The sequence below is a fragment of the Gavia stellata genome, chromosome 7 (assembly GCF_030936135.1).
Source record: "Gavia stellata isolate bGavSte3 chromosome 7, bGavSte3.hap2, whole genome shotgun sequence".
Lineage (NCBI taxonomy): Eukaryota > Metazoa > Chordata > Aves > Gaviiformes > Gaviidae > Gavia > Gavia stellata.
In genome coordinates, this window is record NC_082600.1 from 217,159 (window position 1) to 289,247 (window position 72,089).

Below are 72,089 nucleotides of genomic sequence, written 5' to 3' on the forward strand. Positions count from 1 at the left end.
TAACACACTGTAAATAAAACAAGGTTTCAAGAACCTTAAGGGAGATTTAAGCAATACAAATATGTTTGACTTTTGTGCACCCCTCTTCACTTTGTATCAGACCTAAATGACGGTGGATTGGAAAAATTGTAGCTAAGATATTTTAAAAGCTAATACAAACCAATCAATCTTCAGTGCATAAAAACTTAATGTGATTATTTAATGCATTAACCCAACACATGTGGGACCAGAAACATGTTACAAAGGGTAACTCTTGAATTTCAAGTGGTAAGTATTTCCCTTTAATTTTTTTTTCCTTTTTTTGGGGGGGTGGGGTTTGACCCTCATGTTTGAAAGATGCTGGATCTGGCAGGCTTTACAGGATTGTCGTGGTTTCACCCCAGCAAACAGCTCAGCCCACCCAGCTGTTCGCTCACACCCCACCGTGGGATGGGGAGAGAATTGTGAGGGTAAAAGTGTGAAAACTCATGGGTTGCGATAAAAACAGTTTAATAGGTAAAACAAAAGCTGCATGTGCAAGCAAAGCAAAATTGGGAATTCATCCACTGCTTCCCGTCACAGGCAGGCGTTCAGCCATCCCCAGGACAGCACGGCTCCGCCACACATGATGGTGACTTGGGAAGACAAACACCATCACTCCAAATGCCCCCCCTTCCTCCTCCTTCCCCAGCTTTTTTTGCTGGGCACAACGTCCCACGGTCTGGGACATCCCCTGGGTCAGTTGGGGTCAGCTGTCCCGGCTGTGCCCCCTCCCAGCTCCTTGTGCACCCCCAGCCTGCTCGCTGGCGGGGCAGAGTGAGGAGCAGAGCAGCCCTTGGTGCTGTGCAAGCCCTGCTCAGCAGTAACTAACACATCCCTGTGCTGTCAACACTGTTTTCAGCACAGATCCCAGACATAGCACCATGAAAGCTCCTATGAAGAAAATCAACTCTATCCCAGCCAAAACCAGCACACACAAGAGCCAGTGTGACTCAGATGCAGGACCCACAACCCCAGCCTCCTGATTCTCTATCCTACCCCTGTGTCACACTCTGAACTCTGCTGTAGGTTGCTGTGGACTACATCTATTATGGAGTAGTGATTTTAACCTGCTATTAGCACTAGCAATAATTCCTGACCACATCAAGCTCTCTTTGAAAGCGTGTTTTAACAATATTTAAAGATTGCTAGCAAAGGATTCGTTCAGCTGGTTAGAGAACTAAGCATCTGTTTTCTGTGTATTATTTTATTAACATTTGTTTGCATAATACCTTGTCTCTTCAGTGTGTTACACTGCTTGAGTCTAATGCTACTCATTATTTACTGTAGGCTTAACACCACACAGATTTGCAGAGGTTTGCCCTCTAGTTTGTGTTATTTTCTATCAATCTTCGCAGAATGCAAAAAGCTATTTCCCAAACAATTTACTAAAATGTCTGGACCAAAACAACAACAAAAAAACCCCAAAGATGCCAGTCTGGTCTTAGAATGAGATAGTTTTCAGCTGTGTATGTCATGTCTGGACACGAACTCAAAGCTGGTAAATAGAGAATAAGCATAGTCCTCAATTTCTTTTTGGTGGACCTCTGCTAGCTGTTATACTGAAAACATAATGTGCCAATTCTGAGTTTAAAAAGAAAAAACCCAACCCAAATGTAGAACAGATTCTTTGCTTTGTTGAGCATCCCTCCCCTCAAGAATCAGCCTAGTCTTTTGGTTGCTTCTCTTCCTCAGGGGAAGTAATTTGTATATTCACCATGGGTGACAGACATCATCCCACATTTTCAGTGCAAGTTCACAGATGAACCCCAACTCTCTTTCTCTGTGCATCATTAAATTGTTCATATGCTTATCTTTAACAACTACTGTCATAGTAAGTGGCTATAACAATGAGGCAATAATGTTTAAACACACACAAAATAACCCACGGTTCAGTGGTAGTGCTGAGCATGCTAGTAACAGACTGCCTAGCTATCCTGAGCAGGGCTTTACTGATTGAAACAGAACAAATGGACCTTTGAAATGATCTAATCAGTAATGGAAACAAAAAGAAGGAAAGGTGACCTCTCAGGTGACTGTTGATGCAGAGCTGAATACCACAGAGGGTATCAGAGACTGATCCCACACAGGGGATGAAGAACCGAAGAGAACCTGAGTAGTGCAGGAATGAGCACAGGAAAAAGGAGAGAGATGCTGGCATAGGGCTGGCCCAGGAGCAGGTGATAACAGAGGATTCAATATTCTTCCCTCAGCTCCTGTAAGGAAGGAACCAGACAAGGAACTTGTTACACTTCTTCATGAAAATGTACTCATTTTTATTTGCCTGTGAACAGTGCCCTTCAAGACTTTCTGACTGACAGAGAATTTTATCACATATATGTCACATAGTATAGGGGTATGTGGCTACTCTTCTGGGATCTTTTTTATCCCTAACATCTGATCTGTTTCCCTTGTGGAAACTCTTTGTGCTCAATTCAGGAGTAATCCAGTTTTACGTTATTTTCCTAGGCAGGACTGGAGAAGGCATGGTGAATTACAGGTTACGCTTGCGATGATGGATTGGTTGTTTTGTTAAGATTTCTTTGAACCTCAGAATTAATAGATATGCAGTTGTTTTCTGAACCCAACAAATGTGCTTCAAAATTAAGAAGGTTTTAATACTATTCTTTGATGAAACAATTAATTGTATCTGATGATGGAATTAGTAACCGTATTAATCTCATTTTAATAGTAACAGTTTCACCCTAAAGAAAACTGGATTGTGAGAATGAGAACATGCTTTCTGTTTTCTAAGGAAAGTGAATAAAAAGAAAGGGAAGAGACTGGGATAACAAATCACTGGAGAGAGAAACATTACTGTGAGAAAGATACCATAGTACAAGGTGTACAACAGCATGTTGTGTTAAGCTTTAACCAACGAAAGCTACAAGTTTAGAATACGTTACAAAACCTCTCTTGACACTGATTCTTTGAGGGTTCACTAACTCACAGGAACCCCTCACAGCCAGAACTGCAGGGTTATTTTTCATCGTATGTCTCCAGTATTTGGCAATTGGTCTAATCAACTGCACTGCAAGGCAGCTGCTTCCATCTCCCCACAACTGTCACTGAATAGCTCAGAAGCTGAGCATTCACCCAACATATGAGACTGCTGCAGACTCTCCTTGGATCCAAGTTCTTCCCTGTACGATACCGAGGAGAAATAGTCAGTGATTCAGTCTTTGACCTTGATCCTGATCTAAGCTTTGACCTTGCCTAAGTTCAACAATGCAGAGTCCTGTGTATGAGATGCAATAACCCCATGCACAAGGGGAGGATGGGGCTGGCTGCTAAGAAGGCAGCTTTGCAGAAATGGGTCTGGGGGTTGCGGTGGACAAGTCAAACAGGAGACATCACCGTGCCTTGCAGAAAAAGCCAACCGCGCCCCGGGCTATGCCAGTGAGAGCACAGCCAGACAGGTGAGGAGGCAATGCTTCCCTCTTTCTGGCACTGGTGAGGCCCCATGTGGACGCTGGGTCCAGTCTGGTGTTCCCCAGCACAAGACAGACCTGGGTGCACTGGAGCCCAGTGGATGCCATTGAGCTGGCTGGGGCTGGAGCTCAGGATGGGAGAGAAAAGGCTGGTAAGAGGGTTGTGCCGTGGCACTTTAATGTCACAGTGTCACGTTCTCATCCTTACCTTCATTTTGTTCTCCCTTGTGTTGGATAATTTCCCAATCACATGGCAGTAAGTGTACTGTGGTGGTTTCTGAATGTTGGACCATACCTAAATTTAAGTGGAAGAGTGTGAATTGGTTCTTTCTGCTTACAGTCCTCTTGTTTTATAATTAAGGAAGGACATTGCTACTAAGTAGTCTTGAATTGAGGACCCTACTGACCAGACCAGTCAGCTTAAGGACCAAAATAGGGCACAAGACAAAGAAAGAACAAATCAAAGAAGCAAAGAGATTATTGATTGATTCAGTCAACCAAAGGATGAAACAGCCTTTTCACTGAGCCTAGCTGTTTTCATGTCTAAGTTAGATTTCCCGTTGGTACCATCTATAACTGTGGCATTTGTTCACTGACAAGTGCTAGAGTAATTCCAGCTTTACAGTTATCTAAGAGAGATAGACAGCTATAGACAGACTGTAGAGAGATAGACAGGTATTTTCTGGGTATTAACATGCCAAACGTCATGAAAATAAACATACTCAAAGATTTTATCTTTGAGACAGCAGAGCTGAGATGTCAGGAAGCTGGAATTTCCTATTTCTGAGTTTTAGGTTCAAATGCTTTATCAACTTTGGTGTAAATGAGCAGCAAATATTCAAACCTATGATCACAAATCACTTACCTATTAACATCATGTGAGGAAATAGGAAAGTAGCTTTGCTTGGCTGAAGTGGTTTAGAAGTACTCTGATAATCTACACTGCAACTGTATTAAGGAACATTAAAAGACAAGGCAAGGCATGGAAAAAATGCCACTCAATTGTACAGCAAAGTTCAAAAAACAATGTCCCCATTAAATCTTTATTTATCTCAGGGCAACATCACCCTCCATAACTGTTTTTTCTTTAAAAGCTACTGTGAAAATGAAAACACTTTATCCTGCTTGTTGTATTGAGAAAAGCAATAACTAAAGAAAGGAAAATAACCATATCTGTGAGTTTTCTAGTAGCATTCACTTAACTTTTTCTTTTTGTTCGCTACAGTTGCAAGCCTCCTCTGCCAAGGCAGAAATCTTGGTCCCTGCCTAAAAGGGTATGTCTCCTTCCCTTACCCATTGTTAGCACAGGTCAAGGAGCTGCAGTTACCTGCTGTGCTCTCAGTTGCCCCTAGAACTCCAGCCCAAAGTAGAATGCACGTGCTGAGGAAGAGATTTAGACCAAGATTAAGGACTGCTTAATAGTTATGGAATGTACCAGCAGGAAAAACAAGGCCTTAAGCTGAACTTCGAACTTCTGCTCAGGAGCGGCAAAGGGGTACTGCCTCATCACAGTGCCCACAGGCTCACTCCCACCGTCCAGATGAGTACCTCTGCGTCAACATGTCAAAGCCACGGGAAACTTCAGCTGGCGCTACAGTGCTAAATTAAACATTTCTGGCCCTGTCCTCAGGTACCGAGGCTCAAAACTACCTCTTCTGTAATACTAAATTCACCCGTCTCTGGGATGGCTGCTGCAGATGAGGTCCCTGGTCTGTGCTACCTCCTGAACCATGCCCAGGAATTATGTGGAAGAGTGCTAAACCTCACACATGACAACTGCGCAAAAGGACTGTGGCATTATGACAGTATAGATGAGCGAGTTCCTGGGAACGTTCCCTGGCATTCTTTAATTGACTTACACGGATGAAGCCTTTGTGGTTTAGTCTAACCTCCTACCGTGGATGCGTGAGAACATAGCAGCCTGGCTACTGCAGAGGGATAGGACCAGAAAATTGTACACCTTTACAGGAAAAATATAACTTGTTTATGCCAGGACAGGCATTTCAGTTTAGTACTGCTTTGTTCCTTGCTTGTTCTAAGAATACACTTCTTAAGCATATTTATGAATAACACTTGAAGATTTTTCTAAGCTCTTGTCCCTGATACCTTTTTTGCTGAGAAATACTTTACAGAGAAGCACTACAACCTAATTCTACAATCTGAGCCACAGAAGCAGCAGCCCAGTGTTTATTCATACCAATGAATTATGGAATCACTGCCATTTATGTTTTATGCTTTATGTTTTAGTTGAAAGGATTCCCTAATAGAATAACCATGAGAAATAAAATTTACAGTATATCTCTCTCTGCGTGGGCACTTCAAATTTCCCTGAGTATAGTCTATGGCTTTACAGACACAGGATAATTGCTTTCATAATGATTAATATAGCTTACAATATAATCATTATCAAACCTTCATGAAAACTGATCTTGTTAGCTTCATTTCAGACAATGGACTTTTACAATAGCTTAAAAAATGTAAAGGCTTGAGTTTTCTTTAAAAAAAAAAAAAAAGAATCCCGCTACTATTGTTGTGGAAATTTACTGCTCATTTTGTGGTAATCAAAATCTTTTTAATTATCAAATTCATAGCTTCCTTAAAAAAACTCAAACACATAAAACAGGGATATTACAAGTTCTTGGTCACAGCCATTTAGTCATAAAACTATTCTGAATTTATTTTTAAATTAATTAGAAAATACAAGTTATGGGTGACAATAAGGAGTTACAAAACAAAACCTAGAAAATATGTAACCAGAAAGATGAGCTTGTACACTTCGTTTCAGTGTTGCATTATGAAATCACTTGTAATTAAACCCATACCAAATTTACAGGCTCGTTCTTTAAAACTTTGTGTCATTAAGCAGATTATTCATTTTGCGGTATGTTTTTCTTGGCGATCTATTCATTGCATCCTTTCCAGTGCTGAAAATATTGTCGTCGTATTGATACACTGCAAGTACATCAAACTAAAACCAGCTATACCAGCCCTATTTCTCTCACAGAAAATGACTTCTCACTGAATTTTTACAGCTTCACTATATAATTTTCTAGAGTAGGAATTTTGACATGGTGCTTCATGGGCTACTTCAACATGTTACTTGGAAGGTAGCTATGACAAGCGAGTCTTTTGCCCTCAGGTTAAATGGGCTATACAGAAGCTCACCCCTTCGCTGGAAAATGCATTGTGTTGGTCCATAAATCTAAAATGATGACAAGGAACCCAAATGGGGCTCTTGTCCTCCCTTTTCCGCAGTCGTCTATGTGCCACCCATGTTTGCTTTTTCAGTCTGTCCAAAGTAGCTACAAGTTGTACTCTCTTCTTTGCTCTATTGATGTTTCAAATAAGTGGTGTTTCTACTACAGGATTCTGACAAAGTGCCCACCTAGCAGCTCAAACATCACAGGCCTTTCTAAAATAGTCTTCATTTAGGAAGACTGATGATTTATGATTAAGCATGTCAGTTTAGGATTCAAAGTGGCTTGCTGCAGCTGTGTGGAAAGACTGAAGTTCAAAGCATGCAGAGCATTCAGTTTGTCCATCAGCTCAACAACTGTAAAATTGCTTCAAATAACAACAAAGAATATGGTTTTCTGTGAGCAGAAAAAATTCTCCTTCCAACAGAAGGTCAACACAGATATAGCTACCCATCTGATATGTTCATACTGCATGCTTTTCTTTGCAAATGTATTTAAAAATTGTCTCAGGTCATTACAAATATAAATATTAAGAAGTCCTCTAATCACTACTTGGTTCTGAACAGGAGAATAAAGAGTGGTGAAACTGGCCCCTTTGATTTAAAATGATTTAAAGATCTTAAACAAATGTAGCTGAGAAAGTCTGTAAAAGTCAGGGAACTACTTTTTAAAATTTTCATCTGGTAGTAATGCGTTAAAACTAACATGGTCTAAAAGTTAATATGGTCTGCTTCTCTGACACTTGCAAAACAATAGAATTAGAGTTTTAAATGTGTTTCTTGACCATTCTGCTAGCCTCAAGAAACAGGAAAGTGTATAAACTTCCTCACATGAATGCAACTTCCTGCTAGTGCCAGGCAATACTTGGACTACAACCGTAATTAAAGTAGATTTCCATGTCAACCACATGAGTAAATATGCTAATAGCGCACAGTGAGTAATTTTGATTTCTACATGCTGACTATGAATGTTTAACAAGGGTTTGCACTGATTAGTTACACTCTAGTCTCAGGCATGTTCCTTTTTTACGGTCCGTGGGAACGTAGAGGAAAAAAAAGAGGGAAGAGTTTGCATGATATGCTATAGTTCCGTAATTAATAATTTATTCACCATAGATTTTTCTCACTTTTTCTTACAATAAAAGAGTTGTTAGGGCACATAAACTTAGCCAGTGAAATAATTTTTCATTATTTCTAAATGTCTTCAGTATTTTTGCCTCATCATTAATTTGCTGAGCGTACTCAAACTTCCAAACTTAAGATGTCTAGAACAGCACTGTCAGGAGAATGCTGTTGTTTTTATGCCTTGTCTGAAGGACATTCACCACATACATGGATCTCAATGTATGTGAATGCTAGGGATAGTGTAATGCTGACCCTGTGGGATACCACTAAGGTTGACAACCCAACAGAAGGTGGCCTATAATTCACTTAACCTAAGGTGGGCTTTCAAATAGCTGTGTCACGCAAAAGTGGTGACTCAGCAGGTAGAGTCACTCTAAAAAGGGGAATGTGCCAAAATTTTGATCCGGATACCGACTCCCACGTGTTTCAAATATGTTCATGCTCTGTATCCAATTAACAAACATTTAATGTCCTCTAGAAGGGTTTGCGATAAACACAAAGGAAATCAGAGTTAATAACTTTGGATTCTAGTTAGATGTAAATCTGAGATTCTAGCATGGGTTATTATTTGTCCAGCAATATATCAACGGTGTGTGGCTTTATTGCCTGACAAACTGCCTGAGTAAAGGAAATTATAGTAATAATAATAATACAGGTGTGGAGTCAAGTGTATGGCTAAGAAGAAGGGGTTTGGCTGGAAAAGCGGATTTTGGAGGAAATTTATTGGCAGTAGCATGCTTTTTTAGGTGCTTTATGAAGATATCAAAACCCAAAATTCAGAGTTCAGGACTTAATCTTACCGTATATGCTTTAGTATAGGGCCTGGAAACTGGCACAGGATGGGAACCGTGGACTAGAGTAAGACAGAGAACAAGGGTTATTTGTCTTTTTGTGATTCTTCATTGCCTCTTACCTTGGCAAAAGGAGAATCAGAAAGTCTGCAAATTGCTTGTAAGCTGCCCACTGGTATGCCATAAATTTGTTGGTTGGTAACTTACATTCAGGAAATCGATTTTGTGGAAGGTAACAATTAGACCTTTCGAGTGGAGGTCAGCATAATCTTTTATAACATTCAGATAGATATCATCTCTTAACCAGAATCTTTTGGCTTTTTTGTACAGCACTTCCAGTAAATGAGCTCCTGGTACTATGACAAGGAGAACTGTTCTTCTCCCTGTACAGGTGTATGAGTCTTACAAGCATTCCCTGCTCAAAGTGTCATGGGAATATTTGCCACAGCAACTGTCTAGTAACAATGGTGATGATCCTAAAAAGATATGTTCTTCAGACTAACCTTGAATTCTGCCACAATTCATGTCACTTCATGAAAAATCATTTTTGACACTTTTATTTTGATTCTCTTACAGCAAAAGGTATGCAACAGAAGACACTAATCATATTTTAAAACAGAAGTGACAGCAGGAAATGCTTGATGCCTATAAAATCTAGTAATTCAAAGTAAAAATGACCTCAAGATGTTCTTTTGTGTTTACTCAACAATTATTCTAGCAAAATACTACCTGGAAGTTAATGGCATGTTCAGCCTGCATATAATATGCATAGCACATGTCAAACCTACATGCACTAGACACCAAAAGCTGTAACAAAGATAGTAACACTAATCTACTGCATATGGTAAGTATATCTTTTCTAATGGGTAAAACTGAATTAAATTAATTAATGCAGAACCTAGATTAGGGAGGGTTCCCCATGTAATGGACCTAGGTTCCTACAGTCTTCTGCCTATAGCCTGTACTGGTCAAAGTGAGTCAAAGTTATCCAGGGCTGATTTATTTCTGAGATAACTTTATTCCAAAACACGATGAATATAAATATTGTCAAGGCTATTAATAAATGGCGATTTTTCCAAGTGAAAACATTTTGAGGTTATATATTCTAATATTATTATATATTAGGGTCAAATTTAGGGTCAAGTTTAGGCCTGGTATAAATGTCAGAAGAGCATTGATTTTGCATTAAAAAAAGAAAATCTTTTTCACCTGGGATTATGTATGAGAAAAATTAAGTTATGAATGGCAAAAAGTTTATTAATGGTTCTTGGGAATATGCTTTTATTTTATAGATACTGTGGATAGAGCAGTTTGCTGCTGCTGCTGCTACAATCAGATACATGCAGAGTTTTCTTACAGTGCTTTTGGATTGAAATATTACATAAATATCATACCTTTTTATAGTGTGAGAGGTTGCACGCAGTTCTCCAAAGACACTGTAGAAGGGTTGGTCTATGGGGGAAACAGGAGACTGATGATTTAAACAACTCAGCTGTTTAAGGAGAGTGGAGGAACTGCACAAAGTAGTGAGTGGGTTGTCTCAGTCTAAATCTTTGAAGCCACAGTAACAGTGATGAGTTGTTCACAGTAAATTTCTGCACTGCACTTGTGAGATGAAAGCTTCCAATAACCTTAGAAGGCTCTCATGTCTATAATCTGTTCATTGGAGAAACTAGAGAAAACTAGTAAGGAGATGTACTTGAAATGTACTGCAAATACAACTTTACAATTGGCAGGAATGAACAGGACAGCTTCCAGGACAATATGAAACTTCCTCCTTTGCCAGGTAAAATACAAAGCTGGAACCTATGTGTGGCAGAAGCATGAGATGTGCTTCAGCATCTAATACAAGGGTCATTACCTGCAGCAGGTCCCAGTGAACTAGTGCGTCAAATGAGACGTGGCCTCTGTGCCACTGCCTTAGGAATGCTTTAGCTGCTGCCACATACAGAAGAAGTTCTACCTGCAGTACCAGGCATGGTGGAAGGGGAAGGTCCATTTCACAATTCCAGGTGAAAACTTTTGCTGGACCCTACAGCAAAGCTCACTGTGAGAATATTGGATACCTGAATAACATATGGGTGAATCTTTCCTGGGCTCCGTCAGCTCTTAAATGGATTTATGAGCCGTGGTGGCCTGGCAACTCAACACAACAGTAATTGTATGAAGATCCAAAGTGTCACACAGCTGCTCACTCTTGAGCAGTGCAACACTTGAGATGACCCCAAAAGTTATTCTTCTCTCTCTCTCCTCCCTGCTTCATAACAAGCGTGTTCACAGGCTGAGTGGGGCCATGCCGAGGGCCACACAGTCACTCAGAAAGGGGACAGAGGTGGGCCAGGTCCCTACAGAGAGCACATTTGGAGGGAGGTCATCTCCTGTCTACACTGCTGCTGCACTGACCACACAGAGGTCAGTGTCACCACCGCAGACAGGCTCAGCGCATATCACTGCCCCACATTGGCATGGTCTTGTATTAGGACCTTCAGTGTCCAGAAAGGCTGTTTTTACAGGGAAGGTGATATGAACCTCTCCTAAAGTCTCACACCTCACCAGCATTAGAAGCACCATCTCCAGAAAACACGCTCCATCAGTGCTGCGCTTTTCAGAGCTGTTTTGTGCTAGTAAGGTCTGCAGGGGAAAAGGGAGCACGTTTTTCTTAGTGAAGTCTTTTACCTGCTACTGGCTTCGCACAAAGCTGAGTGGCTGCAGTTCCTACCACAAAAACTTGTTATGATTTGCAGAGCCTTAATCCTTTCCTGGAGAGAGGCTTAATCTTGTTACTAGACAGAATATTTGATATCTGTCTGTTACAGCTGTCCACATGCTTTCTGCATGCTTGGGGGACCTATGCACACTGTTTAAAAAAAGTGGTTTTGGAGACTGAGACAGAAGTAGCAAGACTGAAAAAAGCCCTCAGTGTTTTGATGAGACATTGTTATGTTTTCTCAAAGGGATCAACCTGTGAGGAGTTTTTTGATACATTTAACATGCTAGGGCTGACACTACTTGCTTTAGAAATATGGGACTGAAAATATAACTTTATCTCAAGCACCTCTACATCCTAACCACCAAGTAGAACGTTCTCATTATTATAGTTAGAGCAGAAATTTATGGCTCTTCTACAGGAGCCGAAAGGAATTCAATACTAATTGTCTTAGAAAGGAAGCATCAAGAGACCATCAGTGTCTGATTTCACATTCAGGATGCTAGCTGAGGCAGGGGAGTCCTGCCCTGACTCCTCAGGTTGTTTAGCAATTTACATTTTGTTGTTGAAATCTTGTTATAAATTATACAAACATATGTTATAAATTATACTGTATGTTATAAATTATATGTATTATAATTAAATCCTATACATATATTTAAATTACATACATATCTATTTTCTTAAATGTATGAATTAATTATTGATGTTTTTTATTAAAGCACATACACTGTTTTTGGGGAACAGGGTGGTTTCTGTTAAACTGTCATTGTTTAACCCCAGCTGGCAACTAAGCCCCACACAGCCGCTCGCTCACTCCCCCGAGGTGGAATGGGGGAGAGAATCGGAAGGGTAAGAGTAAGAAAACTCATGGGTTGAGATAAAGACAGTTTAATAGGTAAAGCAAAAGCTGTGCACACAAGCAAAGAAAACTAAGGGATACACAGAATCACAGAATCATTAAGGTTGGAAAAGACCTGTAAGATCATCAAGTCCAACCATCAACTAACACCACCATGCCCATTAAACCATGTCCCACAGTGCCTCGTCCACAGGTTCCTTGAACATTCATTCACCACTTCCCATCGCAGGCAGGTGTTCAGCCATGCCGAGGAAAGCAGGTCTCCATCACGTGTAACGGGTACTTGGGAAGACAAACGCCATCACTCTGAACATCTCCTCCCTTCCTTCTTCTTGCTCAGCTTTATATACTGAGCGTGACGTCATATGGTATGGAATATCCCTTGGGTCAGTTGGGGTCAGCTGTCCCGGCTGTGTCCCCTCCCAACTGTACTGTGCATGAGAATAACTACTTACTGCAGTGATATTTTTTCTTTACACCAAGACAGCAAAGACAAAGAAAGTAGGAGATTTCTCCTTGGAAGTTGACATTTATAAATAGCTTGAAAAAAAACCCAAAGAAAAGCACATGATTAAGTCAGGATTAGGAAAGTGGTCAATTACATTCTTGTTTTAGCAAAGTACACGTTGCAAAAAAGTGTAATAAACTAAACCAGATGGCATTAACCAAATAGGCAGAGCAGTACTATCAGAGAATTGCTAGCATGGCTGCAAAAATCTGATTTTTAACTCCAAGTGAAGGCAAATAAATTATTTGCTTATTTAGTATAAGCAATTAATCTGTTCCTTGTAGAAAATCTCTAAATGAAATTTGAAACTTTAAGGGTAGACAGACTTCCCGGTAGCATACCATAGAATCATAGACTCATAGAATATCTCAAGTTGGAAGGGACCTATAAGGATCATCGAGTCCAACTCCCTGCTCCTCACAGGACTACCTAAAACTAAACCATATGACTAAGAGCGTCATACAGACGCTCCTTGAACTCTGACAGGCTTGGTGCCATAACCACTTCCCCGGGAGCCTGTTTCAGTGACCGACTACCCTCTCAGTAAATGTCCACCCTCTCCTAATGTCCACACTGGAGGTGTTCAAGGAACGTGTGGACGTGGCATTGTGGGACATGGTTTAATGGACATAGTGGTGTTGATTGATGGTTGGACTTGATGATCTTACAGGTCTTTTCCAACCGTAGTGATTCTGTGATCTGAACTTCCCCTGATGCAGCTTCATTCCATTTCCTTGTGTCCTATCACTGGTCACCAGAGAGAGCTCAGCACCTCCCCCTCCGCTGCCCACCCTGACAAAGTCAATCCACTTGCCTTTGAATGAACTTTCTGAAGGTAACTTCACACTCTCCACATAATCAGAGGCTTAGTGAAATGCCAAATAACCCATGAACTTGTCTCAGCCTCCGTGGAGTAAAATAATCTAAACAAACCAAACTTTGAGCAGCTAAATGCAATGCACAGGGATATACTGTTGCAAAACTTCTGCACTGACAGAGTCTTAACTTACAAAGAAGAATTAACAGGGACTACATGAACTTACAAATTGCCACATTCAAGAGAACATTTCAACACTCTGATAGGAATTTGAGAAGATTCAAATAATGAAAAATATTATTGCATTACTCATGAAAACAACATGTTTTTAACAAAAGGAAAATTCATCAGAACTGCCAAAGGCAATTACTCATGGAATGAGCTCTTACAGGAGATGGGGCAATCGCAAAGGACGTTTCAAGCAGACGTTTTATAGGTGAATCTTGCCACACTTGCAGGGTCAGTATGGCTCTGTAGAGGGCAAGCAGAGGTGCAAAAGGTGGGAGGCAACTGGGGACAAGGACAGATAACTGTCTAAGTTTATGATGCTAAACTGCATTTCTAAGCCAATGGACTTACTGCCTCAACTGCTTCACTGCATTAGAAGTTACACAAAATTCCAGGGAACTTCAAAAATTCAGAAGGACACAAGAAGACTCTGTGGAAGGAACAATTTAATTCTCAATCCTTGTAATGTATGCCTATCAGACTCATCATAATTTCTAGATTCTTTATACTTTTTATAAATTTGTACATTGCCTCATACATACCAAAACTTGGACGTGAATGTGAATACATATTTTCATAGAATCATAGAATCATAGAATGGTTTGGGTTGAATGATTTGGGTTGAAAGGGAACTTAAGGATCGTCTAGTTCCAAGCCCCCTGCCAATGGCAGGGACACCTTCCACTAGATCAGTTGCTCAAAATCCCGTCCAACCTGGCCTTGAACACCTCCAGGGTTGTGGCACACACAACTTCTCTGGGCAACCTGTTCCAGTGCCTCACCACCCTCATGGGGAAGAATTTCTTCCTAATATCTAATCTAAGTGTACCCTCTTTCAGCTTAAAGCCATCACCCCTTGTCCTATCACTACATGCCCTTGCAAAAAGTCCCTCTCCATCTTTCTTGCAGGCCCCTTCAGGTACTGGAAGGCTGCTAGAAAGTCTCCCTGGAGCCTTCTCTTCTCCAGGCTGAACAACCCCAACTCTCTCAGCCTGTCCTCATAGGAGAGGTGCTCCAGCCCTCTGATCATCTTCGTGGCCCTCCTCTGGACTCACTCTAACAGGTCCATGTCTTTCTTATGTTGGGGGCCCCAGAGCTGGATGCAGTACTGCAGGTGGGATCTCACAAGAGTGGAGAAGAGGGGAAGAATCCCCTCCCTCGACCTGCTGGTCACGATTCTTTTGATACAGCCCAGGATACGGTTGGCTTTCTGGGCTGCAAGCGCACACTGCCAGCTCATGTTGAGCTTCTCGTCACCCAACACCCCAAGCCCTTCTCCTCAGGGCTGCTCTCAATCCACTCTCTGCCCAGCCTCTATTTGTGCTTGGGATTGCCCTGACCCACCTGCAGGACCTTGCAGTTGGCCTTGTTGAACTTTCTGAGGTTTACACAGTCCCACCTCTCAAGCCTGTCAAGGCCCCTCTGGATGGCATCCCTTCCCTCCAGTGTGTTGATCGCACCACACAGCTCGGCGTCATTGACAAACTTGCTGAGGGTGCACTGAATCCCACTCTCCCAGTCACCGACAAAGGTGTTAAACAGGGTCTTTTAACTACAAACAGGTTGTAATGAACCACTGTGAGGGGGAAAAGCAGACACTGAATGAGCAGTTGACACTTCAGCGGAAAAAAGATGCAAGTAGAGGAATGACTCTGCCGCAGCATCAAGCCAGGTCATGTGCTGGGAGGAGTTACTTTTTGTGGTATGGGCAATAAACAGTTGCAGGCCTGCACAGCTATCAGTGGCCACCATAACTAAGTTACAAGCCCTCATTACAAACTATGACTTTGACTGATGGATTCATAAGGGTGCTGGTGTATTTCATTTTTTTGTGGGATACTTTTTCCAACATTTTAATACTCATAGAAAAGCTGTTCATCAGTATGTCAGCAAAATAGACGAGGAGATCAAGCCTGGAGATTGACACATGATGGTGCAATCTTTGTGATCAGGGGAGTGGGACTTCCCACAGAAACCAGAAACGGCTATATTTCACCTAAAACTACTTTTTTTTTTTTTTTCATGGAAAAAAAAAGATCTATTTTGATAAAATGAGCACTTTCTGGTAGAGTCCTGATATGTGAAATATGCCGTACGTTCTATCCATAAACTTAGCAGATCTGTTGTATAATTCATATGTTTTATAACATTTAATGAGAACTAGTGAAAAAAAGAGGAAAGGATCTTATGCAATTTATGCTTCTTTCTGAGGAGGGAGGTGCTATAGGAAGAAGCAACTGAATATTGGAACTCCCCTCTTCATACCGGTCAGTCACCTGTGGCAGAGAGAGCTACTGAAAGCTAAGCTGGATAACAATCAGAAAGCCTGGCTTCAACAGAGGGGGAGGGGGAGGAGATGTAATATTCTGCCTGGAGAAAGATGGGCAGGAAGAGAGCACCACAGAGCCTGCGTGTATTTCAGTTGCACTTTGTGCAGAGAGGAACCGTTCCCGGGACAGAGCAGATCACAGATTTCACAGCTGCCCTCCCTCCTCCATGGACTCTAAAATAAACAATTTACCCTTCTGAACAGACTCTGCTTTGAGACACCAGCACTCATCCGCATGGCCATTTGCAAGCAGACATCAGGGTATGACAAGCAGTGCTTGTTAGTTCAAGAACATCCTATTCACAGCTATGTGATTTTGCTTTGTAACTCACCCAGCTTACTGCATGGACAGAGAAAACGCCTTGCAAAAAAATGTGTAAACCAACCCTAAGGGAGAGAGCAAAAACTTTTTTGTGGTTCACACTATACCTGATGTACTCTGGAATGATCTGCAGGACCAGTTTTTTCCATGCTAAGTGAAACAACTTGACAGACAGCAGCAGAACCATAGCACCTGAAACACAACATTTTGCTTTTTGTGTATCATGCATCCTTACTTCCACTAATTTTTCCGTGATCCTTTATTGAAAATATATATTAAAATATCAAGGTCTAAACATGTTCTGACATGTTAAATATGGAAACACTGCTCTAGGAAGAGGATTTTCTTGGTTTATAATAAAGACTCCTCATTGTTTTCAAAGCAAGGAAAAAAATTGGGAAAAAAGTAATTGGAATTCTAGAGATTGACGCCATCATAACAGTGACAGGAGAGGACAATGAAATGTGTTTTAAACCTCCACTGAATTCATATTCCTACTGGATGAGGGATGAACTTTGCTCAGAAATTGAAACAGGTCACTTTATGACCTACAGTTTTGATAGTATTGCTGTTTTAAGGGGAGAAAGGCACTTTGTTTCTTTGTTTGTTTGTTTGTTTTTCCCCCCAGAAAAATAGTTTCTCTCTGTACTCTGATGGCTGTATTTTGCTCCATACTGACTTAAAAGTTTAGGGAATTAATCTTGTCATTCATTTTAAAGCTTCATTAGCACCATCATTATTAAGAGACTGCAGATGACCTTGTTATTTTTGCTTCTTTTTATTTTCCCTCAGATAAATTAGTCTGGACCTCATTAAGGGATGAATGCACTTGTCAAGTGACAGCCCAATTGCACAGACTGAAGGATGCAATGAATATTCACTACGCAATGTACATGGAACAAAGCAATACACAGCTCTTCCTTGAACATTGGAACACTTTTTTAATACCCTTAAGGGTATCAGTAGTAGAAAGGGTGGGGACTGCTCAGGTAAGATGAACTTGGGACTTACCTATATTGTAACTTGCTCAGCAGGCTAAAGGCAAACACACGTGTTAGAGCACTGCAAGGCACAAGAAACTTTGTGTCTCCTGAGAGGAGTAATAATACACAAGACAGATCCTGATTTTGTAATTATTTTAATGTTTCAACATTTGCGAACAATGATTAAAAACCTTGACAAAAAAGAGTATTTTTTTTACAAAGGCAAATGTCTGTTTTATGCAAGAGAAGACTTGTGTTGCCTTGTATTTATCTGCAGCTTTTATTGCCAGGTAGAAGACTGTGATAATCAATGCAATGTTTTAAGACAAATACTCCCCAGATTCATTTGCATTCCCCAGGCACAGACTTTTTTGCCTACATCAAAAGATACACCTAGTGTGTGACAGGACTGTAGTGAAGCAATGTTTTAAAATAGTAGCAACTTTCTTTGATGTGCAGTTTGGGAAGTGCTCATAGATGCATCTCTTTACTCAGAAGTAATATTCAGAAGAAATCCCTCATGCAGAATCTGTATTGCTGTTCATGGAAAAACAGGCAGCAAGTTTTCTCTGTCTTTGTGAGGGTGTTTGCCCTCAGCTAGTGCATGTGTACAGTATGAGATGCAAAACTTCGTTGTGGGACAGGCCCACGTCAGCTTTACGTTCTGAAGGACAGTTTCTTCAGAGGGGGGTGGCCAAGTGCAGAGTAAGGTCCATGCCTGAGAGCAAAAGCCTGCAAAAGCCTTGACCTGCCTGAGAAAGAAGAGGCAATGCAGCCAGGTGCTATCTTGGGGGTGACTGGCACGAGCCCAGAAACGTGGCAGCTGTTCGGGCAACCTGATGGGATGCTCTGCGTCCTTTGGAAAATGCCAGCAGTGTGCTCTGGGCTTGCTTGGCCACCCAAGGTATGGCTGCAGGTGACTCCAGCATTCCCTGGATGGTTGCGGAGTCAGGCCAAAGGATGAGTCACTCATGTTGCCTTCCAATTTTGACCTCTGCTATAGCAGCCATGCAGCCAATAAGCATAACTTGTGTGCACTGCCCCAGGACTGTGCCGCAAGCATGGCTTGGGTGGTTGCCCAAGCTCTGGGAGCTCAGAGCAAGAGATATGTGACAAAGTCCATCCCTAGGATGCTGCATGCCGTTACAGTGTACTCCAAAGGGATACTGCTCTCCTGGCTACATTTTGGCAGTAAATATATCTGGTAGACTCCAATCATTGCAAGGTCTGTAGACACATGGTCATCATTACTGCTGAAAATAATTTCCTTCTTCCACACTTCACCCTTCACTGCTCCTCACCCTGCTGCTATGCAGAGCATTGTGTACGTCTGCTACAAGGCCCTGCCATCTGAAGTAAATCTGAGCGAAAACGCAAACTGAATTTTTGGAGTGTGTCAGATTAAGTATTTGCTAACTCTGTTCATACTGAGATACATTTATGGTACGTTAAGTGTTAGAAAATAAACTGTTACCGCGTTTCTGTGTTTAAATTGGGAAAAAATCACCTATGAAATAGCAAATATTTTCTCCTAAAGGTCAAAAGCCTCACTTAGAATTTTATTTCTACTGAATAAAAACTGGTAATTCTGTTTAGCCACATTGTACAGAGAAACTAAAAAAGCATTCTTAAACACATTTTCAAAAGTTCAAAAATTTTAGAAGAAAAATTTAACTTTGAAACAATGAGTGAGACAGTGAAACAGGAAACACAGAGAAGACAGAAATGAGAATGGTAAAATGGATAATGCTGAATATTTCATCTACCTTGTAGTATAATCCACCACGATGAAGAAGTAAAAAGTCACTGATGTTGCCTTCCCACTTACCTTCTATTATGAACCCAGATGGAAATAAAGTGATACAATACTAAGAAAAACAGAAATAAAATCTGATATTTACACAGTTTATAGCACAGAGCTGTTGGAAAATCCTGCAGTTCCTGCTAAGTTCTGTGAAGTTGTTCCCTTCCCTGCATTCACACCACTCTAGGAGGGTTTGTTATCACTGACTGCAGCACCAGCTCAGCAGCTGTTAATTGGAGTTTTTTCCCTCCGGTACCCTCTTGGATTGTAGTCTCCATTACAGAGGTCATGCTAATGACCAAGCCACGATAGTCCTCTCTGCAGAAGAAATGGACCAAGATTTGTCTTCTGTGCTGAGGCCACAGTTTGGTTTCTGAAACCAGTTAATACTCTCACTCCTAGAATTTGGCCAAGCATTCAGGACTATCTGTCCCTCTCCTTGAGTACACCTCTAGCCCTGTCTTTGAGAATCTTTTTTCTTCTTCAGAATTTGAACCTGTTCCCTCCTAACTACTATCTCTTCCCATTTTTTTAAGACACCAGCTTTATGGATGAAGTTTTCAACTGTGTCACAAGAAAGGTTCAAGTCATCTCTTTGCACCTTCAAACAGTGACAGAGACATAAAAGTTAATGCAGCTATAAAAAGAGATTATCTGCAAAGAAGAAATTTCTAAGAATTGCAGAAATTAGATATGACTTGGGAAGAATAAGAGAATGGGAGTAATAAGCTATTGCTATTTGTCCAGGCCTTAGTGTTTCCTCCAGCCTTTGCAGTTTTAGAAGAGTTTGGGATGTCTCTACTAAAAGCTGTACTCCTGTTTTATGCAAAGTTATGGTTTTATGCAGGAATCAAAGATCTTTAGCCTGGGTTAACAGAGAAGCCTAACTACTTGGTAAGGACTTCCACAGGTTATAAACATCTACAAACGAACGGCTCCTTTGGAGAAGGTTAGTTACTAGTACTGACCAAATCTATCTCTGTATGTTTAAAAGCATTTTAAGTTACTGAACTATATATAATACATGATTTGTTAATTTCTTATATGCCAGAATGTATGTTATGTCAAAACATCTCATTTGATAAAAAATTAATAGCTACAGAAAAATCCACCCTTGTTTCCATGGAAATCAGTGAGCTGCTTTCTTTTTCACCTCTGCTGCAGGAGTAAGAATAACTTCCTGAAGTCAGCTTTGGCTGTCGGTATTGCCAAAGATCAACTTAAGACAGAGCCCTGCTCACTGTGTCTCAACTTAATCACAGAATCATAGAATCATGTAGGTTGGGAAAGACCCTTAGGATCATTGAGTCCAACTGTAAACCTAACACTGCCAAGTCCACCACTAAACCATGTCCCTAAGCACCTCATCCACACGTCTTTTAAATACCTCCAGGGATGGTGACTCAACCACTTCCCTGGGCAGCCTGTTCCAGTGTCTGACAATCCTTTCAGTGAAGAATTTTTTCCTAATATCCAATCTAAGCCTCCCCTGGCGCAACTTGAGGCCGTTTCCTCTTGTCCTGTCGCTTGTCACTTGGGAGAAGAGACCAACACCCACCTCACCACAACCCCCTTTCAGGTAGTTGTAGAGAGCGATGAGGTCTCCCCTCAGCCTCCTCTTCTCCAGACTGAACAACCCCAGCTCCCTCAGCCGCTCCTCATCAGACTTGTGCTCCAGACCCCTCACCAGCTCCGTCGCCCTTCTCTGGACACGCTCCAGCACCTCAATGTCCTTCTTGGAGTGAGGGGCCCGAAACTGAACACAGCATTCGAGGTGCGGCCTCACCAGCGCCGAGTACAGGGGCACGATCCCCTCCCTGCTCCTGCTGGCCACACCATTTCTGATACAAGCCAGGATGCCGTTGGCCTTCTTGGCCACCTGGGCACACTGCTGGCTCATATTCAGCTGGCTGTCGACCAACACCCCCAGGTCCTTTTCTACCGGGCAGCTTTCCAGCCACTCTTCCCCAAGCCTGTAGCGCTGCACGGGGCTGTTGTGACCCAAGTGCAGGACCCGGCACTTGGCCTTGTTGAACCTCATACCATTGGCCTCGGCCCATCGATCCAACCTGTCCAGATCCCTCTGCAGAGCCTTCCTGACCTCCAGCAGATCAACACTCCCGCCCAACCTGGTGTCATCTGCAAATGTACTGAGGGAGCACTCAATCCCCTCATCCAGATCATTGATAAAGATGTTAAACAGAAATGGCCCCAGTACTGAGCCCTGGGGGACTCTGCTTATGACCAGCTGCCAACTGGATTTAACTCCATTCACCACAACTCTCTGGGCTCGGCCATCCAGATGTTTTTTTACCCAGCAAAGACTACACTTGTCCAAGCCATGAGCAGCCGGTTTCTCCAGGCGAATGCTGTGGGAAACGATGTCAAAGGCTTTACTAAAGTCTAGGTAGACTATATCCACAGTCTTTCCCTCATCCACTAAGCAGGTCACCTTGTCATAGAAGGAGATCAGGTTGGTCAAGCAGGACCTACCTTTCATAAACCCGTGCTGGCTGGGCCTGATCAGCTGGTTGTCCTGTACATGCTGTGTGATGGCGCCCAAGGTGATCTGCTCCACAACCTTCCCCGGCACCGAGGTCAGGCTGACAGGCCTGTAGTTCCCCGGATCCTCCCTCTGGCCCTTCTTGTAGATGGGTGTCACATTTGCTAACCTCCAGTCCACTGGGACCTCCCCAGTTAGCCAGGACTGCTGGTGGATGATGGAAAGTGGCTTGGTGAGCTCTTCTGCCAGCTCCCTCAGTGCCCTTGGGTGGATCCCATCCAGTTCCCTAGACTTGTGTGTGTCTGAGTGGTGTAGCAGGTCACTTACCATTTCCCCTTGTATTATGAGATTAATGTTCTCTGCTGACTAATCTACTTTGCTTAGTGGATAATATCCATGGGCTAACTGTTTTTCAGAGCAGGCCCTGCACAGCACAGTAGTACAGACAGTTGAAAGACAGGCTACTGAGACAGCACCGGTGTTCGGCAGAGAACACATGTAAAGTCACCCCAGGCAGTATTGCCGTACTTACAGTGGTGTAAAGCTGATGAGACACTGAAGGATCTTCTGGTAAAACAGCTGTGTAAGAAAGGATCAGATCATAGCTACGAGAAATTGTGTGTAGGTAAAGCAACCTCTCTTATAAAAGCTGAACTTAGGAGATAACTAGCCGAGGATCTCACTAGCACGGTGAGATCCTCCCAGCCAAGGACGCTTGACTGTACAATGCTGCCAGTTGCTGTAATTGCAATTGTAAGTTTGATTTGTATTGCTATCATTTAATTTTGATAAGGTATTTGTATTTTTTTTATCAGTGAGTATCTGAAGAGAGTTACATCTTGCATAGTTTCTATTCATGAATATTTAGACGCTGAATAAATCGTATATAAGTCATCAGTCCTGATTTTTGATGGGATTACTTCTCTTTGGGTGCCCAGTGGATGCTTTCTTTTTATAACTTATTCTCAAACATCGTTTTGTGGGCGATGGTTTGGTATTGCACATATACCCATTTTAGAGAGTTGGGCGAACGTAAGACAGCTGAGGAGGAGTCCGGGTTTGGGGCCCAATAGCCAGATCTGTCTCCGCAGCAGCCTGAACCTTGACCAATGCATAACCCCTCAGAATAGCCGGGTTATGACAATATGTGCCTTTGCTTTTAAGCCTCAAAGACTTACTAGGGCTTTGATTTTTACTTGGTGGAACAGTGACGGATGATTTACACAGTTTAAATTTTTCTGGGGTTCTGTTCTATTTCTTTGTGCTCCTTGACAGTATATCTCAGTGTTAATCTTCAGCTGAGAATTTATTGTCATTAAAAGCAGTGCTGTTCTGTGATAAACCCTGGGAACTGATCCTTTTAAAATGGATAAAAAGCAATTCTAAGATTCGAGACTATCTACAACCAGGATTATTTTTTTCAATGACATTTTTCATAACATAGAATTATCTACATAAAACTCACATATAATTACATGGTGAATGTGCTTGAGTGGTGGGGTTGGACAAGATGGAAAATCTGTCCAACATTTATTATTTTTCTGTGCACTGACCTCTCAGGCTAAGATAAATTCATGTCTAATCTTTCGCAAACTCTCTATCTTCCAGGGGTGTTTTCTATGCTTGTGAATATTGCTCTCTAAAACATGACATTAAGAGAGGTGAAGCCACATTTAGCTATTGCTTTACTTCCAATAGTCAAAATGAGAATAGCAAACTCTAGTTGCAGCATACAGTGCCGTGAGACTTTTCTGTGCAAATTAGTTTTGCAAAGTTGCAAAAGTAAATTTGCAGTTGTACCTGGAGCAGTATATTCCATAACATAAAATGGGCATTGCAGTAAGAGTTTGGTTTCAGTGGTGTCAGGGACACTCCTACCTTACTTCTTTCAGGTGTGTTGATAGTTATCTGGCATAGTCTTGGGACGCTACTGCTTAAGGACCACCCAGCAGTGGAGCAGAGGTCCAGAGAGGTTGTGGGAAAATTATCCTCAGAGAGTTTCAAGAGCCAGCAGAGTCAAACCCTGAATGACCTGATCAGAAGCCAGTGCTGACTTCAGCAGGAGGTTGGAGCAGAGACACCCTTACCCCCGGGATCCCATCCCACCGGATGATTCTGCAGTTCTGTGATAATGCTCTACTGTTCTCATATTTTTGCTATGGAGGCACCTACCCTTCCCACAAAGAGTTGTTTTCACTTGGGAGCTTCAAGAAGCTGCATTCCCTATGTGTCTGTCCACAAAATACTCCCTGCTTTACCTAAGTTGCCTTTTGTGAACATTTATCAGAAGTTGACTCCTTTGGATTTGGTAAAATAGCTCACTATGAAGACTCAGAGTACCCAGAGATTGACACCTGGGGCACCATATGTAATGCAGAAGGTTGGGTATTTAGCTACAACTGGGTGTCTGCTGAGTATGCATTGCCATTGTCTGTTCTATTAGTGCCTTCTCTAAGTCTACATACCCAGCCTGTCACAACACTGCATAATTCATATCGTAAAAAGTATTCGCTCTACATACATACTGAAACGCAATCTCTGACTTGCCTTCAGGTCTCCGTAGCAACTCTATGCATCATATTAATAATATACAACACTGCTAGATATTTTTTTCTAGATCACCTGCTCATTTGCACCTTGCCCATTTATTAGTTTCAGAGGCTCATGCCATTACAATTTCGTAATATGAACGTGTTAAATGACAGTCAGCTAAAGTGCTTTCTTCAGTGCACTTCTTCCCTCATCTTGCGTGTCCATCACTATGTTAGTGCTAGTGCTACAGATATGTCTTGCATTCCCATAACACAGAACACCCTGGACCAACATGAATTCCCCAACACTATGAACTGCTGAACAAATTTAACTCTGATTTTTATCCCTGCTCTTGCACTGCCTTTTTGATTACAGATTGCATTCATGCCCTTTTGATTATGGAGCTGTGGCAAATGTTTCCTTGCAGTTAAACTTTACATAGAACTTAAATTGCTTAGGGTAGCATGGTGAGTGTTGCCCCAAGGAAGCTTCTAGACTCACATTCACTTGTGCTCTTGTTCCCAGATAAGTCAGTAACCTTTCCCAGTCCTTCAGCTGCATGTTTCTTTTTTTTCCTTGTCTGTGGAAAGCTGCATAGTATTGTAGTCTTCTCTCGTTTTCTCTTTCTGCATTCAGCATCAAACAAGGAAATATTTTTAATTTGTGACTTTTAGAATCCCTGGGAGATATATACAAGGAAAAACTTCTGGCCATAGGAGTTCAGCACTAGGTGCCTCAAGAATATGTTCTCAACCCCTTGGAAATGCATACATGGATACTTACTTCTGAAGAAGAGATAGCTGACCTGGGAGTTCCTAGAGAAGTTTTATAGTACCTCAGCCTCAGGAGACACCTGCTTGCACATGTTCTCAAACTGTTGTATAAAAATGGGAACTTTGCCAACTTGGAGTGATTCTCACTATATTTTTAAAAGCTCTGATTTGAAAGCTGTTTGGGCTGCGAGTCTCTGTTGATTTACTTAATATGCTCCAGTGATTCATAATTATTCTGTAGCAAAACTGCTTAAGGCTGGCAAAGTCCATACTGTGATTTTTTGGGGGGGCTTCATTATTAATGAAAAATGTTAACCATTTAATTCAAATGACTATCACAAAATCAGCAACAAAAAGGCATAAGGATGAAAACTGAAACACAAAAAGAACAGGGTAGGGAATGACTTGGAAGAGCAACGAAGCTGGTGAAGAGTCTAGAGAACAAGTCTTACGAGGAGTGACTGAGGGAACTCACGTTGTTCAGTCTGGAGAAAAGGAGGGGAGACCTTACAGGTCTCTACAACTACCTGAAAGGGGGTTGTAGCAAGGTGGGTGTTGGTCTTTTTTCATGAGTTACAAGTGACAGGATGAGAGGAAATGGCCTCGAGTTGCGCCAAGGGAGGTTTAGGCTGGATATTAGGAAAAACTTCTTCACTGGAAGGGTTGTCAGACATTGGAACAGGCTGCCCAGGGAAGTGGTTGAGTCCCTATCCCTGGAGGTATTTAAAAGACGTGTGGATGAGGCACTTAGGGACATGGTTTAGTGGTGAACTTGGCAGTGTTAGGTTTACGGTTGGACTCGATGATCCTAAGGGTCTTTCCCAACCTACATGATTCTATGATTCTATGACTTTGAAAACTGGATGCTTTCAAATCAGCGGGTGATTATAAAATCTCTCTGACATCTTCTAGGGGCCAGCTGAAACAACATCAGAGCTGTTTTTCAGTCCTTGTTGGGTGCTCAGGGTATGTTTGTGGAGGACCCAGAGGAAAGAATTAGGGCAGCTGTGTACTTAAAAGAGTGCACGAAGGAAGGTGCTTGATATGTCAACCTGGGGGGAGTCCTGCATGAGGCCAAGGCAAAATTGGATAAGATTATTTGCAGAGTTGTATGTTTCAGCAGGAATAATCAGCTGCAGAGATGAGAACTGCTGAATGGAGTGAAGGGGTCCATTATGAATTATGGCTAAACACGAATCAACAGAAATACGATGGTGTGACAAAAATAAACACTCGAGCCAAATATGTTAAAAGGTATCATCTGTGAAGCACTGGAAGCCATCCTTCTGCTCTGCTGGTGTGGCAATGCCTGGTCCAGGCATCGCAGATTGGTGGAGGGGACGATGAGGGAGGTCTGTTCCTCTTGGTAGTTCATGTCTCTTGTGTCTTTTCATCTTGAGAAAGAGTACATCACGACTCACAGCAGTAGCTGTTCTCCCTGGATTGCTTTGCACAGGAAAGCCCTGATGAAATGGTGATACCAGACCATTGCTTTTCACTCCTTTGTAGGGTTACTCTAGCACGGCCACCATGGTGGCCTTGCTGACATGCTGGGGGAGAAGGTTGACAGTTATGTCAAAGGGTCGGAAGTGTTTGGACACAGATAAAATGGTCATCTGGGAGAGGTGTTGTGACCAAAGGCTGATGTCTTTTAAGGCTGAGGAGGCCTGTGAGGAAGTGGAAGTACCCACATGTTGACAGGCACAAGGTGGACCAGTCAATATGGGGTGTTCAGGGGTGTGACGGCCGGAGCCATTCAGACAAGGCCAGGTAGTCTGGGTTCAGCTGGAGTTCCAGAGTGCCATTTGCAGCACCTCTGCGAGCACAGTGGTGCCAGATCCAGCCTGGCGCAGCCCAGGGGCTTGTGCTGAGCTGGGGAGGGCAGTGGGTTTCACAGGTCTTGTTAGTTGGTCCAACCTCGCACACCACTGGGGGCGGAGGCAGCGGGAATGTCGATTTTTTGGTTTGTTAGAAGGCTACCACATTCCCACGGCACTGCTGCAGCATTTCTGCTACAACATGATGACTTCTCATTACACGTCCACAGCACCCTCACTCCAGTTCAAGATGTTTGGGGCTGTTTTTCTCCTCTGACTCCAGACAGATGTTCCAGATGTTAAATGTCTGGGTGACAGGGACAGTACAGTAACTGCTGGGCTGGAGCTGACTTGAGCAGGCAGGCAAAGGAGTCTACCTGGCAGGAGTGGGAAGGGAAAGGAGATTCAGACTCAGGAGCTGGGGTAGAAGGAAAGGAGACCTGGGGTGAGTGGGTAAGGGACAAGATGCCTGGAGCAGGGTAATTAATTTTGTCTGCGGGTACCCACTGTTTACGGTTTTGTATCATTTTTCTCTGTTGAAATACTGATTCTGATTTAAAGCCAAAATTAGGCAGCCCCTCCAGACACGCTTGCAAAGGTAAATAGCCCAGTGATGCTGAAAGCAGATCAAAGTTGGGCCAAACAAGGAGAGGGGAAAAAACCCCAAATCCCCAACCAATATCCTCACAGCAATAAAAGCTGCGGAAGAAGGAGGAAGGAGGGGACGTTCGGAGTGTTGTCATTTGTCTTCCCAAGTCACCATGACATGCAACGGAACCCTGCTGTCCTGGGGACGGCTGAACACCTGCCTGCGATGGGAAGCAGTGAATGAATCCCTGATTTTGCTTTGCTTGCGTGCATGGCTTTTGCTTTACCTGTTAAACTGTCTTTATCTCAACCCAGGAGTTTTCACGCTTTCACCTTTCTGATTCTCCCCCCCATCCCACCTGGGGGGAGGGAGAGAGCGAGCGAGTGGCTGGGTGGGGCTTAGCTGCTGGCTGAGGTTAAATCACGACAGTTAGAAACGCTCTTATTGTCATAAAGTTATTTAGCATGGCATTCGAAGAACTTAACAGCATTACACTCCTTTTAAACAGAAGACACTGAAAACTAATTAAGATATTCACCCTTCCCAACCCTGACTGCTCAGAGCAACGTGCAATAAATGATGGCACCTGAGGACCTCAGGATCAAGCTTTGTGCTGCTATCAAAGCTAGGACTTGGATGCCTAGGCAGGACATACTCAGTTTGGAGAGCTGTATCCCTAAGAATAAGTTAAGTATTCTTTCTGTCAGTTGGGAAGATAGAAGAGGAGCAAAAAAATTGCTGTTGCTGAGTGAGAAAAAGGGAGCATATAATACTGAGAGAAACTTTACTGCTTATCAATTTATTTTAGGAGGAGATTTGGACTATGCGGAATCAATTTAGTACATCTGAGTTGTCATAAAATAATCCTGAATCAAATTCAATTGGTATAGCATAATTTCTAAGATTATAGGTGTTTTTCCTCCAATAATTTTTGTTTGTACACATGAATAATCAAGAAACTCTTGTATGAGACAGTACACTGAAGTACAAAATCAGTGATATGGGTGGACATGATACCTGTGGAAAAGTATAAATGTAACTCGTGGGGAAAAAACCCCTATGTTATGCACACAGATTTCCTGTTTATTCAGAGTGGGATTTTGTTATGCATTGTAACAAGGATAGTCTTTGTGCTTAATAGTATAAAAGAATGGTTTTAAACTCCTGAGCCAGGAACTGTTTTCCTATAGCTTTGTTCTTCAGGACCTTTAGCTGCCTACCAGTCCCCTACAAAGATCAGCATCCATTTAGAAATACTGACAGTTATGTGGCTGTGACCACTTGGCTGCTGAGATGTGCCCTGCAGAGGTGAATAAAGATTTTTTTCTTTTACAACTCCATTGAGGTTTACACCACAGAGGTATAATTATCTATTAACATGTGTACTCCTTTAAAATAAAACTCTCTCATGATATTGTCATTCTCATTAAATTCTACAAGACTTTTCCATAAGAAACATATCTTTTTTTTTTTTTCCTTTTTTTTTCCTTCCATGCAGATGCTGCCCAGGTTTTTTTTGGCAAAAGAATTTTGGTAAATATTTAAATTTGAAAGCTACAATAGATGGGGAGACCAAGATGGTAAGGAATGTCTCCTCTACACACATAAATTTTCTTCTTCTTATGAAATTTCCAGCATAACGATGATGAGACAACTATTGTTTTTTCCCCCAAGAGTTCACTTACGGTTTGTCAAAGGCAATTAAAGTGTCTGTTTTTGTATCAGTTTCCTGAGAAGTACTTGCGAAAAGTGAGGAAATTCTTTATGCTCACAACACAGTAAAGAGGTGGGTTTTATCTAGAGGGAAAGGGAGTCCTGACAGCAGTTTTCCCAGTCCCTCTAACATGTCCTCAGAGGCCATTCTCCGAAAGTGTCAGTCAGGGAGACATGTGCATGCTCATTTACTGCTATGGGCAAAATATTCCGCAGCCTTGAAGCTGTCAAACGTTCCATCTGGCTACAGTCGTGCTAAGAAAGGGAGGAAAAATAGAGGGATGAAAAGATCATTCTGCAGGGAGCCCCGGGTGTTTTGGAAGGTGGGGTCAGGCGCTTGCTCTGCGCAGTCTGCAGGGAAGGGTCTGTGCCCACCACAACCTGCGTTAGGCAGCCAGGGGTGGACGTGCAGCGCACAGCTCTGCCGAAGCTGAAAATGCATCTTTGAGAGGGAGGCTCTGCTGATCTTGCCCAGCTGGAAATCCTGTTTTTTTCCGGTGTCATGAAAACGAGCCCGCCATTGAGCCTTTGTGTATAAGGCAGAGGGACATTCACACTGACAAAGGCATTGTGCGTTTTTCACAGATATTTTATTCTTAATCAGCAATTAGCTTTTGATTCCACCATCTAATTAGATAAGAAATGATCTTATTAGATTTCAGGAGACTAACTCAGTGTATTTCGTGTTGTGGCTGACCTCTTGTTTAAATGTGTTTGGCTTTAATCTACAGCTGGAGAATCCTGTCCCAGATTTCTATACCGGATTAGAAACCCTTTAGTTCCAGTATCCTCTGCCAAGCAAGAATTTTGTGCTAACTGACTTTCATGTCCATCTTTTATTTATCTGTGTTTTAAACTAAACTAAGAGAACTGACCTTATTAAATCACCTAGTTCAAGGCATTTTCTGTAGATCTTAAATATTTATTTGTGACCTTTTTCATTTTTCTAATATCATTTTAATAAGTACAGAAGTCAGACTTGAACCAAATAATTCAGTGTCAGTATTTTGAGGTCCTGGGGTTTGTCATCCCTCAGTCTGGCCCTGTTTGCTTTTTATTGTGAAGAGAATATATCAGATAAGGAGAAAACTAACTGCATAACAGCTCAAACTATGGTGGAGGAGCCAAGTTGCCTATGGAGCAGACCTCTACATCAAGTCAGAGCCGCTGCAGTATGACTGAAAACAGTTGTGCCCCCTCTACACCCATCTGAGCTTTCACATGGTTGCAGGAGCCTGTCTTAGCACTGGCAGTTTAGGAGTTGGCAAAAAAGGAGCCTTGCTAAAGCCCAGGTTCTCAGACACTGAGTTAGCATAGTGTCAGGGATAACCAGACCATCCAAAGTGCCTGGAGAGTTTGCATGACACCTATATATCTTCGAAACTACAAGAACAAGCATTTGAATATGCACTTGAGTGACTTTGAAAAGTGGCCCCAGTGACAACCAGGGGCTTCACACGCATGGGGGTGCTGCGAACTCTCTGTCCTCTGTGGTACTGAAGAACTTCACTGGAGCTCTAATTGTGGACCTGCTTCGTCTTTGAAATGCAGACTGGTTTTTAGGAAATGGCTTGAGCTGTTTTGTAGATGATCAGAAATGACAATAATCTGGAAAATATTGTGTTAGTGAGGCACAAGATAATCCATAAAAAACTAATCAAATCAAACTTCTTGTTGTATTTCATTATTACTGTGTCTTTTGTTTCTCTGTTGTACTCTGAATGAGTACATGCGTGAAGACATCCCTTCCTGCCTGGGTCCCTCTTTGTGGCCCAGAGAATCAAACCACTGAGTGGACACAAGCTTGGGTTCCCACTAGTAGGTGGGGTGCTGCTGGAGGTAGCCATTGCCTGGTTTTACTTTCAGAGAGCTCCAAAGAAGCAGATCTATTTTCATTTCCCCAATAGCATTAGTATGCTAATGTAGGGACAAATAGCCATGGTAATACAGTGGTTCGTTCCCATGCCAGTACCTGTCTCAAGCAATATCTGATGCTCCAGCTATCCCATGGACTTCAGAAGCTTCTGAGTGAACAGTACACGGGGGAGATCAGGGTGCTGATCCCACATCCCAGAGTGTCATACAAGTGGATGGAGTCACCCCTATAACTGCAGACAGCATGACCTATGAAGGCATTGCAGTGGGACCCTCCGGCCCCCAGCACTGCAGTTTTGTAATACCTGGGTCTTTTTTACCTTTATCCCAGTGTTTTGAGCCAGGTTAACAGTAACGGCATGTTCAGGAGAGGGTCACTAATGAAGGCAAGCCCTAAGTTCTTAAATACCACCTGTGTAAGGACATGGCTGTCAAGCGAGTATCCTCCGCTTTCTCAGGGCACGGTCTCAGGCCACGTGCTGACTGGGGTGCCAGCTTAACGCTGCTGGGCTGGAGCGTCATGTACCCCAACACCTTTTCTCAAACCTCCTGAAGAAAAATGCTCTAAGCAGTGCCCAGGAGCCCCCCCCGCAGTCGGCACTCCTCTGCACCATGCCAGGATGCTCAACCCATCATGGTACCAATTCCTTGCTGTTCACCTGCTCCAAGACCAATTCATTGCTGGAATACGTAGCCAAAATAACGGGAAGACTACAGTACTGTCCTACAAAGGGAGCTTGTAGAAAGCTGTCTTTTTGTCCCTGTGCACAAACATACTGTCCTCCCTCTCCTACAGCTGAAAATGTTTATCCACACTTGGTAGATACACATTGGATGGCAGTATGAGCCTTCTGTCTCATGGTAGACTTAGATGAACTGAGCCTCATTACTCTAATTTAACTGGGGAAGCAGTATAAGAATTTCCAGCTACTGTAATGGTTGGTGAACTCTGCTTGTCTTATGTTTTTGGATTTTATCTTTCCTGCAAGTCTCCTTCACTCCTTTGTCTCCATCTTTTGAGAGTGACTCATCCATTGTTTCATTTTAAGTCAGTTCAGTGTCTAATCATTCTACTTTTCCTCTCCTCAACATTTAGGTTTTGAAAGTCAAACAGCACAGGACAGGCTTGCAGTCACTGCACTGTCAGATTATTCATATTCTTACATAAGACAGCTGACTGTTACTGCTACAAACCCACTAGAATGCTACAAAAATGAACACAGGAGCAGGGAGAGATCAGGGAGGTGAAGAAGAAGAAAGAATTTGAACAATTAGAGTACAAGTCTTTAATATAATCTCTTGTCTGCTATAGTACCTCCTCCATGCTCATGCAGAACAACTCTAAAATCTGGAAAATTTCTGAAATCTGGTACAGTATCTCAAGAGAAATAAAGAGAAATAGCACTCAGCAAAAACTTTCACCATATTGCAAAAAGCTCATAAGACCATAAATATTATTAACCAGCTTTTTCCTGAAAGGTCCACAATATTCTAGATACCAGGCAAACAAAAAAAATCATGGTGCCACCCCTGAAGAGAGCATAGATTGAATTCTATGGAAAGGCAGTAAGGACAGGCATGAAGTATGTGAAGATGTTAATGAAACACTGGTATCTGGAGACTTTAAACGTAGCACATATCAGCTAGACGGGCTAGACACAACAGCTTTGCCCTTATGTGGCTGAGTACATATTTGTACCACTTAAGATGTAGTGTTTAGTGGAGAGAGGAAGTGTGATCTTTGAGATAGCTGAATGGTGAAAGCAGATGAGCAAAAAACATACTGAGTTTAAACCTTCAGTAATGATCCAGAGAACATAGAGTGCCCTGGGAAAGAGAAACACAAACCCCACATTCACATATCATGGGGAGAGAATCCCTCCTGAGCATGAAATGGCAGAACCTGAAAGCAAGCGGTGAGGGACCAGGAGCCTTCCAGCCTTTCTGCTTGTTGTCCAGTGCTCCTGAGTTAGCTGCTGAGTCTCCCATCCCAAGGGACTGCAGGAACTTTTTGATAAGGATCTGTATGGTGTTAGGGGAAATCAAGCCAGATCTGGCAGCCTGACAGAGATTACACTGCTGCAGCTGCATCCCCTGGTCCAGCCAGTAGCGAGGCTGAGGATGTATTTCCAACAGGCACAGACACATATGCAAACACACATATTCAACACATATACACATGGCTGACCACACAGATCAGCACTGGCATACACACAGAGCACTCATCCTAATACAAACAGCACTAAGGGTCTCATCCTGGTCCCCTCTCTGGCTGATCAGGATGAAGGTCCTTTAGCGGGAAACGTTCTATTTTGTACACAGACATACATACACATTATATTCTATACATAGACACATACATATGCGGTGTGGATCCCTCCAGCAGCTGGCTTCAGACAGTCTGCCCAGGAGCTGCCCCTGGATCCCAGTCTCCCCAGTTTCTGGCACCTGGGCATAAGAGCCCCCGAAGCTGCAAGCTCCACTTCAGCTGCTGCTACATACTGCCTCACACAGGCACCCACACAGAGCTGGCCAGCAGTCCCCTGCTCCCTCCGGTCGCCAAATCGTCCAGGTGCCTCCTCCTCAGAGACACGACCGCTGGTCCCCAGGCCATGTCACCTACCCGACGGCTGGTCTGGCTCCATCTTCGCCAGCACCCACACCCACGCTCACACACCCGTACTTGCTGCGGATGCTGCACCATGGACACGTGGACCTCTGGCCCCTGGTCCCACACCAGTCTGTGACACTTGGAGCGCCCACGCACACACGTGCACACAGCACAGAGAGCTCCTCACACAGGAAAAGGGTTACAAATGGAGTTTGATGAGACAAGAGGACAGGCGGTGCTGGCCAGGTGCAGGGCGAGGCCAGACAAGTGCACTGACCAGCACCACGTTTATGGGTCACTGGCTCCACTTGTCTCCCTATCCCTCTATTTTCCCATGTTTGTTCCTCCCCAGACCACCTGGATCCATGCCTTTCCCTGCCTTTGGTTCCTTCTCTAAATATCCTGCAAGCAGTCCTTAGGAATGCTCTTCCTCTGCATCCCAAGATGTGTCCCACGACCCGGCCAGGGACCCCCTTCAGCCTGAGAGGAATTGGAGACACTCTCCAGTCGTCCCACCATTACAGGGGCCACCCCCAGCCACAGGGCTGAGGGTCTTCTGGGAAGGGCCAAGCAGGGCTCCCTGTCTCTGACTGGGTCTTTGGGGTCCCTCTGCCTGCCGCTGTGCCCCTGCGATCCTTCACGTCTCTGCAGATCAGCTTTTTATTGCACAACCTAGCAGTGATAAAGAGTGAAAAAAGGCAGCGAGCTACCCACTGACCTGTCTGCTGTCTGGAACGAGGGGTGGCAAGCATCTTTGGCTGTCAGGTCTGCTCTCCCTGGGCATGCTCAGGGTGCTAGCAGTCATGCTGGGCTACCTGTCACCTTCAGTCCAGGCAAACATGAACGTCCTGCAGCAGGGATGCTGCAGTCAGGGAGCACCAGTCCCCCCTTGCTGGCATCTGCCTTCGCCTGTGCCACAGGCGGAAGTTTACACCACGTGGGGCTCACAAGACTTGCTGTGAGGAAGACGCGATGCGGAAAGGAGCATCCTCAGATCCTCCGAGAATTTTAATGCACCCTCTGCCAGGATGTCACTTGGGTCAGCACCTGCCTTGGGAGCCAGGCAGGCAGAGCTGACCTGAGAGAAGGGGTGGGCAGCACGCTGCTCGCCGGAACCTGCCCTCCGGTTGCAGGGCCCAGGCGTCAGCCCCGGGCTGGTGTCAGCACCACTGATGCCCTATGAGCCCTGGCTGCTACGCACAGCCCGCCAAAGGTAGGAAACAGGCAGACTCAATATTTGGTGAAAAAAGTGAACAAATTAGTCAATTTTGATGCCATTTTCAACCTATTACCCACCTCTAACAACAGCACCACATGTCGTACTATCAGGCCATGAATTATTACATTGGGTCTTCAACATAAAAAAGGAAAATGAACTGAGGAACTGTTAGGTGGGAGCCAGAAAAAATAAAACTATACTACATGATAATATTTCATTGACTTGGAAAAAAAAAGAAAAGAGCACTAAAAGAAAAAATAGTGTTTCCAAAAGAAATGTAATTTAAAGAAGTCAGGAACTTCATAAAATGTAATTGAAAAAACCCCACCAAAATTGTATCAAGAAAATAGAGAGAAATTAGAAAAACTACTGTTTGGTGAAAAAAACACATTCTACTTGCTCTCATGGTGCAATGGCAGTTTGCAATTAGAAACACAGAGGTACATTGTCCAGTATAACACAAAAATAAATAAAAAAGTAGCCAGTAATCCAGCATATATTTAAAATCTCATTAATTCACAGTGACATACACTCATACAAAACTAAGCCTGAACAAGGTAAAAAAAGACCAAAAGATAGAATAAATCGTACAAGCAGAATTCGGTCCATTGTAGACAGATCTTATATTTAACCTTTAAAACTTAATTTAAACTTTATTAAACATTAAAGTGTATTAAAGCATTGAAGAACCTTGTGGTAGAGATCCTAAGGTCTCCCTCAACAGTCTGTCCCACTACTTAATCTGCACCTACCTTTTACAGCTTTTTTCCTAGCTATTGAGATTAAGCCAATATTTGAAATGTTGGGTTTTTTCCCCTGAATAATAACAACGTTATTGAAGCATTTTCCTGGTCAACGGGGGAGGTCCCGGATGACTGGAGGCTTGCCAACGTGACGCCCATCTACAAGAAGGGTCGGAAGGAGGATCCGGGGAACTACAGGCCTGTCAGCCTGACCTCGGTGCCGGGGAAGGTTATGGAGAGGCTCATCTTGAGGGCGCTCACGGGACACGTGCAGGTTACCCAAGGGATCAGGCCAAGCCAGCACGGGTTCATGAAAGGCAGGTCCTGCTTGACCAACCTGATCTCCTTCTATGACCAGGTGACCCGCCTAGTGGATGAGGGGAAGGCTGTTGATGTTGTCTACCTGGACTTCAGCAAAGCCTTTGACACTGTTCCCCACAGTATTCTCCTAGAGAAGCTGGCGGCCTGTGGTTTAGACAGGTACACTCTTCGCTGGGTAAAAAACTGGCTGGATGGCCGAGCCCAGAGGGTTGTGGTGAATGGGGTGAAATCCAGCTGGCGGCCGGTCACAAGCGGAGTCCCCCAGGGCTCGGTTTTGGGACCGGTCTTGTTTAATATCTTCATTGATGATCTGGATGAGGGGATAGAGTGCTCCCTCAGCAAGTTTGCAGATGACACCAAGTTGGGAGGGAGTGTTGATCTGCTTGAGGGTAGGAAGGCTCTGCAGAGGGATCTGGACAGGCTGGATCGATGGGCTGAGGCCAACCGGATGAAGTTCAATAAGGCCAAGTGCCGGGTTCTACACTTCGGCCACAACAACCCCAGGCAACGCTACAGGCTTGGGGATGAGTGGCTGGAAAGTTCCCCTGCAGAAAAGGACCTGGGGGTGTTGATCGACACCCGGCTGAATATGAGCCAGCAGTGTGCCCAGGTGGCCAAGAAGGCCAACGGCATCCTGGCTTGCATCAGAAATGGTGTGGCCAGCAGGAGCAGGGAGGTGATCATGCCTCTGTACTCGGCTCTGGTGAGGCCGCACCTCGAATACTGTGTTCAGTTTTGGGCCCCTCACTACAAGAAGGACATTGAGGTGCTGGAGCGTGTCCAGAGAAGGGCGACGAAGCTGGTGAGGGGTCTGGAACACAAGTCTTATGAGGAGCGGCTGAGCGAGCTGGGGTTGTTTAGCCTGGAGAAGAGGAGGCTGAGGGGAGACCTCATCGCTCTCTACAACTACCTGAAAGGGGGTTGCAGAGAGGTGGGTGTTGGTCTCTTCTCCCAAGTGAATAGTGACAGGACTAGAGGAAATGGCCTCAAGTTGCGACAGGGGAGGTTCAGGCTAGACATTAGGAAAAAGTTCTTCACTGAGAGAGTGGTGAAACACTGGAATAGGCTGCCCAGGGAGGTGGTAGAGTCACCCTCCCTGGAGGTATTCAAGGAGCGTGTGGATGTGGCATTGTGGGATGTAGCTTGATGGACATGGTGCTGTGTGGTGTTGGGTGGGTTGTGGCTTGTTATTGTTGTTGTGTGGCGTGGGTTTTGTGGTTGTGTTGTGTTTTTTTTTTTTTTTTTTTTTTTTTTTTGTTTTTTTTTTGTTTTTTTTCCCCCCCCCCCCCCCCAGGTTGGACTCGATGATCTTACAGGTCTTTTCCAACCGTACTGATTCTGTGATTCTGTGATTGCTGTAGAAAGGATGCTTTTACTTTCAAATGTTTCAACTTGTATGATTAATATGTGTTAACATGAAATTATTTATACTTATTAAAATACTGGGATTATTCTTTGAAAATTCTCACAAAACCCTGTTGCATTTGGTCACGCCTGACAGTCTGATGACAACTGCTCTGGCAGACTGTGGCCATACCACCTTCCTTCCGCAGGCTTCCAGTCTGAGCACATCTCTGCACAGCCTGATGGTGATCCCACAGGAATTCTGCATGGAAATACATTTTAGGATTATAGCATTAACCTTCTTCTGTTTTCCTGCAGCAGTGAACAGTGAATGTTTGTCCCAACTCTGTGCAAGCTCCCAGCCTATGTCTGCATGAAGGGTTTTTAGGTTATGGGAAGACCCAAGGAGTGTCTCGACGATGCTTTTAGTCATATGGTTTAGTTTTAGGCAGTCCTGTGAAGAGCAGGGAGTTGGATTTGATGACCCTTATGGGTCCCCTCCAACTCGAGATACTCTATGAGTCTGTGATTCTGTGACCCATGTTCTCCGCAGAGGACCAATTCATTAAAAAGCAGGGTCAGATTCCTAAGCTTGAGCAGGAAGACTCATTAACATCCTCAAGACAACCATGCTGTGCTGCACGGACAATGGAAGTGAAGAACGAAGCACAAATAGTTTTCAGACTCAGTAAAAAGCACAGTCAGGTTAGTATCTGAAAGCAATGCTTATTATTACGATTGGAAATCCACATTAAATTAACTACAGGATTATTTTTGACTTTGGAAAGAAATGAAAGGCACATAGAAGTCTTAATTTTTCTCTCTAGCTCAAGATGGAATCAAAGCGAGGAACATGCTTAGTAACAATGAAAAGTCAGGTCTATACTTCATTTGACGGGACAGTCACTAACTGCATATGCTGCGCTACACCGATATTTTATGTAAAACCATATACAGTAGATATTCTCTAAGTGGGTTGCTCTTTTCTAAGACATATCAAACCATAAATGCACATCCTGCCCTGGTTCAAGATGATAAGCTGCCAAAGGTCATGTTTCAGGTTTAATAGCCTCTAAATTAGTCCTTCTCACAGTGAATAATGTCTCATTCATTTCTGTGATGTGCAGCGTGTAGGCATTGTGAGCCCTCTGGCCAATGGAGAATGCACATCTCCTACCCGTATTTTAGTTTATTTCAGCTTCCAGAGCATGCTGATTGAACCTTGCCTCAAAACCTGGCTGGATTCAACAGCCACGTGGCAATGCGAAACAGAGCGGTCGCTGACTTGGCAAATGAAGGCTGACAGCCCGGCTGCTGCCAGGGCAGGCTCAGAGGGCTCTCTGGGGTGCTCAGGTCACAGCAGCCTTGGCCGTCTGGTGTGAAGCACGGCCCGGAGGGTCTGAGGCCGGACCCTGGACGAGCACCTCAGCTGCCCGACGCCGCAGGCCCTGGCTGTGCCAGGCGAGAGGGGACTCAGGTCTGAGGCAGCAGCGAGGCTGCCTGGGGCATGCTAGATGTTCTGAGGGACTCGGAGAGCCGCCCGGGCCACGCACTGCTTGCCACGTACCCTGTGCAGGCTGCAGCCCGGGTGAATTTGTCTTACATCAGGGTAGCAAGAAGCAATGCCTGGGCAGCGTGGGCAGTGCACGGCTGCCGCAGCGGGGCTCAGGTCGGGCCGTGACCAGCTGAGTCAGCACTAGCCGGGGCAGGCCAGTGTCACGACTGGTGAGTGCAGGAGGGACAGTAAGATCCAGCGACTCCAAACGCTCTGCACTGCATTAAACCTTAGATGCAAACATGGAAGGCCTCAGCACCTTGGTGTGTTACTGGAGAGAGCAAGAAGGGGAAGGGGCACAATGGACACTCCACGGTCTGCAACAGCGGGCGAGTGGCGCGCACCCTTCGCTGCCAGCCCTGCAGAGGGGTGGGAGCAGTGGGCTACAACACCTTGTCTTAGCTCCACGGAGCTGCTCGCGCAGAGCTCACAGCGCTGTTCTCATTGGAAGCGGAGTCATGGCCCTCTCCCTCGTATGCCCGCACGGGATGGGGAGACAGCAGCTCCCCCATCACCTCTTGCCTGGCACGCCCTGAGCTCAGTTCATGCAGCGGTGAAAGGAAGGAGAGCTCAGGCAGCACCAACACATAAGATACGCAGAAGCCAGCTCTCTTGAACACAGATTTTTTTCTCCAGTCCATACCAAAATGTAGCTGCTCACATCCCACAGTGCTCACTTTGAACTTCAGAATCCAGTCGCTTGTCTGAATATTCCTCTAGCCAGAGAAATATTTCAGGCTCTCAGATGAAGGCATTCCCTCAGTTTTTTATCTGTGCTTCTGCCTAGCATCAGATTTCTAGATTCTGCATTTATTTATTGTATTCATTATTACAGAAATCATTGGCCTTTTGCTTGAAAATAAAGTGGAACCTTAAACAGGACCTGAAAACAGTAGGCAACAGATTTATACCTCTACAAACATGCCAGCACAATGATCTGACATCATTGCTGCTGCTCGGGGGCAAAACCTGAGTTCATCACACAGAGGCCTTCTAAAGTGCAAGAACCTTCCTGGTGCTGCATATAAAATCTCCGCTAAATCCCACCGTGTCTTGCAGCTGTAGCACAAATTTGGAAGGTTTAGTGACAGGGAATTGCCTAGATGAGAAACAGCAGCAACTGAATGCAGAATCATAGGACTCCTTCTAGTCACAGACTTCAAAGTAAATTTCTTGAGCACACTGAGTTTAGGGGAGTCTGAAGTTACACCTTGGCAAAATTAATGCAAAGGAAACAGTAAAGACTCAGAATTCAAAAGGGAACAAGGACTTCACAACAATAAGACTAAACAACAATAATTTTCAAAAGAAAAAAAAAAACCCAACAAAAAACCCCAGAAACCCACAAGAAAACACCAACCAGAGTTTATGCTGCACATATGACCTAAATCCTGTCTGATGTATATACTTCATCCCCATGAATCCTTTTATTTCAGCAAATACAGCAGGGACGTTCTTAATGAGTAAGAGCAAGCATTTCCATTTCTGGTCTAAATTTCAGTTGTTACTGAAACTTTCACTCTCTGTTTTCAATCCCAATGATTTGTTTGTATTTTTCCTTCTATCTTTTGAGAGCTGAAGGAAGGATGACATCAAATACACTTTACACCTAACAAAAAGAATCATTTTGCACTTATTCTGAGAAACCTTCAAATGGCTGGAAAATTTTAAATGCAGCCTTCAGTATGTCACAGTCCCCTGCTTTGCTCCTAAGAGAGATGACTTTTGTTTTGCTGAGCCAGAGGTCCTTTACTGCATAAATCATCTTTCATTCCCACAGGAACAGCAGTTCGATAAGGAAGCATCTTATCTCTGTTTACATAGCTACTGCGGAGGAGTAGTAGCAAAAATCTGGCACTGAGGCTTCAAAAGCCCCAGTCCATCTGATACCTTTAACAAAGGCTTTGCTATCATGTTTTTCTTTGCAGAATGTTGGCAAGGCACAGTCTTGTCCTCCACTTTAGAAATATGGTCTCAGCTTTGAGCTAATATTACATATAAACTTCCTTACATCTGAACCGGGGGTCTTCTGGCAGTGTTCTCACTCATGTCCACATTAAAAAAATCAGAATATTCCATGACAAAAATTGTTGTTGTTGTCGTTGTCGTTGTTGTTGTTATTATTATTATTATTCTTCAGACTGGAAAGGAGATCATACAACTCAGTTCATGCAAATAGTCCCAGCGAGGTCAGTTAGGAAAACCATGTTGAATCAGGGTGGCTTCTTGAATGACTGATTATATAAAGAAGTTAACATCATTGGTGCTTGATATAGAGAGAAAATACAGAAAACAGCATTTGGCCTGCTAAGTTTCGAAACACTACCTGACTCAGACTGCTTTTCAGCCTCTTTGTACATTATAAGCATTTATTTTTGAGTAAGTTAAAATGATCTCTTTGGTTCCTCAAACAAGAGAAAAAATCTGTGTTTGTTAAAAACAGATCTTCACCTCAGTTTTATTAATCAGGAAAATTATAATCTATGATAAAATTTTTGAATAATTTCTTCTTACATTGAAAACACGATAATGAAACTAGAGGAAAGGCAAAAGGGTTTTATTAAGGCATTATGGGTTTCTTATTGTTTTTTCTCTACCTTCAAGGCTTCACATTGTCCATGTGGTAGGAGTCACTCGGATGTAAACCTCAGTCAGGGAGTCTGAGCAATCAATTACATCAGCTACAATTTATATCCTTAGAAAGGATTGCCTGGCTCAAAAATCTTTACAGCTCTGTTGACTGTGTGCAAGCACACTCCAGCTGATCTCTTAAGGGCTTGGTGAAAGAAGTGTTCAACAGTTATTGGTAAAATAAAGAGACAGAGGTAAATAAACTTGTAGTGTCAAATAGAGATAAAAGATCTCATTCTTACCTTGTTGCTTTTGACTAAAGTGCAGAGAAACCTTGCCATGCAACTCTGAAGCCTCATAAAGAAGCTGCTTGGTGGAGCCCAAAGAGAGCTGGAGCTTGCAGGGAGCAGGAAACACAGTATTAAATACGGGCACACCCTGAAACTTTCAGTCTAAACTATTTACAACCCATCTCTATGGTTTTATTTTTACTGTCTGTCGCCTTCTTCTGCATCCCAAAGCAGATGATAGAGCCGTACTTTGCTACTTGGATCATGCAGCCTGACAGGGAAGGCAGAGCGGTGTTTGTTTCTATGCGGTCGCCCAGAGAACATGGGTGTCTGACACCCAGCTGTGGGATGCTCACCCAGCACAGGCATCCCCCAGAATAATCCCCTCACTGCAAGAGGTCCTGGTCGCCGGGCTAAGGGCACCAGCCCGGTAGAGAGCTGTCACTCCAGAAGTAATTGCAATGTATCACTGGTTTGGAGAGGAGTTTTACCTGAGATTTCGAACTCGAGACTTCAGGGCTTGCATTGTTTTGCACAAAGGATTGTATTGTCCAGTGAAACTGCAGATTTTCACCAAAAAAAGAGAATGTGTAAATTCATCAAACAGATATGTTTTGTAGGAATGATTTTAGAAACAAATAATAGACAGGCCAGGCAATTTGGATGCAATGTCTTTCTGTATTTCTTTATCCAGCATCTTTCCACTGAACAAACCTGCTTATTGATTTAATAAGTTCCCTGGTAACTTTGGGAACAAAAATTTGTAGCCGCACTAAATAACTGCATCAAAACAAACATGAAGAATGATTAAAAACAAATACTAACTCCCTGTCCCCCCAAAATGACCCCCCTCCAAACACGCCTGCGAGAGCACCACACCTTAGGGTGCTGAACCCGTGGCCCGCGGTGGCGGGTCCCAACACCACCGCACCAAAACACCAACAGCTCCTGGGGGGGGGTTTGTTGTGCCCTCCCAGCCACCTCCCGGCAGGCTCACGGAGGGAAGCAGCCCACGGGCTCTCCGGGAGGCAGAGGGAAGCCTGCTCAATCTCTGGCCCCAGAGAACTGGGTCCGGCTGTGGACTGCCACGGAGGACACCACGTATGTGACCGGCCGCCCCAGCCCCTGTTTGTGCCACTGTGATGCCAGCCAGACCGCCCCTTGGGACGCGGCAGGCCGTGCCTTCCTGCTTATTGCTGGCGAGCTCTGGGAGTCCCCAGGAATAAACCTTGACAATTTTCCTAGTTAGGGGACTTCTTGTCCGCTTTCTTTTCATCTGCTCTCTGGGCACTTATTTACCAGCCTGTCACACCGCCTGCAGGGGACGGGGATGGGACGAGAATGGCTCAGGGGCATTCATGTCCCCACTGCAGTTGATTTGTCAGGGGACATCCCTTCAAACACTGCACTCCTGTCTTACCGCCTCTTTGACAGGGATGGGCATTCCAGCTAGGGTTGGAACTGATTGCTAAATAGGACTGGTTTTTCTGACAAAGGTGCCTTTTCATTATTAGGTTGTTGATATTACAGAGTTTTGAAAAGCACACATTCATTTTTCACGTGAGTGTTTCAAAGTGTTAGATAACGTGGTTCTCTAGACAAAGGTAGCTTTCTGCAGCTGGGAAGCGTATTCTTTACTACAGGCTGAAAAAGTGAATACTGTCTGAAGAAACTTGGGCTGCCAAAGTGAAATCATGTGTAATGCAAAAACATGCTGCTTGGAGCCTGTCAAAACCCATTTGCTGTTTTGGGTGGCATTCAACTGCCAGCAGTAAGAACTTGATGGGCCTTTATTTCACACCTTCAAAGAGCTTTAAACAGCTCAAAAGCCTAACTGAGAAAAGCAGCGGGGAAGAAAATATAAGAAAATATAAACAAGTGTGAGTGCAAGTAAGAAAGGAGCAAATGCCCGGAAAGCAGGCTCCTCTGGAGCTCTATGATGGCCAGAGAATAACCAGTGGAAGTGCTTTGAACATATCTTTTTTCCAGTCCTCACTACATTCAGTAATACTTACCTCAGAACTCTTTGTCATAAGCAAACTAGGACAAAATAATTACTGTGGTAGAGCAACTGCATGTGGATTCTTCTACTGATGTGACAGAAATTAAAATGGCTGTAAGAATTTAGCACTGATCATCAGTGTTGTCCAGTTATGCCTCTCACTGAATCACTGTCACATGTGGAGTTTTTAATTGTGCTATACAATTTTCCATCTGCAAGTGATAAGAAAGAAAAATACATATTCCTTTATTACAAGACTTTTTGTAATAGGGGTTAATTTGGTTTGCGGTTTCACCTTTTTTAGTAGGAATGCCCTTTATACAGAGGATTTCTCAAGCACCTTTGGTATGTCAGCATGATCTACTTGTCAGCTGAAGAAGTGATCTGCATATCACAGATAGAGCTACTTACCTCTATAAATTTTAATTGCAATTTTGTAGTGGATGGGGTTTTTTTGTTTGTTTGTTTTGTTTGTTTTTTGTTTGTTTGGTTTTTGGGGGGGGTGTGTGGTTTTTTTTGTTTTGTTTTTTTTTTGGGTTTTTTGGTTTTTTTTTTTTTTTTTTTTTTAAATTTGTACAACTTTTCATTTTGCCCTCACTCCTAAGTCTCATTTATGAGCAGAATGCTTCCAGCTGAATTAATAATCAAACAGCCATGCTTTTCTTTTGGCAATAGTCAGCTGGGTCAGGCTCTGTCTAGCCCATACAGGTATTAGAGAGAGCAGATGTCCAGCTCTTCCCTCTACTTTGAAACTCAGTGGGAGAAGTCACAAGCAAGTATGGAGGGAGCTGAGTGCCATCAGTGTGGAGAGTGCACTCTTTTCTCCTTGGTTTGGGGCTGGCTCTGGTCCTTGTTTTAGGGGTGATGCTGACAGAATCAGATTCACTTTCCTCTTGTGCTCCTGATGTCAGGGGTATCAACAGGCTCCACCGTGTCCACTCTTTCATCTGGCTCCTGGCCAGTAGTGTCCAAAGCCACCAGATCCAGTGGGGTGTCCCAGTGTTGAGGAGTAGCAGCCGAAGGGCTACAGCTCAGGACGCATTGACGATGCTGTCAGTGTAGCCCTGCTCAGCACAGCAAGGGCTGAAGATCTGATGCAGAAAGGTGATAGAGATGTCTGAAGTGGGACTTACACATAGCTTCCTCCAGCCAAAATCAGAGTCTGGGAAGCTCTTATTCAGTTGTTGATAAAACCTGGAGTCTAAAACACACGGGTGTTTTCTTCTTGCACTCCTTGGGTACCTAAACCCTTATGCAAGGTACAGGAGCATCATTGACAGCCCCAGAGCACACCTGCTGAAACGCCTCTGTGAGGTTTAATGCTGCGGCATTTCTCCCTGAAGCCTTCACTTGTCAGCAATAGAGTGGCTGAAAAGTCCACTTCTGCAGATGTGATATTGCACAGCTCAGGAAAGAACTGTGTCAGTCCCCACTGCCTAGAGCTGCAGGCCTTTTGGTCATGCTGTGACGTCTCCCTTCTCTTCTGCTAAACATGTTAATAATGTTGTATTACCATGCAATTGCATGCTAATAATGCTGGGGTATTGCACAATTACGGGACTCCTCTTAATATTGGAGGCATAGTCATAAATAAATCTGCAAGTACTTTAAAAACAAAAGCTTTTGTAGCTCTGGTATCAAATGAATCTGAAATTATAATTTTCAAGTTAAACAATATGCTATTTGAAAAATGGAGACTACCACGTGTATGGTGTCATTCACACAATTTTCTAACATACGCTTTAGAGGTATTTCAGTTAGTAAAGCACCAACACAGAGAGAGCTTTTTGTTGCAAAATAAGCTTTTTTAAAAAAAATACTTAATTTCATACTAATCATGTCACTATATATACACTCATGCACGTACAATTTCACGTGTAGCAGGTCTCCTATCTCAAAAAGCATATATTGCGCTGAAAAGCTTCACAGAAAGGCAACAAATATGATCAAATATCTGTAATGGCTGCTACATAAAACCCAAAGCAACATGCTGAGAATCATCAGTCTGGAAAGGCATGTCTTAGGAAAGATACTATTTCTTGGATGGAGAAATGTATGTGAATGAGCTATTCACTGTCTTCTACAGTACAAAACTCAGAACCACTGCAGAAAGCTAGTTGAAGCCAGTTCCAAGTGAAGGCAGGCAGTTCTTTGCAGTGTGTTGTACAGACGGGCACTTCCCCCCAAAGATATTTATCTGGGAGCAAAAGGGAGACTGGACAAGTAACTGGAGATATCCATTGGGTCTCACAGGCTCCTCTAAGCCTCCTCAGGTGAGGAGGCTGAGAAAACACAAGTGGGAGGCATTGTCTCTGCCTGCACAGTTCCTACTCTGCATAATGTGTCCACGTATGGCTGCAGCTGCTGTCAGAAACACCCTGCCAGGAGAAGCAGGAGCAGGGCTGCCCAGTTCTAGGGTAGGACCCACAGGTGACCCTGGTGCAGGCAGTGCTCACCATCCCAGGTGCAGTCACACATCATTCAAACACGGTGGGCACAGCTGGGTGCTGGTGGCAGGGTCGATAAACAGCCCCAGACATGGCAAGAAGCAAACCAGGTCCAGGGTCCATCCAGGGAGCCCAGCCAAGGAGCAAAAGGAAACCAGATTGGAGGCAGGGCTGTGGTTCCAGCGTCCATCCAGGAGGCAGGGCCAGAGGCAAGACTGAATTCAGATACAGTCACAGCAGAGCTCAGGCAGGGTCTGTGTTCCCATGTCTGAGCTGAAATGGGACTCTTGTTGTTGTGACTCCATGCACACAACAGAAAGTGTGCATGGAGTCCCAGCTGAGGCTTGTCAGGGCAAGAAAGGTCTGTTGGTATCCTCAGGGCCCTGACATACAGGTTCTTTAGAGGCTTCACATCAAGCTTTGCCTTGCAGGGACTCAGTGCAGAGCACATCCAATCTAGTTGAAGAGCTCTGTCTTTATCTTCATGCCACTCCTGAGGACCATGCCTGTGTTCCGTCTGTGGCAACACATGGCTTGCTTGTGAAGGACTGTGGTTAACAGCTGCTTCAGAGGAAGCATCCTCATTAGAAGTGCAAGGCTTCTGCTAAAGTGCAGAGCCCACTACAAAGCAATCTGTACTTTTTGCCTGGCTCCAGTCATTAGTTGCAGAAATAATCAGGCTAAGTCATTTACTAACAGTTAGTTTCAACTTTGGTGATAACCACCATAGAAAGAACCATTTTGAAATGGTGGCAACCTTCCTAAAAGCTCTGAGTGCAGCACAGAAGAGTTGAGCTGATAGGAGTTTGCAGCTATTCCATTCCACTGCATTAGCCTGTCCATACCACAAAGAACTGCACTATAAAATGCTTGTATTTTTCTAACTTTTTACAATTTAATGCCGAGCTTGTGGGTTTTTTGTCTTTTTTTTTTTCCCCTTCTCTTTTTTCTTTGGTTCATGTGTTTGTTAGTGTGTTTATTTGTTTTCAGTGAAAACAGTTGACAAAGTAAAGAGAACATTCTGGGAAATCCCCGGGAAGAGTGCAGAGTACTGTAAATACTATCTCAGGTATTGCAGGCAGAGAAAGTAATGCATCATCCTTTTGTGCCAGTCTCTTCAAGATTTCTTTTCTACCAGAAAAAATGAAAGTACGGTCACATGCTGGGAATCCGTTCAGCACTTAATCTTGGCATGGATGTTAGTAAAGCTCTCTGCTTCTTCAAGCATCTTAATGCAGATGGTTTGTGAACCTGTGCACACACAACCAATACACAGGAAATAATGTTCCTCTTGTCAAAACCCTACCTGAACTATCGCTCTGAAATGCCAAGCTTAGGGACTTTCAGGTTTTTCTGAAATTTTCAGGTTTTTCTGGGAATTTTCAGATGAAACCACAGTAGTATAAATTGTGTTACACAACTCTGCTTTGAAGCTTCAATTAACCAGCCTACTAGATGTTAACGACAGTTCACATTTTCCTGCTTTATATTGTTACTAATCAGTTTGAATAACAGATTGCCATGGAAGACTGAATTAAACTATATGTGACATTAATTCCATTTTTGGTTTATGTTTAATTATATAAAGGTGCTAACTGCATTGTTGTTACTAATGATGTATTTTCAAGAAAGCAAAGCTGTTCCAAATTTCTTTAAAAAATTAATGAATGGGACAATATTTGGTAGGATTTTTTCCTTGCAGGTTTAAGTACTGCCTAGGAATCTGGAGAGGCATAGAATAAGGTGACAGAGATAAGCTGCTTAGTGCCAAACATTTTTTTTTCTGATGATTGTTCAGATGCCATGCTAGTTTGGGAGAAAGGGTGTGCATACAGGGAACCTGTCTCTAAGGGCCAGAGAAGAGAAACATGGCATAAACATCTCATGAGGTGTTTTTCTGGCATCACTCCAGCTCTGAGCCTGCAAAAAGGGTGCCCACGAATAGTGGGTCTTGCCAGTCACCTTTACCTCTTAGAGAAAACTTTCACTGCTGGCACTCACTGTCACTCAAACCCCCAAATTACTGTCACATTCATTAAGAAGAAAATTAAGAGTCTATCTTGTTAGAAGAAAATAGAAGGGGTTGGATATTTAGTCTCTTTCGTTAGAGTCACAAGTGATCATCATCTCTCTTTAGAAAAACCTTCAGAAATAGTGATACATTGAAAAGTGGTAGACCGTTGCTCAGGAGAGAAGTGAATTTCTGGAATGATCCATGAAGTGATGCAGTCGGGACAAGAAATCTTAACTATCTGAAGACAGAGGCTAATAAGCACTCCATTGATAAGAGAAGGATTACCCTTTTGCCTTGAAAATTAAAGTTCAAGAGATAAGGTTTGAGGCTTTAATTTGTTGCTGTATCAAGAAGTTGAAAAGAAACTGATTTCATACACTGTTGTTCATACACTTTATGTTGAATGTAGTTCATCCGTCTTTTGATTCTGCTCTTACACTGATCATCTTCAAAGACTGTAAGAGATTCCTTCGCATAACCCTTTCCCAAAAAGTTTATATTGTCTTTTGTTGTTCCAGATTTCCCTGCTGCAGTGGAGACTGTGAGAGGTAGCTTGGTGCTTCCGCTACTTTTGAGAAATCTCTCAAATGCCAGGTGAGTCCAAACTGTTCACACACTTGCGGTTTAACAGTCAGTCACCAGGTGCTGAGACAGAAAATAACTTTCTGTCAAGACAGATCGATGGGATCACTGTTTTGAACACTTCACCTCGTGCAAATAAAAGCTCTTCAGCACTGGTGAAGTTCTTCATCTCTCTGGTGTTACATTACAGCTCTTAGTATGTACCTATTAGTGAAAAAGATTCTCTTTCAGGACAGAGCAAACACCCAAATCCTTTGGCATTCACTATTTTTCAAGTATCACATGTTACATTTTACATATTTCACTCAAAGTTTCAAGTTAAAATTCAGGCATGTTTTTCAGCTCTAAGATCTATGTTTTTTCCGAAGTTGGTTTTACATTTACTGTGGATTCCTACATCTTTACTTTTCATAATGCAATCTGGAATTTTCATGGGGTATTCCACTACTTTTTAACAGGCAAGAAAACGGTAATGACGTAAACATGAGTAGGCTTGTAATATACTTGGGCTATAAATAACAGTGCTGTGAAAGCATGTTTTCTTATGAAAAATGTCCTAATTTGTCTTTCCTACCTGGATGGCTCCAGTAGAAACTGAACGAGTCTATCAACTCGTTGGAAATATAGAATATAGAGATTTTTCTCTGACAGTGTCCTTCTCACATTAGAAAAAACTAACATTTTAATTCTGAAAGCAAACACTCTCAGTATTGCCATTTTTGTAATTGTGATAAGAAAATGTAGAACATCTGGAAATGTGGTCTCATAATTAGTTGTACTTTTATTTCACTTGTTAAAGCTTAAGACATCAAAGAATACCTTAGGTTCTGCTAAACCACATAGTTATTTAAAACATTTCTGATTTTATTTATGCATATGTCTTCATAAAGTGTGAGTTTAATTTGTGATTTAACAATCAAAGGCTGATTGTACTTTATAGATTAGATTTTTCTTTTTAATGATTGCTCAGAACAATTGTTCTTTCTGACATTTTGTTGCAGTGTAACACATTATCCATTTTTCACAGATAAGCCAAGTTCAGTTTTAGTGGGGTTTTTTAAAGGTGTTCTTCCAAAATATCCTCTTTCTGGTAGCAGTTGCTATGAAAAATGCTGTTGAACAATAGTTGTTTGCTGCCACAGGAAATAAGTGCATTTCCTACAGCTTTTTGCTATAAGCACTTTGTCTGAGTTCTCATAATTTTATTTGGTTCCTTTAATTAAAGTCAGTGTCTGCTTCAGAGCACTGTTTATAGACTTGGACATGACTGGATGTTCCCCCCTCTCCCCGCTTCGTTAATTAGGAAATGTTTGAGCTTGCGCATCTTCTGATGATCAGAGCCTGTTCTTGGACGCCTTCTTTACATTACAGAAACTCCAATAGAGTCAGCAGAAATAGCAGAGATCTGTGTTCAGAAAAATGGGATCAGAATCTGCTGTCAAAAGCTGTTTTCCGTGTCTCCTCCTGGTCGCCTTCATTCTGTGAAAATACCCATCAGCCTTATGAATCCTAACAAAACCTTCCAAGGAATGTAGGGGAAAGGGAGCTGGGCAAGGGAGAGATTAAATAATCTTAGGTTTTTATCCATAGTTCTCTAGGGTTTAACTAACCTGCGTGGCCTGACCCTTTCCTACCAGGATTTCTAAATATCTCTGCTGACAGCCAGCATGCTGAGAACTGCCCAAAGGCTGAGCTCAGGGTGAGAACGGTGGGGCAGGGTTCCGCCAGGCTCAGCAGCAGCAGAAATGGGCCCTTCCTCCACGGTGCTGGGGAGGCACTGGGCATCGCGACCTTAGCTAGAGATAATTCTGCCGTAGCTTAGCATACAGTTTTCTCTGCTTGGAGAGATGCCAGGGTCTCTTTAAAGGATGCTTTGAGTGTGGAAATGAAACTTCTAACCACTCTTGGCCAGGTGATGGTCAGTGACACAAGGGAAACCTCAAAGCGAGGGGCACCAGGAGGCACTAGAAATCAGCTGCAATTCACATGGGTTCTGCTGTAGCGGCTGGTCCTCACGTCACTAGAATTTTGCTCTCTCTCACAATCTTCTCCCCTTTGCAGACAGGAGGAGGGATTCTTTCCCTAGGAAGAATAAGCCCAGTGGATTATTATTTTGAGTACAATATGCCGGTGGATTTCCCCACAGTCTCTTGTGCTGCAGCAAACACAACCGCATACCTTAGGACAACTGTTGTCCTGCTGCAGGGTGGTTCTCATGTTGGCCCAGCCTTGGTCATGAAACACACAGCATCAACTTTGGCTGGCACTCAGGGATCCATTTTCTATGATATAAAAATGGCAGTAGAGAAGGAATTAAAAGTGAAAGCTCCAACTCTGCAAGTCAGCTGAACCACTTCATACAGCTCAGCTTTCCTGAGCTACAGAAGATGATGTCGTCATTATTATTGCTGCATTGCTGTCTTCAGTAACTGATTCAGCTAGAAAAGCCTTTCCTTTTATGACAGCTCTTTCAAATACTGGAAGATGAGGAAAATGCAACAATAAAAATAACCCACCTGTTCTGAGTTCACGGGAGAAGTTTGTGCATTTCCACGGGTAACTTCCCTTGTGCAGGCCATGCCCTGTATGATCGTCTGTCACAGGGTCGCTTGCCTACTGCAGTGACCTTCAAGTGCTCAAGTCACCCATCAAGATCAGACTTGTTGTTAGCAAAATATAAAATTGATTATAAACAACTGAGATAAATAATTCGAAATGGAAATGTAATTGAGATGAAAAGATGAAGAAATGAATATTGAATCTAATGAAGTAACTTAAAATACTTCAGATTACGATTACTTTGATTCCTTATACTAATTGACAAAGTTTAAATATGCAACAGGGTTGGAATTTAGGAAGACAATGCTGGCATCCTTGAGACATCCTTTAATGGTTGTATTCCAGCTGTCACAGAGTGATGCTCCATACAAGACCTCTGAGTCTCCACAGACTCATTCAGGTGGAAACTCTAGAGTATTGAAAAGATCAGTACCAAAATCTCCCCTGACTTCCACTGGTCCACAATGTCACTATTCATATTTTAGTAACAACAGAGAAATACCTCACAAACTTGTTTTCCTAATTGCATGCAGACATATTTTCTTCTCAGCTAAAAACAAACTAATAAGGACAAAAAACCTGTTTTCTATATACCCCTGTTTCCATAACCCCTAAAGATTAGTTATGTAGGAAAGGAATATTTATGCAGAGATTTTTTTTAAAGCCACTGTATGTAATATTGCTTTTAGTAAAAGATATTCTAGGTGGTTTAACCAGTTTTCTGAGTCTTTGTCTTTCTCTTAACAAAGTAAACCAAAAATCTCTCTTGATTTCAACTTCCACATACCACCATAAGCAACTCTATAGGCAGATGATGTACTGGGCAGGTGATGTACTGGGCAGGTGATATATTGGGCAAGTGATGTAATGCCGACATCTCCTCATGTAAACAGAAGGTGGCACAGCCCATCAGAGGACTTGGCATAGCAGGTTTAGCCATCTAGGAGCAGTGTGAGGGGGGGCTGATGCTCAGACATCTCTGGTCCTCCTGAGTTCCAGCACGTGGCAAAGTGCAGCGGGTTCCCAGGGGTCAACAGGCTGCAGTCTCAGTCTGTGGAAGAGCAACATGGGTACTTGCCCAGAGAAAACCCCTGGTAGAGGGGGAGCAGACTGACAATAACCCTCAGTGTGCAGGACCTCCCTTGTGCAGCACATGGTGAAGCTCTCGATGGACTGTGGCAGCCAAAAACATTAAAGCAGGGGCAGAGAAATACCTCGAGGACAGACTATCACACACAGGCATGTCACAGCTTGGCAGAGGGCAGTTTGCAGCAAGTCATCCTGAGATCACCTGGTTCGCCCTCAGCCTGCTGCACACAGCAAATCTCAGCCGTGTCGTCTGCTGGATGCCACTGCTGCTGCGCCCTGCGGAAGTGTCGGGCACCCCGCGGGAGCCCCACGGCTGGGGCATGCCTGTGGCTGTGCGTGTACCCTCTGTCCTGCCCTGAGGAGCCGTCCGCATGGCTGGGCACAGCCCCTGCTCTGCCGTGGCAGTGGTGGAGCTGGGCCAGCTTGCCCTCAGGGGTGGCTGACCATGTCACTGCGTCCACCAGAGCCAAGCCGAGCCGAGCCGAGCTTGTCCTGTCCTGTCCTGTCCCTTCCTCTGCCAGGCACCTTGCCCACACTCACTCTTGGTGGTCTCCACAGCTGGCTGTCTAAAAGAACAATCCTCGTTAATGCTAATTAGCACTAATTGGGCATAGAAGCCTTAGGCCCTCAAAAGGGCAGGCTGTGCTACCAAGGAATGGGTATTAGTACATCTACAGCTATAGCAATGGCTCTGTAACCTGCCACAACAGGGCTGCAATCTGCTGTCCTTTGCATTCTGCTGTTCAGAATACATATCAGCAATAAATTCATTCCTATCTTCCCCATGGAGCCCCTCTACCTCTCTCCCAGGTGATGCAGTGCTGCTGTTGCTGCTCACGGGCTGGTCCTTCTGCATGTGGGTCCAGCAGAGCCACTGAGCACTAGAGACATTCCCTTGACTGCTTGCAGAGCTGGCAGGGACTACACAGTCTGAGCCTGATATTGTTGCTTGATTATTTTTTAACTGAATTACAGACAACAGAAGAGGTGCCTTGGGGATTTTCTGAGAAAACAGAAAATGTATATGTTTTGGCTGTCATTGTGAGCTCCTGCTTAAGAATGATGTAATAGGCTTATTGTGGAAAAATAAATCCCTTGCACCATAATTTTGCAATTCACTCCAATATGATTTTTTGTTTGCATCACGCATAATTCTGACTCAGAGATGCACAGTGTGGTTTTACACACCTTATTCCTTAGCTTTTAACCTTCTGTCCTACCTTGTTAGGAGGAAAGAAACTCCTTTGTGTATTTGAACTACTGTAAATTTTTTAGTTCACTGTAGTTATTTTTCCCTTTCCTAACCTAATACTCAAATGCCTTTTTTTTAAATTAACTTTATTAATTAACAAATTACTTTGGTAGATTTGATGTAATCTTGTTATTTTCACAAATAGCTACCCCAATAATTTGTAGTAAATATCCACCATCTAAAATCTTTCTAGAGAAAATGACAGAAAATCACAGCATCCCAGGCTGGCAGCTATTTCTTTATAAATAGTAATCTTTCCATGGCACCTTAAGGACTTTTCTAGCTGCCTGAAGAGTTTGGGTTACAATAGCTGATGTTTTTGTCATATCTTTCCCTCTGCAGATTCCTAGAGCTACCATGCGCTTTGCCTCTGGGAAGCAGAGGCAAGCAAGCGTGTGGTGGAAATCAATGGCTGCTTAACCAAATATCATAACAGAAGGCTATCGAGCCCTTCTTTTGGTACTTTATTGAACAATGAAATGCTTGTTTATCTTCAGTTCTTATGTGAAAAGCCTCACAGCCCCGCCAGGATAGTGCATGAATCCAAGCACTGCTGCCACAGAAAGGCGGCCAGGGTCTGCCGGCTCGGGCAGCGCGGGTGCCGCAGGACGTGCTCTCTGTCTGCACCAGGCATAACCCCAGGGAAATCAGAAAGTTCAGGAACACTCTCCTAAAGCAGGGAGGAGCTCTCATAGGTGTAATGTCATGCTAAAACCAGTATATTGCAGGTGAGACAGGTAGGTTCTGCATGACTGAAAAGAGTGAATGAGAAGGCTAACCTACATTATTTTCTCCTTTGACAGCTTATCACTGAAAATAACTGACCCAGGGAAAGAGACTGACAAATATGCTGACAAAACAAAGTGTTAAGTTTGCCAAATTCTGTAAGTGATTCTAGGTCCAACGGTGTCCTGTTTGCAGAATTCTTTGCTTTTACATTCTGGTATCACACAAGTAAAGGTAGTGAGGAGACCGTACTCCTGCTGCACAGCACAGACAAACCTGAGCTGGCGCGTGCCGCCTGGGCTGGGCACTGCCGGCTGCCTCTGTGCAGAACAATGTTTAGTTCAAGCTAAGCAGAGTCTGTATTGCTGTGTTCGGAGCGCTGCTGGTCCCCGGCTGGGTGCGGGAGTGGAGTGGGTTGGCCCTGCAGTGGTGAGTGGGACGCCAGCAGCCCAGATGTGCCCTCTGTGAGACGAAGGGGCTGTCTCTACAGTTGCCTGTTCTGATACAGGCAGCTCGAATGACCTACCCGTCATCACACAAACCTTGATCGCAGCCTGTGCTGAAGGATGGTTATCAGGTTTACCGCTTCTGAATTACGTCCCTGTGGGAAATTCTTGATTCAGGACCACAGGAACTGTGATGCCATTGCTGTGTGTGGGACAGAGCAGGGCAGGGGCGCTGATGTCCCCATGGTGTGCAGGCACTCTCCACCAGCCCTGGTGCACAGGCTCATTGAGCCATCCTGGTAATAATAAGAAAAGAAAAGAAAAGAAAAGAAAAGAAAAGAAAAGAAAAGAAAAGAAAAGAAAAGAAAAGAAAAGAAAAGAAAAGAAAAGAAAAGAAAAGAAAAGAAAAGAAAAGAAAAGAAAAGAAAAGAAAAGAAAAGAAAAGAAAAGAAAAGAAAAGAAAAGAAAAGAAAAGAAAAGAAAAGAAAAGAAAAGAAAAGAAAGTTTAATCCCTGTATAGGCAGTAATGTACATCTAAATGTACATCTCCCTTTACATTTTCAGTGTTACAACCATTCACAAATGCAATGGCCTGTAGGTGGATCCCACACTTGAGTTTAATTCAGATTTTTAAAAAATTCTGCCTAATAGAAAGAATACCAAAGACTTTAATATTGAAGTAAAAAAGGAATTAGTCTTTTACTAAACCATATGATGCTTCCAAAGCTTAAAAAAAGCATTTAAAATTTTGTTCATTGCCATGTTTAATCCTAAATTTCACAGAAACTGATATCATGACTCACACCTGCTTGTAACATCTAGCATTATTCCCAGGAAGACTGATCAACAGATTTGATGTAAAAGATTAATTACCATCCTCTCAGGAGACAGTTTGTTTACTAAACAATCAGCCATATGCAAATTATTGACTTAACATGCCATGTTTAATGGCTTCTTGAGGGAGCGTAACTGTTTGTTTATGTTTTCATACAATTACTTCACCTAAGCTTTTTAGGGAAGAGTTAGAAGTTGGAAGTGGTTAAACTTTCCCTTTTGTCTAATGCACTGTAGGAAGAAAATTTCTGTGAAAGCAAATGGAGCTGGCTTCTGTCTTGACTTTTAGGATAAAAAGCCACAGTAAACCTTTTTTACCCTGTTTGCAATGAGCATTTTGCTGCGCAGACGTCATATAAAAGTCTGTGAATGAAATCACAGCTGGGGGAAGCCGTGCTTGGTATGCACAAGGTGTATGCCCGTGTGAAAGGTGCTGGGGTATGGTTTTTCCTATGCAAACCAAATGCACATAAGCCAATAAAAGTGGAGGAGTATGAACTGGTGTGCACAGGCAGAGGTGTTTTTCTTTTGCTTCAACACCCAGCCTAAGTGGGTGACTGAATGACTATCAGTTGCTGAAGGACGGATGGGTTTAAGTTGTGGGTGCCTTGGAGTGTTGGTCCTGCAGACAACTGTGTGCAGACATGCTCCGGGAGTGATCCGCATGCATGCCGCTGGCAGCCTGCCTGCTCTGCGACCATGCTGCCATGGCTTAGAGCGGGGAGCATGGTGCGGGATGCGGGCTACCAGCATGTGGAGGAGCCCAATGCCATCCTGAGCCCTAGGATGACCTGCAGTGAAGAGCCTGGGAGCTTTGTGGGAGGCCATACAACCAGTGGGGCTCTTTGCTGGGTCTGAGCATCCAGCACCAACCTTCAACCCTGCCACAAAGGAAGTTGCCCTGCGCTGTGCCGTGGTTCCAATGCCCTGGAAGTATTTCCTGAACTGAAGCTGGAACACCAAATTTAATGAATACTAATAAAGCTTTGCTTCATGGCTACTTCCTTTCTGAACCCATTTGCTTTTCGCTTCCATATATCACATTGGTCTGGTTTGTCCCACTGTTTTGTCGTCTTTCTCCCGGATGGCTTTCCTCCTGCTTGTCTCTTCCTCGCCAGCTGAGAGAAGTGCAGAGTGTGCAGGGAGCACGCAACACTGCGGGGCTTGGGTCCCAAGCCTGAGTATCTTTGTCTTGCAGAAACTCACATAAATAACCCTAAGCCAGTCACCTCAATGAATTCCAATAGCTCTAGAAAAATCAGCAAGCCAAGTGTTTGTAGAAAGCGGTTTTCATGTGTAAAGGCCAAATTCTTTTGATCCTAAAACACAGTTTATAATGGGTAGAACAAGATGCATTTCATAAAGCTTCCAAGGGGAAAAGGAAAACAGTGCTATATGTCTTGGGGTGACTAATCATACACTGAAATTGCAATTATCTTATAACACAAGGTTTAGAGAATCACAGAATCATAGAGTCACAGAATCACTAAGGTTGGAAAAGACCTGTAAGATCATCAAGTCCAGCCATCAACCCAAAACCACCATGCCCACTAAACCATGTCCCGCAGTGCTACGTCCACACGTTCCTTGAACACCTCCAGTGATGGTGACTCCACCACCTCCCTGGGCAGCCTCTTCCAATGCTTCACCAATCTCTCAGTAAAGAAATTTTTCCTAATATCCAGCCTGAATCTCCCCTGGCGCAACTTGAGGCCGTTTCCTCTTGTCCTATCACTTGTCACTTGGGAGAAGAGACCAACACCCACCTCACCACAACCCCCTTTCAGGGAGTTGTAGAGAGCGATGAGGTCTCCCCTCAGCCTCCTCTTCTCCAGACTGAACAACCCCAGCTCCCTCAGCCGCTCCTCATCAGACTTGTGCTCCAGACCCCTCACCAGCTTCGTCGCCCTTCTCTGGACACGCTCCCGCACCTCAATGTCCTTCTTGGAGTGAGGGGCCCGAAACTGAACACAGCATTCGAGGTGCGGCCTCACCAGCGCCGAGTACAGGGGCACGATCACCTCCCTACTCCTGCTGGGCACACCATTTCTGATACAGGCCAGGATGCCATTGGCCTTCTTGGCCACCTGGGCACACTGCTGGCTCATATTCAGCTGGCTGTCAATCAACACCCCCAGGTCCTTTTCTACCGGGCAGCTTTCCAGCCACTCGTCCCCAAGCCTGTAGCGCTGCATGGGGTTGTTGTGACCCAAGTGCAGGACCCGGCACTTGGCCTTGTTGAACCTCACACAATTGGCCTCGGCCCATCGATCCAACCTGTCCAGATCCCTCTGCAGAGCCTTCCTGCCCTCCAGCAGATCAACACTCCCACCCAACCTGGTGTCATCTGCAAATGTACTGAGGGAGCACTCAATCCCCTCATCCAGATCATTGATAAAGATATTAAACAAGACCGGCCCCAAAACTGAGCCCTGGGGGACTCTGCTTATGACCAGCTACCAACTGGATTTTGCTCCATTCACCACGACTCTCTGGGCTCAGCTGTCCAGACAGTTTTTTACCCAGCAAACAGTGCACCTGTCTAAGCCACGAGTCGCCAGCTTCTCCAGGAGAATGCTGTGGGAGACAGTGTTGAAGGCTTTACTAAAGTCCAGGTAGACAACATCAACAGCCTTCCCCTCATCCACGAGGCAGGTCACCTTGTCATAGAAGGAGATCAAGCTGGTCAAGCAGGACCTGCCTTTCATGAACCTGTGCTGGCTGGGCCTGATCACCTGGTTGTCCTGCACGTGCTGTGTGAGTGCCCTCAGGATGAACCTCTCCATAATCTTCCCCGGCACCGAGGTCAGGCTGACAGGCCTGTAGTTCCCCGGATCCTCCTTCCGGCCCATCTTGTAGATGGGTGTCACATTGGCAAGCCTCCAGTCATCTGGGACCTCTCCTGTCAACCAGGACTGTTGATAAATGATGGAGAGTGGCTTGGCAAGCTCCTCCGCCAGCTCCCTCAGCACCCTTGGGTGCATCCCATCAGGCCCCATAGACTTGTGAGTGTCCAGGTGGCATAGCAGGTCATTAACTGCTTCCTCCTGGATCACGGGCGTTTATTTTGCTCTCCATCCTTGTCTTCCAGCTCAGGGAGCTGGATTCCCTGAGGATACCTGGTCTGGCTATTAAAGACTAAGGCAAAGAAGGCATTAAGTACCTCAGCCTTTTCCTCATCCTTGGTGACAATATTCCCCCCCCCCCCGCATCCAGTAAAGGGTGGAGATTCTCCTTGGCTCCCTTTTTGTTGTTAATATATTTGTAAAAACATTTTTTGTTATCCCTTACGACCGTGGCCAGATGGAACTCTAGCTAGGCTTTTGCCTTTCTTATTCCCTCTCTGCATGACGTAACGAGATCCTTGTACTCTTCTTCAGTTGCCTGCCCCTTCTTCCAAAGGTGATAATCTCTGCTTTTTTTCCTGAGTCTCAGCAAAAGCTCTCCATTCAGCCAGGCTGGTTGTCTTCCCCGCCGAATCTTCTTACGGCACATGGGGACTGCCTGCTCCTGCGCCTTTAAGATTTCCTTCTTGAAGAACATCCAACCTTCCTGGACCCCTTTGCCCTTCAGGACCATCTCTCAAGGGACCCTCTCAACCAGTGTCCTGAACAGGCTGAAGTCTGCCGTCCCGAAGTCCATGCTAGTGCTTTTGCTGGCCCCCCTCCTTACTTCATCAAGAATTGAAAGTTCTATCATTTCATGGTTGCTAAGCCCAAGGCGGCCTCCGACCTTCACTTCTCCCTCTGTTTGTCAACAGCGGGTCAAGCAAGCAGGGCACCTCCCCGGGTCGGCTCCCTTACCAGCTGTGTCAGGAAGTTCTCTTCCACACACTCCAGGAACCTCTGGGACTGTTTCCTCTCTGCTGTGTTATATCTCCAGCAGACATCCAGTAAGTTGAAGTCCCCCACAAGAACAAGGACTTGCGATTGTGTGACTTCTGCCAGTCGCCTGTAGAATGTTTTTTCCACCTCTTCGTCCTGGTTGGGTGGTCTATAACAGACACCCAGCAGGATATCTGCCTTGTTTGCCTTCCCCTCATCCTTACCCACAAGCACTTGACCTTGTCTTCACAATCGTTGAATCGCTCTATACAATCAAAACACTCCCTAACATACAGAGCCACCCTGCCGCCTCTCCTTCCTTGCCTATCCCTTCTGAAGAGCTTATAGCCATCCATTGCAGCACTCCAGTCATGCGAGTCGTCCCACCATGTTTCTGTGATGGCAACTACGTCATAGCTGTCCTGCTGCACAACGGCTTCCAGCTCCTCCTGTTTGCGTGCACTGGAATAGATGCACTTGAGCTGGGCTATTGATTTCACCCCCAATATTGGCGTGCCACCCCTAGGCTCATCTCTAGGGAGCCTGGTTTCATCCCCTTCCCCCTTTGAATCTAGTTTAAAGCCCATAATTTGATGCATTATTCACTTGTCTTTATCTGTAGTTTATTGTGTTACAAATCATTGTATCGTTTTACTTTAGGTCATTACACAAATATTTGATTGTACTTTCCAGCCCCCTGGGTGAAAAAAACCCACAAACCAAACACATTGTTTGCATGGTAATGTCATTTTTTCTCTTCTGAAAGACTTTATATAGCAATTCATTAAAAATTAATTGTGAGTGTCTGCGTGCCAATGCTGGCAAAGGCTCTTTCTAAGCCACGGGAGGCAGAGGTTCTTGGCCAGGTAACACAGCACAGGTAGAGCCAATGAGCTCATGTACCCTGAGGCATTCTTTGGTGATGCTCCGGGCCCTGCAAGCCCTGTATTTGAGCACTGTGAACTCAGAGCATCGTGTCCTGTGGCTGTGCTGCTCCCGAAAAGCTGTGTGAAAGGGCACAACATATCAGGGAGTGAAAAGGAGAAGCAGATTAGAGGAGAAGACCCAATGCCTATGAGAGCTTGGGCTGTATTTGTGTGCTGGACACAAGGATGCAGCTGGGCTTCCCCTGAGCTCAGAGGTTTTATTAGAGGATGTCATAGGAGGAGGGTTACTGATCTGGAGCAGTTTTCCTGTTAAGGCCAGTTAGGGTGTGAGATGGAGGTATGTGAAATGGCAATATTGCATGTGATCCACCTACAAAGCCATCATCGACAGTGCAAATTTATTAGACCTCTATGTACCAAACTAAAAATGTCTCCACTGAACTATCCACGTGCCAGCTGCTTCTCCTCTGCCCATACTAGTAAGGCAGCATATGAAGTTCGGTGCCACTTATATGGAATTTGCACTGATTATCTGTAATGGAACAAATTTCACTCCAATGGAGAAAGGAAACTCATTTAAGAAAGAACAATGCACAGCTCTTTCCATTGCTCAGTTTTTAGCTAATCTGCTAATAGTTCCTTATTTCATTTCCTCTTTTAGTCTGGAGCTGTGACACTGAATGCTGATGAGATAATATTTGTCCTAAATGCTGATGCTCATTTTGGATAATTAGTTTAGGTTGCTTACTTTGCTTAAAACAAGTGTTACAGCTGCCTTGTTTAGGGAATATGACTGGAATGTGTTTTTTAAAAACCTTTGTGTCCTTGCACAGTATGCCTTTACTCAAATTAACTGCTAGAATATTTAAGCTCTGGAAAACTGTGATTGTATCAATGCAGAAGCATCCCTTTCACTGCTTTGCATGACTAATTATTATTAAAAATGGGTAGTTTTGATCTTCTCCTCTAATTAACTTTTAATTGCTTCCTATCTGGTAGTTACTAATATTTCAAATATGTTTATTCTCCCAATATGACCCACCTTTTGGGGACATCCTGGTACTTAGTTAATGAATACTGACAACTCGATGCAGTCAAAACATCCTGAAGTAGACACCATGCCTGAAACGGGTGGCACGGGCCTTCCCGTGCCTCAGCACCACTTTGGAAAGGTGAGCGTGCCAACGCTCTTGCAGCATCTCCAGCAGCTTGGAGGGGACAGTGATGCCTTTGCTTTTCACTGCTGCGAGGAAATGCTGCTTGGGCAGCTGGTGTTGTGCCAGCTTATGCCTTTGGGACAGGATCTCTCACGGAGGGATGCTCCAGGAGCGGCACCGGCCCTGGTCTAAGCAGCAGCCCAGCCTGCCCTAAGCGGAGAGCACAGCCAGGGCCTCATAAGCACTTTGCTGCTGCTGCCACCCTGCAGGGATCCTGGGCGTCACACCCACCCAGGCAACCCCTTTCCGAGAGAGACTAAGGCTGTAGCCCTGTCACGGTTACCCTGGCTCCCCGTAACGACCACCCAAGTCAGCTCCCCGTAACGACCACCCAAGTCAGCACCCTCAGTTGCCTAGTGACTGATGCTCGTTTCTCAGGAGCCGCGTTACGGCTTGGCCTCATCCACGGGAAAGAATTCACTTCATCATCTACTGTCATGCTGGCAAACACCGCGCAATGTCGTTAAATAAAATGCATCTGTCCCAGTTGAGGAAACACGTTGCGTCACTTCTGAACTCACTTGCATAGATAGGTTGTGTCCCTCTAAAATGAGGGACTGGGCTGTGAAGACAAAGCCAGCTAAGCTGCCACCAGGCCACTCCCAAGCACATCCTGACGGCTCACTGCTCTGGGGGCAGTGCACCGGCAGAGGAGAGTATCCTACCAGCGGGGTCAAAATGCTGTCCCATCAAATCACTCAAGCGGTCAACACTAACAAGTGTCTTACCGCACTGAGTAATAAAAGCTGATTCCTGGAATGGATGTAGGGAATTAATCTGGGCCTGACCAGGATGTTTCAGCCAAGTAAAATTATGGTCAGCGTTTGTCCTAATGTACTTGCATAAGATACATTAACTCTGTATTAATTTCGTCAAAAGGTAAGTTTAGCCCTCAAAAAATAGGAAGCCATGAAACTTTTGTAAAAGTAACTGAACAAACCACGCTGGGTATTTGCTCCTTGGAAAAATAACAGCAGAAATGAAATTGTAGAAAACCCTGTGATTATATTTCCATAGCTTCAATTTTTAAAATTGCCACAGCCACTTTGCTCACACTGTATTTTTACTCTGCTCCAGTGAGCAAGGTCTTATTTTCTGTTCATTGGTACACTGCAGAGATTTAGCACCAATTTGTCTTTAGTAGCTTGTGATGCTTTCAGATACGTATTGACAATGCAAAAGGTCTGCTAAGTGTGGGGTTTTCAGATAGTTTCTAGTCTATAATGTATAATGTATTTATCACCTATTAAGGGAAAAATAAAGAATCTTCCTCACACCCCCTTCTACCTCTGTCTCTCTAATTTTTTGTATACTATACATAATTTAAAATTAGAAAGTTAGAGGAAGAGATAGATATTGAGATAGATATTGAGAGAAAGAGAGAGAAAAACAGAAGCGAATGTGAGTAGGTTTTCTGATTTTTTTCTTACCGACATACAAAAAGCAAAATATTATTGTATGTATTCACATGCATATACAATGAACGCTACATGTATATATTACATATTTATACAATATTCTGTTATATATTTTCCTTACATATATATAAAAGAAATACCCTGTGTACAATATATTTGTGCATATTTTTGGATTAAGAACCATCTATATATAGTCAAAGGTATTTTAACTGTAAAGGAAAGATAAAGGCAATCCTGCTGCACAATCTGGTTAGCAATAGCCTAGTAAACCAGTCTTTATTCCCGGCCTTCTTTCTTTGCATGCCTGGAAAATATATTTTACTTAACATTCAAAAGGCAGGACATTTACGACAAATGTCATTAATCTCAAACTGCTTAAAACGCAATTTCAGTGGCATAGCTTAACATTTGCAGCATCACAAAGGACAAACTTTCATATACTATTAATTCCTTAACATTCTCTACCCCACAAATGTTGGCAATATTGATATATGGAAACCATTCAGCAGACTCTGAAGTTTAATGGTGGAAAGGGAATTCAGTGGGTCTGGCAAACAGCTTTCAATGTTCCAGATTTATTGTGCAATAAATTAGGAAAATATACACTGTAAAAAGGATATTACCCTTTCCTTCTTTAATGGCTCAGGAACTTTTAAACTTTTTTGGAGGAAAAATATTAAAATTCACTGTAATTTACTGTATGACATAATACCAACAGCCCTCTACCTCTCTAGAGTCAGGACATGTCTAGAGAAAAAGCTCTTTAGATACAGGCTGAGAACCTCCACAGGATGCATTTTTAACTCATGCTAATGGTTTCCCACATCCATCCCTAATATTCATGAAGACTGATATATAGTCAGAAGCAAAAGAACTGCAGATGAAAAATTAGAAGTAAACTTGTGTAATCCAATAGCAAAAATCTATCTGTCCTTGACTGCATAGCATAAAACCAGTGTTATTAGTGGGAAAATGCAAGAACTACCTTAAAAGACTCCACAGGTTTTTTTTCCAGATGTCCTTTTTGGCCATAGAAGTTTATCTGGGGTAAGATCCATACCTGTGCAGAGGCAGTGGAACATTGAGCAGGGAGAACTGACAATAACCAGAGAAATGTTACCAAAACTGTTTTCAACTGTTACCAAAAAGTGTGAAGGTTAATTCCTGCATGTTCATAGACTTTTTTCTCTCTGGCTAGTTTATGTTTTTCCAGACTGCCTTACTGTTCTGTATTTTAGCTTTAGAGCCTTGTTCTGATCTCAGAGGTATTGTTCCCCTATAAAGGAACAAAAATTCCTTCTTATCTTGGTGTGCAAGTAAATCTGTATTTTGGTATCTTTTTTACCTTTTTTTTTCCCAACTGTTTGGTCGCAGGGGACTATTAGATATGCTATAATTGTGTTTTTTCACAAAAGCAATGTGAAACAATTTTTTAAAAACTTACACGGAAGAAGGAAGTTAACTCTAAAACAACTGCAGTTATCTCCTGGTAGGATCTGTGGGGTCTGAAATTGTCAGTCGTTGGAGTAAATGTGCAAAGATGCCCTTTAAAATCTAAGTCAAAGGCAAAGGAACTCCTCCGTGTCAGTGGGGGCAAGAAGGCTCTCATGAAAACCGATGGCAAAGTGTCCTTCCTGACCGGAGTGCTCAGGCGCCTTCATGCATCTGAATCTGAGAAACTGAGAGAGAGACAAGTTCCTGTTGGAGAGGGGAAGACTGAATCAGCAGCGAGGAATGACCCAGACTTCTGTATTTCAAGCTGCTTCTGCCTGTCTTGAAAATCAGGTTCCTGCATTTGAGTACAAAGAGCCCTACAAATTACTGCATACGGAGAGAAAGCCCCCAGTCTGCACCCAGCTGCAGTACAGGTGTTTCAGTTACGGTTCAAGGGTGCGTGTAGTACAGACTTGCTGGGTTGCTTACCCAAGCTCCCTGCCCATCCACATGAAACATTCTTAACTTTATCTTCTGGCATCTGTTGGAGGCAAATACCACAGAGCACGTGGATGTAGCATGTTTTCCCACTTCCCAGCAAAGCCTTGCAAAGTTTGTGGTTCTAGGACTGATCTTTCCAGAATTCCCTGACCACCAGTATTCTGGCTGTTTAATCTGTTACCTTTTTTCCTTGCTTCATTTGGAATGGGTGTTACATATTTATGTTTCTTACTTTTTTCCCTGTAGTCCATAAAGCCTCATTCAGCTTCTCTTCATCCCTGCCAAGCAAAATCAGGGATTTCTAACTAGCCCAATCTGTTATTTACCAGTATTGCTCAGCCGTGCAGACCATGGGCTCGCAGCTATAAACCAGCATATTTTTAAGAGTGATATCATCGAATCAGAGAGTCATAGAATCATCGAATCATTTAGGTTGGAAAAGACCTTTAAGATCATCAAGTCCAACCATAAACCTAGCACTACCAAGTCCACCACTAAACCATGTCCCTGAGCGCCTCATCCACACGTCTTTTAAATACCTCCAGGGATGGTGACTCCACCACCTCCCTGGGCAGCCTGTTCAGTGTCTGGCAACCCGTTCAGTGAAGAAATTTTTCCTAATATCCAGCCTAAACTTCCCATGACGCGACTTGTGGCTGTTTCCTCTCGTCCTATCACTTGTTATGTGAGAAAAGTAAATGTATTACTGGATTCATTAAAACAGTTATATTGGCTCCTTCATGCAGAAGTGGCAGTATGTGTGTGTCTGTCACTTTCAGCTGATCAGAAGGACTTGCAGAAGGTGTGTTTGGAAATGAGCTAGAATTCACAAAGCACCTCAAAGCATCAAAGCTGCTATTCCTCCGAGGTGTTTGAAACAGAACGATACATTTTACCCCCACTGATTTTATTCAGTGCCTATGGTTTTTCCTGAAATCACTAGAAAATGTCTGAAACAGTTACGGGTTGATCATACTTCAAGTAACAGCCAGTGCCTTCCCTGTTGCTCTGCCCAGATAATTCCTGAGCTGCAGCACCTTCCTGAGGACACTGTGGGTGCAACATCCTCCACACAACTCCCTGTTAGAGCAGACGCTGCGGGTAATGCAGCTCTCCCTGCTAACTCTTCTGCTGTCCTGGCCCTCTTTCTGCTAGCAGGCTTTTCACTCCAGGCAAACAACTCCACCCTCTGCTCTTTCTCTGTTGCGTACTTTGGATCTCTGTTCGATAATTTACTCCAGAGGATTCACACAAAGTTACAGCCTTGATAGCTGGCACTGTGTCTTCCTCTTTTAATAAAATACGGATAAGGCTGGACATTTTTTTAAAAGCTAAATATATTGTTTGACTTATTGGAACAGCTATATTGGCACTTTTACATGACAGTTTTACTGCCAACTCAATAAGTTTCATTTTAACATAATATAATTGCTACTCAAGTAATATAGGATAGTTGCAAATATATATTATGTAATCACAGAAAAGCATTAATAAAGAGGCTTTATCCAGCCTTTTGAGGGATTTCTTTTTCAGGCAGTGCAGGCTCACCAGAGCTAAGCTAATTAAATGTCAACTTTAATATGGAAAATATTTTTTAATCAGTTGCTTTGATACCAGTAAATGCTATAATGTTTTTTTCTTTTTTACCCTGAAGAAAAATTTGTTAGCAAACCAATTAGCTAGTCAGAGGTATGAAGCTCTTGTACCAGTATTTGTGTTTTGGCTAACATTTTATGAACATGGATGTGTACAGTTAGCCTCTAGAGCCTTTACTTGATATATTTCTCATCGTTCTCTTCACCTTCCCGAGGAAAGGTAGATAATTACATTACTTAATTGAAAAAACAAGATGGGACAGAAATAATTAAAACAGCTGAGTTTGGTAACATTGAGGTAGATATTTTTAACATATAAATGGTAACACCTACTTCACAGAGCACAGAAACAACAAAACCCGCGTAATGAGACTAATTGCTCGCAATTAAAGTTTGGGAGTTACTGATCACTTTTTCCATATATGACAGCTGGAACATTACAAATTCAGCATCTACCTGCTCATATCTTCCTTGTTTGCCTCCAGTATCCCACCACACTTTGCATGTCAAGGTGTGTCCACCTATATACACATCATGCTATCATTGACTCCAGCCTCTCAAGTCAACCTAAACCTTCACATAAGTATCACCACATTCAGAATTGGGAAACACCTTTATTCATGAGCATAAGAAATTAGGTAAAAGTTTCACTGATTCACAGCAACAGGAGGAATACATTAGTATGACTGTGTATGTGCACACATGTATAGATGCATGGATATATACACACACAGGTGTGCGCACACACACACACACAAACACACCCACTTCCTCTGAGAAACGATCTAAGCAAGCATCCAGCTTTAACAGGCCAACCTCAACCTGCAGAATACAGAAAAGAAAATCAGGTATCATAATACTGTGATCTTGTAGAGAGAGTATTTGAAGAACATGGAGGAAGCGTGTGCCCTTTGCAATATACCATAGGTATATGTCAGACCTGGTCATCTAACAAAATAGGTTTTTTGTGAAAAAAGTATTTTACATCTAAATCCTTCCTTGATAAGTACAAATGCCTAAGAGAACACTAAGATTAATATTTTGCATTGCATGTGCATAAGACGAGAGGAGAATTAATATCTTTGTGATTCACAGTGTCTTATTTTCTATCACTGTGAATATCAAGAGCTGCCAATTAAAAGCAGCTTAGGAACCCTAACAGTCTTGTTAGTTTTAGTACATAGGCTTGTGGTTTTGAAAGTTTGAGTCTGAGTAAGCTTGTTTGTCTTTCCTTACGCAACAGTATTCCTCTCACCAAATATTTTCAGCCAGTTAATCAAGGAAATGCAATGACAATATTGTTTATTTGGAAAGGAGTCCACAAAATGCCTTGGCCACCACTGTTCTTGATGGTTCCCTGAATAAATTGTGATCTGTGTCCTCATTCCAGCCCTATCCCCTCACGTGGTGCTGATGGAACAGTGCCCATGCCAACGACACTGCTTCTGCTCTCCTTGGTGGCCCTGTGACCAGCCACAGGTTGGTGAGACCACGAGCGCCCCTGCTCTCTGGTATCGGGCTCTCAAGGAGTCTTCCAGCTTGCAAACCAGGTCTTCGGCCAGCCCAATGGCTAATGCACATGCCTGGGTGCAGAAGCTGGACCTATCAGAAAGCCTTTTCCTTCTAGGAAATGGTTGGAAAATTCAACAAAGTCTTACATTTATATACATATATATATTTAGAAATTAATAAATAATTTCAGTGTCCAGACATAATTTGCTAACTACACTTTCCACACTAACGTAGCCAGACTTTATTCTTGATGCTTGTAAGATATGACACGATGATAACTAATTGCTTTATGACAACAAAGGACAGGGGAGCCTGACTTCTTCCATCTCCAGATGTGCCTTTGGCTCATGGTTTGGCACGTGGGCTCTGTTCTGCCTCCTTGTGAAAAGCTACCTCTTTCACAAGAGCTGAACCAGGCCAGAGAAACGAGGATGGAGACCTCCCATCGGAGAACAAAGGTGTAATGGCCATGGATGTAGCAGGGAGGCCAACATCTGAATGGGGATGTTACCGAAAATTGTAACGAAAACTCTCCAAACCAAATGATAGTTTAGAAAGCCGATATTGGTTTATTGCAGCGCCAGGTGTATGGGGGATTTTTCCTCTTAGCATGCACACCGGGTTAAAATCATGACGGGTATTTAAAACAGTTAACAAATTAGTTACGCCTACAGATTCTACCCCTTAATTAACTATTGGTTAATACTTTTCTTAGTTCATCTTAAAGATACAGTTCTCTTTTAATTCACTACGCGTGCCCAGAGAGAAGGGGTCTTATTTGGGTTGGGGGCATTTTCTAGCTAGGAGGTGTGGTTTGCACATGACAATGGGATTATAATGAGGCAGGTCAGCCTTAGGACACTATTTTGGCACTCTATTCTATTTTTCTAGAATTCGTCCTTGTGTTAATTGCTATTGTTAGTGGAAAGCTAGTGGAGAGAGTTTTTATCTTTAGTATGTCTAAACACCAGGTGCATTCATTACAAAGTATGTTGTTTACATTCTTTCCATTCTTTTCCACTTATTTTTGACCTTGTGTTTCGAGATGTTCTATAACAGGGGGAGAGGGCTGAAACGTTTCCCTGCAGGTCCTTACGGGGCTGACACCGCCTCTTCTTCCTGATCTGTGCAATCGGGGCATGCTTGGAGAACACCTCCCCAGCCAGTCCCACTGCCTAGACTGGCAGAGAATGGCTCTGTGTGGACTGCCAGGATTTAGGGTTCCCCGGTGCTCACCTGTCTGGAAAATACGAGTGCAGAAATCAAGGATCCAGGAGCTCAGTACTAGTAGAAATGTGCATATCTGCCGACTTTAGTTGCCTCCCAATTAAAGTGACAACATAGATGATGTTGTATAGAGGTTAGTCCTGTCTGGGTGGTGGTTTATCTCTGTACGTGACACTTAGAGGCTGACGTTTGTCTGCAGTTAGAGCACGTGCCAGGGCAGCAGACACCAGCAGTGTTCAGTGGAGTCACTGCTTTTCCACATGCTTCATCTGCTGCTGAAGGCAAGACCAGACTCCTGCGACATGGCAAGAGCTGCTGGGGCCTGCCCAGGCACAGGTACTTAGCAAGGTTTGGCCACCCCTGCACCTCATGTGGCTTGCAGGCAAGTGCAGCACGACAAGTGACATGGGTTAACAGGGCATCTGCCGCTGGTCACGCTGGAAACCTCCACATCATGTCCCTGCATGGGTCAGGACGCTTCCTGGCAGCACTTGTGCCACTCCAGTCAGCCTTCTTAGCACCGAGAACTGGGGGGTTATGGAGAGAGAAGCAATAAGTAGAAATTGAGTCTCAAATAAACCCTGTAACAAGTTGTTGTAAAAGTCATTTAAATTCACATTTTAAGGGAAAGATCAGGAGTACCAGTACTAGTGCCATCCAATTTTCTTCTTTTTTTTTTTGTCCTCTGGGAACTTACCGTATTCATATCACTGTTCTGCTGTTAAGTCATTATGCCAGCACTTCTCTGCGCTCTTGGAGATATTGTAATTGAATTAAATCATGAATTCCTTCTTTAAAAAAATCTGTACACAAAATGTGCTTTAATAATGCCTGTCCTTAATATGATTTTTTTTTCCCTGGGAAAAAAAGAAAGTACATTTTCACAATGTTAGACCCTACATTTTCACAATGTTAGACCCCACTCTGATATCACATACCAAGGCTAAGATGCAATCCCACGTCCCTTTCTCAGTAGCTACCTATCCTGGTACAGTAGCCATTACCTGGTTGACTGCCCCCTCCTCCCCCCGGCCATACAAGGCTATACAATAATGAAATTTCAGGAGGACAGAAACATATTGACAAACAATATATCGATAATAGTGATGTTTACCTGGAATAGGTTAGGCTGGATATTAGGAAAAATTTCTTTCCTGAGAGAGTGGTGAAGCATTGGAACAGGCTGCCCAGGGATGTGGTAGAGTCACCATCACTGGAGGTGTTCAAGGAACGTGTGGACGTGGCACTGCGGGACATGGTTTAGTGGGCATGGTGGGGTTGGGTTGATGGTTGGACTTGATGATCTTACAGGTCTTTTCCAACCTTAGTGATTCTGTGTGTGATTCTGTGTGAGTACTGGACAATTTTGCAGTACACCAACTCTCTGACCACCACATCCCAAACCGTGACAGTAGGAAGGGTCCATCTGTGAGACACTGGATGGAACCCTGGAGTAATTTCTGAGCTCTTTGGACCCCAGTGCCCACCCAGAAGTGATTAGTCGGTAATCACAGATGCCTCCAGGCTCAACAGCAGAGCACTATTCTCCAAGGACTGGTAGCTTCAAAAGCATGATGGCCAGCAGCAATTCCCCGACAGGTGGAACCTAACATGGTAGATGGCAGAGGAAACAGGCCGGATCCTGCTCCTGTTAATAATCCATCCACCTCAATATCACAGTGTATTGAATGAGGTTATCCCAAACTGCATTATCTCCTGGAATTCATATTCCTCTGATAGAAGTGATGATGCAGTCAGATGCCTGGCTGAGCTGAATGTTATTTATCTGCACTTGATCTTTCCCAAGGCCATTGACAGAAAGATAGATAGAAAAACATTTATTCTCTCTGTGGTTTGTGTCATTTTCATGTAATGTCATCTGATCCCCCAGCTGTCTATCACATTTCAATGAGATTTATGTGAAGTGCTGAAAGAGTAGAATAAAGCTGACGAAAATAGCAAACTTTGCAGAAGTAATTTGTATTTGCTGGTTCCCAAACCTCACCCACGCTATTATCTTTCACTCAGTAATATTGTTCCCTGACACCTGGATTACGCCGCATCGCCCATTCCATGTTTTTCAGGACTGGGTTTATTGATACACTCCCAGCACCCAGTGGTAGGGTACCTGCCTGCAGTGGAAACGGGGTGAACCTCCAAAGTCAGGCAGGTTCCTAGCATGTTTCTAACAATCTCCAGGGGTGCTGAGGATGTCTTCCTGCACTAATGCAGTAACCTGAAGTCTCACCAGCACCAAAGCTACCGAGCAGCAGTTGGTGGCTACAGGCCGAGGAGGCTGGTGTTGCGCTCCGACCCTTGTTCACTAATGTAAGCCTACTCTGTTTTAAGCAAAAGCCATGAGCCAAAGCATTTTGCCTGACCAAGCATACTAGAAATAAAGATTTGACAGTCTGATGGTGGGGTCAGGCCAACAGTCTGACACTGGCAATATACTTAAATTTCCTGCCTGGCAGTGGGCTTTCTTTGAGGCTCTGGGAAAATCAGCTAGCAGGGCGTCCCACCTGCAAATGGAGGCAGCAGGTCCTGCCTCCCGCACACGGCAGACACCAAGGCTACCGCCATACGTGGCCTGGGTAGGGACGTCTCACAGAGTTTCTCTGGTCAGCATCCCTCGCTACAGACAGACAGTACCCGTACTGCTGTTTGATCATAGCTCAAACTACAGAGAGCAAGTATCAAGACTGTCTGAGCTTTTTAAGGCACTCAGCTTTTGGTAAATCAAAGCTCAAAGGCTGACAACAAGCATTTCCTGAAAACAAAGTCCCTTGCAGCTTTCTCAAGTGGATATTTGGAAATAGACACCCAAAAGAAGGGGTCACAATGTTTGTGGACATTAAAGCAAACAAGGAGGAGATCTTTCAGGTAGAAAAGACACACTTTTAAAGAAAGCTTGAATGAAAATCATTCAACATCTATGATGCACTA